Source organism: Anastrepha obliqua, chromosome 1, assembly GCF_027943255.1.
Source record: "Anastrepha obliqua isolate idAnaObli1 chromosome 1, idAnaObli1_1.0, whole genome shotgun sequence".
NCBI classification, from domain to species: domain Eukaryota; kingdom Metazoa; phylum Arthropoda; class Insecta; order Diptera; family Tephritidae; genus Anastrepha; species Anastrepha obliqua.
In genome coordinates, this window is record NC_072892.1 from 136,625,109 (window position 1) to 136,697,197 (window position 72,089).

General features: G+C 39.0%; 1 protein-coding gene across 1 annotated transcript; it reads left to right on the plus strand.

Annotated features, from left to right (window-relative positions):
• Positions 1–30,883: 30,883 nt before the first annotated feature.
• On the plus strand, positions 30,884–36,193 carry LOC129237393 (uncharacterized). The gene has a single exon (XM_054872113.1). The coding sequence runs from the start codon at positions 30,884–30,886 to the stop codon at positions 36,191–36,193; it is 5,310 nt and encodes a 1,769-aa protein (XP_054728088.1).
• Positions 36,194–72,089: the final 35,896 nt, after the last annotated feature.

Sequence of the window (72,089 nt, forward strand, 5' to 3'; positions counted from 1 at the left end):
ATCGCATGGAAAACTAGCGCGATGTAAGCGACTCCTAGTAGTGATTGTTAGTTATGCAAATATTATTCGATACCTTTTTTTGCTGTCCCTCTGACATACTTGATACAATACATACATACATACATGCATTATCATTGATACAAGGGTGTATCAATAAGTTCGTGGCTGTTTGATTCAATGCATTTTTTGTAGTGTAATTTTTTTTTGGCATTGAAAGGTGTAAATTTGTATGCGGGATGACTAAGCTAAATCCGCAAAAACGCAAAACCCTCTGCTCTACGCAATTCGTTAAAATACATACTGCTATAATATTTAATAAGGAGCTGCCGTAGTTCTAGCGAAAAGGTACCTCCCCAATACGCCAAAATAAACCAGACTGAGTTAAAATAGAAACAACGGGAGCTTTGTTCTGATAAATTGATTTGTGCGATCTAAAAGCTTTTCGAAAGAGTGTTTCAGGTCATTGACCGGAATGTCCTTCATGATCTATGTATGATCTATGTATCTATGTATCAGGGAGCCACATCAGGCGACTACGGTGAATGACTGATTGTTAAAATGCGATTTCTAGTCAAAAAATCAGTCACAAAAGTGGATCGATGAGATGGTGCATTAGCATGCAATAAGCGCCAGCTTCCTCCTTCGCGGTATTAAGGGCGAATTCGACGAATGCGATACAAATAACGCCTCAAAATGCCAAGATAGAAAATCGCATTGACGGTTTAGCCTGTTGGAACGAACTCTTTGTGGACAATTCCCTTGGAATCGTAAAAACAAATGAGCATCGACTTGATTTTTGACTTTGCCCAACGCGATTTTTTGTGTGATGGCTAGTCTGGGGCCTTCTTTTTGGTACTTCGGGGCTTAGTTTCAGGTTCATGTTGGAAACACCACATTTCGTCACCAGCTACAATATTGTAAAGGAAGTTCTCGACTTTTCTTGCCTTTTAATGAGGTCTTTCGAATGTTGAATTCTGAGTAATTTTTGGTCCTCAGTCAACTTGTGCGGAATGAAATGTGCAGAGACCTTCCGTTAGCCGAAATGATCAGTTAAAATGCAATAAATCGATGTTTTGGAGATATTCAACTCCGACGATGATTTCGGTTCATTTTTAATAAATTTACGAACAATTTTGATAGAGTTTGGTCGGCGTGTAGTTTCTCTTGACACATAAGTACGAAGAATAATTTAGTGAAAAATTTATCAGTTTCTATTTTCCTCAGATAACGTAACATTTTAGCTCTTTCTTCTGCATTTTTCAAACACTTCGAAGCATTTCTGGAATTATTATCTGCATCGATTTTCTCTCGGATATTGTCCTTCAGAGCGTCGAATGTTTGAGATTATTTAGCCTACTCGTACACCTTGACCCTTCAAGTACTTGGAGAAGAGCAAGCGAATAAATATTGTCTACAGAGAATATTTATCGTTTGTCGCCCCTCAAAACATACAAGCAGAGATAATGAAATGTTGTAAGCTAGTTAATAAAGATTTCAAAAATGGGAAGGCCTACAAGGTAGCGCAAAATTAATCCTCAATTTTGGTTTTTTTTACCGAATAAAAAAAAAAAATTTGCAAAAATTATAAATCTTCCGATATGGTGATTAATTTTGTGCCGACTGGAGGAATCATCGGCCCATTATTCTTCAAAGACGAGCCTGGTGCCCATGTAACAGCGAATGCCGAGCGCTATCGTGCCGTGATAAACGACTTTTTGAGGTCGGATGCCGGAAATTAAAGCGCGAGGTCTCCACAACACTTGGTTCCAACAAGACGGCGCTACTTGTCATACAGCATTGGAAAAAATAGATTTACTGCGTTGTCGTTTCGATGAGCAATTTATGTCTCGTCTCGGACCAGTGGATTGGCCACCAATATCGTGTGATATCACATCGTTTCTTTTGTTTTTTTTTTGTTTTGGTGGGTGAGGTAGGGTTCAAAATGTCTGCGTCAAGTGATGTGACTACTAGAACAATCTCTCCTCCTCTTTGAGGATACTCCGTTCCTGGGACTACTTTGGGCATTACTTCGGAAGAGCCCAGAACGACATCCTTGAAATGAACCAATTCTATTCACCCACGTCTGGGTCCACCATGTTTGCAGCCAGCTTCATGCTATAGGCCCGGCTTCTATGTCTCTATCTGGGATGCTTCGTTTTATTGTACTGCGTCGTGGTGTTATGCAGTTATGCAGTTATCCTATGTTCACGCAGCTTGCCGATCACATTGGTCGGCGCGATGTCGCCAGATATCACACCTTTGGACTTTTATTTGTGGGGGTATGTAAAGTCTAAATGCTTTGTCGATAAACCAGTTAAGATCGAGGCATTGGAAGCCAACATTACTAAAGTTTTTCACGAGATACCGACCAAAGTCCTCCAGCGAGCCATTCAAAATTGTGTACGGTTGGCCGAATTACGGCGCAACATTTGAAAGGGATTGTTTTTGAAAAATAAATGTCATGAATGGTCATGAAGCAATAATTAAAGGTGATGTAAGTAGCCTAATTTTCACCCTGTGTTAGCCATCTTGAAGCTACTTAATAAATCCGTGTTGTCCTCTTGGAAAAGCTACTTTTTATTTCAGAGCAAATTCTAAAGAAAAAGTACTCAAAAGCGTAGAAATTAAAATTTTTGCTGAAAAAGTTAGCAGGCAATATTGTTTTGCCTATTCCATTTTGCTTAGACTTTCGCATCTTTCAATTCTATTGAAAGTTCTGTGAAAATTACATTAGCTGCTACATAGCCACATTTAGGTAAGTTTTTTGTTGCAGATTATCAATCTGATTTTTTGTTAATAACTGATTAAAATTTATATACACAGGTGTGAAAAAATTTGTACACAACGCAAAATTAATACTTCGTTGCTCCGACTTTTTGCTTTTCAACAGCTTGGAGCCGGCTTGGCATGGATTCCACTAACTTTTTGCAAACATCAGGGCTTATTTTATTCCATTCTTCCTGCAGAGCAATTTTCAAGAGTTGAATTGATGTACACTGCCTTTCCTGCATCCGGCGACCTAATTCATCCCACAATGCTCAATGGCATTGAGGTCGGGACTTTGTGCAGGGGTTTTTATTACCTTTGGATCTATCAATCTAGCTAAATTCCCACTGCATCGACTTCAATTTGCCTATCAACAGGGAAAATCCTTTGAGACTGCAATACACAGCCTGGTAACAGTTATTGAAAAGGCTATTGAGTCCAAACAGATAGCTCTATGTGCATTTATTGACATATCAGGAGCTTTTGATAACACCTCCTATGAGGCAATCTATAATGCCCTATATCTAAAGGAGGTACCTGAACCCATCACTAGATGGATAATATTCATGCTGAAATCTAGGACGATCAGCACCGAACTAGGAGGAACAATCAAATCAATTAAAGCCACAAGAGGTTGCCCTCAAGGTGGCGTACTCTCTCCTCTTCTGTGGACTCTAGTTATAGATGAACTTCTCCACAAACTAAATAACCTAGGATTTCACACTGATTTCACGCTGATGACCTAGTAGTTTACGTATTAGGGTGGCATGAGGAAACCATTTCGGATCACATGCAGCAAGCCCTTACAATAATAAACAAATGGTGCACGGAAAAAGGGCTCTCCATCAACCCATCCAAAACAACACTTGTACCGTTTACTAGGAGAAGGAACATAAATCTCAAATGTCCGACCCTTAATAGAACAACACTTGAACTCTCGACTCATATGAGGAATGTTTGGGATCGTTGCCCTGGTAGAATTGAAAACTACTTTCGATGCCTAGTTTTCTCACGCTCAAATTTTGTTTCAAAATTGTTAAATAAACGTGTTTATTCATTATTCCATCAATGAAATGCAATTTTCCAACTCCTGACGCCGCCATGCATCCCCAAACCATTACAGATCCACCACCGTGTTTAACCGTTTTTTTTAAATTCTTGCCTTCCAGCTCCTTGTTCGGTTTGCGCCACACTTTACCCCTTCCATCACATTCAAATTAATTAAATTTACTTTCGTCAGTAAATAATACCTAAAGAATCAATATTAAAATCATGAAATTGTTATTTTTTCCCCCACTTACAGTGCTCCAAAAATCGAAATCCTTAGCCATATATTGGCGAGCAAAACAAGCCGGTCATTTTGGTTTTTCTTGCTTATTAGGGGCTTCTTCCGCGCAACTCGGCCGTGAAAATCATTTTTTCGAAGAAGTCTTCTTATTGTTTCGGGATTTACCTCCACCCCCTTAGCACCATGCTCTCATCTTTGGAGGAAAGCTTCTTTGGACGGGTTCTACGATGCTTATTTGCAATGAAACCATTTTCATTGCATCTAGCAATAATATCGTGCACTGTTGACTTGCTTTTCTTATCAATTTCGATATTGCTCGCTCAGATTTTCCGTCTAAGTGCAGTTGAATTACTATTTTGCGTTCCTCCAATGTAGACTGTTTACCATTACGCGGTATTTTGCAAAATACTTTTATAAACTCACCCAATGATTGACAAGTCAACAATGAACAATAACTTTTAATACAAGTGTAGAAAATTTAGAAATAACGGTATGCATATTTGCAAAACATGGTTTGTCCGACTTTAAATGTGAGACAGAGAAGTGGCCTTTTTCAGTTTTTTATACATTAACATTTTATAAAGCAACTTGGAATAAATTTTTTTGTTGTTTTTAAATAAAATAATTTTTGTGAAAAAACAGAAAAAGGTAGAACGTGTTTTCTTTCATCAAAACATAGATATTATGTCTAGAAGTTTTCGTATGCATCTGCCCGACTTTGAATGTGAGTGACTGAATATAAATTTATCTTTTTTTAACACAGATTTTATACTTCTAACTTTGCAGGTAATCTCGTTAAAAAATCAAATGTATGATTAGCGGACGTGACGAAATAAAAGTGGTTTTTCCTCGTTAAGAGTTTCCACTATTCTCAATTTGCTTTATTTTTTACTTCAGATATTCCACATATAGATTCCAATCCGATGCATGGTCAAAATACATACATATATGACAGAAATCCATGGGAATAGTTAAGTTAAAAATATAAATATATTAATTAAGTACCACTTATAAAATAACATAAAATTATTCTATGGCTTACAACGACCTTTTTCAATTTTTTACTACATTTTCAGAACTTATGCCCTTTTTTCCCTTGCTTCCAAATTGCATCAATGGATTAAGTAGCATCCGAAATCAGTTGTCAAACTTTACTTAACCTTGTATAATTGAATCATGATGAATGGTTTTACAGAAAAATAATAAAGATTGCCCAATCAATTTGAATTTTTGTTGTTTTGTTTCAATTTAAAATCCGATTCTTCTAAACCGATCACTCTTTACTTCCATTTAAATGAAAATGGGCTTGATCACTCCAAAAGAGTGCAAAAACTTTTACGCAAATTGTAAACGTTTGGCTTAGATTCTTCTCTAATATTTCATGCACAATAGTTTTTGGGAGTCCCAGGGCTGTCGCCTTCTTGTGCACGGACTGATGCGGAATGTCTTGCAAACTTGTTAATTTTTCATTTGTTCTCGAAGTCTCGATAGGCTCCGGCCGTGGGTTGTTTGCCACTGAACTTGCTGCTCAGAATCTTCGTATCCTTGAGCGAAACAAATATTCATGTGGGTGAATATTATCGTCCTAATGTATGGCGCAGAAGCGTGGACGATGACAATATCCGATAAAGGGTTGTTTGGAGTGTTTGAGAGAAAGATTCTGCGTAAGATTTTTGGATCTTCGCACGTTGGCGACGGTGAGTATCGAGGCGATGGAACGATAAACTGTATGAGCTTTACGACGACATAGACATAGCGCAGCGAATAAAGATCCAGCGGCTTCTTTGGGTGGGTCATGTCGTCCGAATGGATACAAACGCTTCGGCTCTGAAAGTATTCGATGCGATACCGACTGGTGGTAGCAGAGGAAGAGGAAGGCCTCCTCTGCGTTGGAAAGATCATTTGGAGAAGGGCTTAGTGTCCTTTTGGTGTGTCCAACTGGTACCGGTTAGCACGAGAAAGAAACGACTGATGCGCTTTGTTACACTCGGCCAAAATGGCGTAAGCGGTTATCGTGCCAATTAAGGAGAAGAAGAATATTGTAATTTGAACAAAACCTATGACGAACAGTTGCGCGCGAGTTGTTGGCCTTGAAATACGATTCGATTGTGAACGCACGCGTTTTACCCATCCCCTGCGACATCGTGACTAAATAACGCGCACGAATAATAAAGCTAACGCTGTAGGTACCCTCCGCACGCTCACTAGTTAGGGATAAACTCTAAATTTAAAATCTAATTCCGCCACCGGACACCCTGTATGCATTTATTAAGCTACCCTTGCCGACGTCTATAGATACGCGGGTGTATCGCACCCAAAAATTGACCAAACAATTTTACAAGTTTTGCCACTTACCAACATTCCAGCTCATTGGCATTTCTTCACACTGTCTGTCTTTGAAGCTGTCCGTCTATTATGCAGCCCATTGAAAAGTGATTTTTTTTGCATTTCTGATGTGTGACAATTGAATTTGAATGCCGAATATTATTAATGCGGCAGAGGAAATGTCACGAAAGTGGTGCGAGGTACAATTTAAAATTTCTTTTGACACTTTTGGCAGTGACAGTGCGCTCGCAGAGAAAATTAAGTGTGCACATAAACAAATAGAATATATGCACACACATGCATACACACACAAGGATTGGAGTGCAGGAAATAGCTGCTTGTTATAACGGTTATCAAGCTGTCACCCACTGGCCGTAGCCGCAGCGTAAGTTGTAATTGACATTGCCACGGGCGATTGTGGCTATTGATTTCGCGTCAACAAGCCATGCTGTCCACCTCCCGCTCCCCTTGTGCGCCACACTCTGTATTTTTAACTTCCACATGTACATATGAATATACATACGTACGTACACACATTCACATACATACATACATACATATTTTGCTTTGTGTTGCTACCCGTATTCCCCGTGGGAATATTCAATGATTTTTATGTAGGCCATCTCATCAATATCAATACTTGGCGATAACTTCCCAGAATTTAGCAATCCATAGAATGCAGCGAATGCAACGAATTGCAAATAATAAGGATGCCTATGTTTATTGAATGAGCTTATGTGCTTATGTACTTATATATGTATGTATGTATGTATTTATTGTAGTATTATTTGCCGGTATCATGCCGGCTCAATAGGAATGCGTGTGTGTGTGTGTGTTGTTTGCTGAAACAGCATAACAAGCCATGCGAAGAAGGTGAAAAAATGCAGTAAATGAAGCAATAACCAATAGCAACAACACCAAGTATGTGCGCCCATTTTATGTGTGCCACAAATGGCTTAATGAGTAAATTAATTCTTCGTTGATTTATAAATTAGAGCAACTAGCCGTTCGCTATTATTGAGTTGACTTTGGATGATTTACGCTTTAATCAGCAATAAAAAGTCAATTAACGCTTAAAAACTGTATTGCAGGCCGTAATTAATTGCCCATATGTGGCGGTGAATCAGGCCTGTGGGATTCGCCTTTTCCAGCATTCGCAGATTATTTTATGCATTCGCTGGCTCTCTATGAATTCGCTCGCTCTTTCTGAATTCGCTCGCTCTCTATGAAATCGCTCAAGACGTGTGATGAGCTGAAATTCGATATTTTTATCGAAAAGTTTGGCATTTTTTAGCACAACTTAAATAAAGGGTTTTCCAATAACAGGTGTTACAGGTGAATGGATTGCGCTATCGAGACGATTTTTGATGGCCGGAATTGGATGGTATTGATCTGGACAACGTTTATTTTCAACAAAATGGCGTTACGTCCCGCACCAGCAACGAAACCATTGATCTTTTACGGTAAAAGTTGTCAGTCCGTCTTATCTCTCAAAGAGGTGATCACAATTGGCCACCGAGATCTTGTGATTTAACACCTTGTGGGTTTTTTCTTTGGAGCCACGTGAAAGAGAAGGTCTACACCAACAGCCCAGGGTCGATTCAAGACCTCAAAGATGGAATTCATGAGGCTATCGAGGACATAGGGCAGCCACTGCAATTCGTTTATGGGAAATTTCATGAAAAGGATATTGTCCTGTAAGCCTGGTCGTGGTGGTCATTTGCCTGATGTTATTTTCCACTATTAACGGGATACCTTCCTCTTTATAATGAAATAAACATCCGATCATTTATATTATTAGGTGCGCAAATAAGTTTTCGCTGTTTGTCAATGGATGCCGCCAGTAGTGGATGTTAGTCGATTCTAACATAACCTAAACGTCATAAACCAAGCTTAGACATATGGTAAACAAACTGCTTCGACACATTAGTGATTTTGTTTTGGTATCCTAAGCATTTGGTTTTGTGCAAATGTCTGATTTTCTGCCGAATAATCGTCATTTGCGGGAAGTGTTGATTTTCCTCTCTCATTCGAAAAAAACGGCGGCTGAAGCGCATCGAGAGCTACAAAAGGCTTATGGAGATGCTGCTTTAAGTGAAACAACGTGCCGAGATTGGTTCCGTCGCTTCAAAGACGGTGATTTGAATATTGACGACCGTCCGCGTGAAGGAAGGCCAAAAACCTTCGAAGTTACCCGCCAATCCATTTCCAAGCGATTGTATGCTTTGGGAATGATTCAGAAACAGGGGGCTTGGGTTCCTTGTGAGTTAAAACCAAGGGATGTTGAACGTCGTTTTTTCGTCTATGGAGCAGCGGCAAAAAAGGAAGAGTTTTCTTCATCGCATCGTGACGGGTGATGAAAAATGGATTCATTACAGCAATCCAAAGAAAAGAAAGTCATGGGAACTGCCCGGTCATGCTTCTATGTCGTCGCCTCGGCCGAATATTCACGCTGCGAAGATTGTGCTATGAATTTGGTGGAACCAAGTTGGTGTAATTTATTATTATCTATTAAAACCAAGCGATGCGATTGAGTCGAGCACTGCGCGATAAGCGGCCGCGATTCGCGGAGAGGCATGAAAAAGTGATTCTACAGCATGACAACACTCGGTCTCACGTTGCCAAACCTATCTGGAAACACTAAAATGGGAAATGCTACCGCACTCGCCATATTCTCCAGATATTGCGCCGCCCGATTATCCACCTCAACCTGTTCCGATCAATGGCACATGATATAGCTGACCAGCAGTTCCATTCATATGAAGACACCAAAAAATGGCTTGATTCGTGGATAGTCTCAAGGTGAACAGTATTACCGCGACGGTATACGAGATCTACCAGAAAGATGGGAAAAGTAGTAGTCAGCGATGGGCAATACTTTCAATGATTCACTTGTAACCATTTTTTTTAGAATAAAGTTGTATTTTCATCAAAAAAACAGCGAGAACTTAGTTGCGGGCCTAATAAAAATAGCATTTTTCTTTGAATATCAAAATAACACCTCGGTTTGGGAAACCCTATATAATGTTTCCACCCTCGAACTTTATTTGTTCTTTTTTCAGTGAGTGGAAACATTTATCTCGCCCAAAAGATGGAATTAACTTGTGAAAAGTTTCGTGCAATGGTTTATTACGATTTTCGACGTGGATTTTCGAGACAGGAGTACATTGATCAACTTATTGTTGGCGTTGGAACCCCACACTTAGCCACTGTGAAACGTTGGTATGAGTACAACGAGCTCCAACGTGGCCGTCAATTATGGATAAATTTCGTGAAGACTGTCCAAAAATGATTATTTTGCCTGATAACTGAAGATCGCCGTGTGAAATACCGCGAGATGGAAACATCCTTGGGTATACATGAACAATTTCGAGTCAAGAAAATTTTTTCTCCTTGGATACCGCATAATTTGGCAATTTCCCAAAAGGGACTTGTATCGATTGATCGATTGATGTAAAGAATTGTTGAAGAAATTTAGCCGCTTCGGCTCAAATCGCGTCTATGACATCATAACAAGCGACGAGTCCTGGATCTAGGCATAGGAGCTGGATACAAAATATCAATCGGCAGTATGGGTGTTCCATGACGAGCTCTTAATGCAACAAAAGTTGTTCACGGAAGAAGCATCTCAAAGCAAGTGGTCGCCGGTTTTCGGAAAATCTGGTCATGTCGCAACTGCACCAGCACATAAAGAAACCTCAAACAGTCAGTTTTAAGTGGTGAACATGTATGTATGTCAGAAGTTGTCGGAGAATGAAGGAAAACAAAGCGTTGAAGACGAAAGTTCCTTCACCAAGACAATGCGAGCTCCTACATATCGGCCCATACAAGAGAGTTTTCGAACAATCAAAAGATCGAATTATTGGGTCAGCCGCCTTACAGCTTTGATTTGGCACCTAATGATTTCTTCTTTTTTTGTTCCCCAGCATAAAATATAAAATACGAAGTCAAGATTTTTCAACGTCTTAATAAGCCGTTGAAATCTTTAAACAGCTCATTTTGAGGTATCCACTTCTGAGTGGCAAAGCTGCTTCGGAAGTTAAAGATTCAATCGAATACAGAAGTGTATTGATTTCTCATTAGAATATTAAAAAAAAAAAAACAAAAAAACAATAAAGCCATTTTCATTACTATTTAACTGTGTTTTCATTATTGGGCGCAAACTGTAAAAGTCGACCCTCGACAGGATTGAGTGTTGAATAATAAATATTAAAGTTTTATTCAAACAAGCTTATTTGGGGCTTGAAGATACAAAATCATTGATCATCTCTCGATAGCGCAATCCATTCACCGTAACTGTTGCTCCAGCTTCATTTTCGAAAAAGTAAGGTCCAATGACTCCGCCGGACCACAAACCGCACCAAACAGTCACACGTTGAGGATAGAGAGGCTTTTCAACAATAACTCTTGGATTTTCTGAGCCCCAGATCCGACAATTTTGCTTGTTGACGAAGAGGGCTGTATATCAAATTTGAAAATCGGATTTATATAGCCTTTGTAAGACTTTTATTCGAAGAATGAGTTTTATAAACACAAAACGAGAACAATAGTCAAAACGGATCGAAATTTGGATGTGCTACCGTTTTGTCATAGATTGAGTGACATTAATCAGTACTGAAAATTTTAAATATTTTATGTTTTTCCCATTTGGCTATGCAAATTGGATGCACCCATTGGTTTTCTACACTATTTATCTCCATTTGAGTTACTCCTTTTATTTGCAAATCGAATGCACTTTGCTACACTTATTTGCCCAATGACTAAATTTGCATTTGGTGCGTGTTTTGCATAAAAACTGGGTTTGTATGTGAATACAAGTGAGTGCCATGCACTCAGCTGCAAATACATTACCATTCCGGAACGAATGATCCTTTACAATGTTGCCTGATGGACCCATTACAGCATCAGCATCAGCATAAACATCAGCAACACTTGTGGATTGCTATAATACCGCTTATACCTGCCTGCGTACATGCACAGACACATTGCAGAAAACCTATTACGATTTCGTTTTGCACTTTGGGCACAGCAAACAGTGCAACCGGAGAATAATAGTAATACAAGTGCAAAACAAAAGTAAACCATTTATAATATATGAATAACTACAATATTTACCGACAACATATCAACAGCAGCAATTCATTGCATAATTCTAAGGTAGCGAAGCGTGTGTGTCGAAGCGCCTTTCTGCCCACTTGAATGAGTAACTGCCATCTAGCCATCTAGCCAGCCATCCAACCAGCTAGGCAACCATCCAGCCACCTAGACAGCCAAGTTGGCCTGGTTGCTTGGCTGCATTGCTGCCTGCCTGCCTGCCTGGCTGGCTGCCTGTTTTGCTAGCTCGGGGACTGCGTGTGCTCATCCATCATTGGCGTTGAGTGCGTCCAGCTGCTCAACGGACATCCACCAATTTTATTCTACACACATTCATTCTACACATGTGAATGAACTTCTCGTTTTGCCGGGGCTACTGCTGGTCCAGTTGCCATTTCGGTTGCTCTACTCGTGCACTGTCCTTCTCCCATTGGTTTATGAGTTATGGTTGTGTACCGGCAGCAATGGCCTTGTCATTAAAACCAGCAAAGTGATCAACACACATATGCATCAAGATCGAATTGCATTTCCACTATAATATTTATTAACCACGCTTGGCCTTTGCTATGCCATTATGTCGTTGTTGTATTGTACTTGTGGTTGTCGTCGTACTCGTCGCATGGCTGGTCGATCGGCTAGTCGCTCAGTTATTGTGTACGCAGTGCATTGTAGGTACTACTCCTTCCTGGATATGTTGCACTTGTTGTTTGTGCAATTGTAGTTAAATGCTGTTAGTGTTATTGTTGTTTCAGTTATTGTTGTATTGCTTTCTTGTACCATAACCAGCGGACATGTTCGCATGTCGGTAGTGGAAATGGCTGCCTGTCTGTCTCCGCACGGATATATCTCGTCCAGTGAAAAGTTCAAGCAACATGCGTTGCTCCTGTATGCCGTCGTTAGACACCCAGTCCCTATGTTCTCCCATACTTACAGACAAAATAGGGTTGTTCATTTTTGCTTAGGTTCTAAATTTTGTGAAAAAGTGACTTTCTTTTTGTAATATTCACCTTGGACAACTAGTCTATAGATTTATTGTAAATAATAAGTCGTGTTCTTTTATGTGGCTCAGCAGCTATTGTTTCGGTTCGTGCCCAGATCTATCAACTGTCGTTTCGAAGCAGATCTCCTGTGGGGGTGACTGTATTTACGAACAGACGACAAGCACGAACGCTTGTGGTCGTAAATACTCAATGCAAATAACTCAGTAGCAAGTCCAATCTCCTGCATTGTCAATTATGGCCTGGCACCATCGGGGCATACTTTCCACTAGTTTTTCTGCATATTCTACCGGAAAAGACCTCAAAATTTTCCGAATATGTCGAGAAAGTTGATCTAAATTACATGGATTGCGTCTGCAAAGCTGGATTTTCATTGAAGCCCACACATTTTCTATGGGATTTGTATCCGGTGACTGAGATAGCCAATCTAAAGTGACAACTCCGTTTTGCGTATTCCACTCGCTCGACTCCGATGCTTCAGATCGGTTTCCTCTTGAAGGATCCAGCTTTCATTTTTCTTGATATACCATTGCTTAGCAGATGGTAGCAAAGCCTTTTGATATATTTTATAAATTTTTTTCGGCATTTAAATTCTCGGTAAATAAGAACAAAGTACCGAAACCTTTGTTTGAGAAGCACCCCCAAACATGGACCTTGACGGCGTGTTTAACAGTCCGTTGAAGCATCCTACTGGTGGAGGTTGTCCAGGCGTGTTTAATGCTCGAAAATGTCCAGAAAGAGGATTCATTAGAAAAAAATACGTTGCTCCAATCGTGGTCCAAGTTTTCCTTCGTCCATTCTACTGGTTTTTTAACGTGTTTTGTACTCAACATTGGTACTGCGATATTTCAGTTTATTTGTCAAGCAAGTGCCTGCGAATCGTTCCGTAAGATATCCCAACACCTTTTGCTTTCAATTTCACAGTAGCTCAACGTAAAGTCAAAGTTGGATCTTTCGAGAACAATGCGAGAATCTTTCTTCGTCTTTTTTTGAGACTTTGCTTGCACTTCTGTGATCAGGAAAATCATCAACGTTACCGACCTTTTTATAGCGATTTATCCACTTGCTACGACTTTCCTATATATTTCGAGCAGCAGTTTGCGTTAATTTGGGTACTTTTTCATGCAAACATAGAAAAATTGCCTCAAAGCGAGAGGCGTAAACAGCACTCATTTCTAAAAACCACTCAATTGAAAACTAAATTTGACAGACAGCTGACGTTTTACAAAAAGCATGAAGGACTGAGGTTCCCTCTATGTCATAGAAAAAGAAACAGGACGCTCTGATTTTTTATCAGCGTGGTCACTGCTCTTATGTAACAGACTGTAGCGTACAAGGTGTGCTCAAAAAATAAGGTGAATTTTCAATTTTCGCCGGCTACGTACATTCGATTTTCGCTTCTTATATTTTTATGTTGGTTCATTCGCCTCGAAGATATGCTCACGGTTTTCGCAATAGACAAGAGTTTTGCGTGCTCAGCTATCGAAAAATATGAATCAAAAAAGTTGCATTAAATTTTGTGTAAAAAAATAGAATTAAGTGCTCAAAAACACTTGAAATGTTAACAGTGGCATACGGTAAGAGTACTCTGAGTCAAAAAAATGTTTACAAGTTGTACAAGGTTTTCACAGAAGGTCGATGAAGACTGACGACGCTCGCTCTGGACGCCCCAGCACATCAACAACAAATGAAAATGTTGAGGAAGTGAAGAAAATTGTTATGGAGAATCGGTGAATTACAATTAGAGAAGTTGCTGAGACTGTCGGCATATTGGTTGGGTCATGCCATGCAATATTTTCGTAAATGTTGGGCATGAAGTGTGTGGCAGCGAAGTTCGTTTCAAAGTTACTAAATTTTGACCAAAAACAACGTCGCAAGAGCATCGCTCAGGAATTGTTGAATGGCGTCAACCATGATCCAGATTTGCTTAAAAGGGTCATAACTGATGACGAATCATGAGTATATGGTTATGACATCGAAACCAAAGCCCAATCATCCCAATGGAAGAGCCTGGGAGAGCCAAGGCCAAAAAAAGCACGCTAAGTTCGATCAAATGCTAAGGTTTTGATCACTGTTTTCTTCGATTACCATGGCGTAGTGCATCAGGAGTTTTTATGAGCCGTTTTCATGAAGCAATACGAAAAAAAAACGCCCGGAACTGTGGTAAAATATTCTTGGCTTTTGCATCATGATAATGCAGCTGCTCACTCATCTTTGCTTGTGGGAGATTATTTAGCCAAAGACAACACCGTTATAATACCTCAGCCCCCGTATTCCCCAGATTTGGCCCCTTGCGACTTTTTCCTGTTCCCAAGATTGAAGAGACCCACGAAAGTACGACGTTTTGCGACGATTGAGGAGATAAAAACCGAATCGTTGGGAGAGTTCAAGGACATACCAAAAAGTGCATATCAGAACTGCTTCGAGGATTGGAAAAAAACGCTGGAAAAAGTGTATTATATCTGAGACTACTTTGAAGGAGATAAAAGAGAAATTTGTGAATAAATAAAAAATTAGAATTCACCTTATTTTTTGAACACACCTCGTACACATGGGGCACTTAGCGACTGACACCGCCTTAAGAAAATTATATTCCTGTATATAAAATATATGGGGACAACTACTTTATTCATAGGACATAGCCTGACAGCCTCGTTTTCGCCGCACCAAAAATGAAAGAACCGCATGGTAAAGTTTAATCTTTATTTTGCAATTCCAAATAAAAATCTATAGCTCATTCCTGTTAGTTTCCGTTTTCCAGAAGCCCTCGGATCGGTAAAGTACCAAGATTCATAAAAAGATGGGTTGCCATATCGTCTAATTAATTTCAACAACTAACCTTTGGCTATATCAGTTTTCCAAACACAGAAATTCACTCGAAGGTATGCCATTATCTGCCGGGGTGCGACCACTATTAGAAAAATTTGATGTACCAATTGGTGTGTCGTGCCCAGGGTTGGTAGTTATGCTCCAACTCATTCGGCTACCCGCCGGACCACTTAAGCTGACAAATGCACAACAACCTGTTATCGATTCCTATTGCATTAGTTGCATTAGTCAAGTTTCCATAGGGTATGACATGAATCGTTTGTTGTTTACTGCGCCTCAGCAATTCTTGTTTTGATACTTAAGTATCTGGCCCCCATATACGAAGAATGACACTGAGACATCGACTGACGAATGTTTGAAGTTTTCTGGTGCTTTCAGATGATATGTGCCATCTTGCTCGCCCACAAAGGAAAACCAATTTCACATTTGAATTGAAAATACGAAGTTTGATCTGATTCGAAATATGCTTTGCGTACCATATTTCTTTAGGGAGGCAAAAGTGCTCTTTGTGGTGCTAACTAGATGCGATATCCTTGAGGCAAGGGGTGTTTGTGAGTTTTATTTTTAGGATCTACACTTGGGACCGACCTTTGGAAAGGCGTGTCTTAAGTCAACTCAACGAGTGCCTGACAAACATATTGACATGTAAGACTGCTTATTCTGACCACGTGTAGGCCCATGACGCTGTCGACCCACTAATCACTCGATATTGATGAGAGCCTTAACTAGACGTTGTACAAAAGCAATCTATTATGCCAGCCTCTACATTATTTAAAGTCTCTGAAATGGAATCTTATCGACATTTGCTCCTCAGTTGTACTGACGCTGATGCTGGTTCGGCACGGCTGATGGTGTGTTTATGAGGAGCTTTTTCATGGCAGAAATACACTCGGCGACTTGCCATTGTCTACCGAGTCGCGACCGCTGTTAAAAAAAAACTTTCATTTGGTGTTTTATGCCTGGAGTTTTGCACCCGTCCCCTTCCGAATCTAACCTAAGTTTCTAAGATAAGACAGTGTGAAAGCTGATCATTTCCGTATATTATTCTTGATAATCGCTCCTGATTTTATATTCATTTGTTCTGCAATCACGTATTATTTTGGGAGTGACAGCTTGTTCCCGCTGAAAATCTTGACAGAAAGGCAATATCATATCTCCGCGGAATGAAATGTATTGCTTTAGAAGGAATTTCCAAACTTAGTCTCCAAAATCAATGTTGTTTAGTCCAACCAGTGCGTTTATTGAAAACAAGTCGAAATCATCTCTTCTGACAAGGTGCATATCCATATCGACGGCAATGTTAAGAACAAAATTGTCGCATGTGGAGATCGAAAAAGCCGGAAGTGATCATCTAGAAGCTAATGCATCCTCAGCGAGTGACAATTTTTGAGTGGTGGCATCATTGGCTTAATTTTTTCTTTTTAATGCTGCTGAAAATGCTATTTCGATCAACAGTGAGCTTGAGGTGCCTCGAAGGACCGATGTTATGCGTACAATCCATTAAAGAGTCAGGCACTTAAGACGAATATCGAACAAGCTATTCGTGAAATAGAGACAGAAACTCTCAGCAAGGGCTTGGAAAACTGAGTTAATAGGATGCGGTTTTGTGAAGACAATCGAGGCAGCCACATGAATGAAATCCGATCCCATAAATAATGGGAATGTTCGCATTTTCAAACAAGCCAATAATACGAAAAAAAATAATAGTTAACATTTGTTAAGGGGTTACATACGTCCAGCAGCGCCAAAAATGCGCGAAAAGAAAAACTGTTTTTAGAAGGGATAACAATAGAAATAAATATAAATAATTGTATACAATGTTTATTAGTACTTAATCTTTATAAAATAATTTATTTTCATTTTTCTTTAAAAAAATTGGTATATAAAAAATGACGTAACCCAAAGTACAATGAAAAAAAAGTTGCTCCATGGTCTGTAATATTTCTCATTGAAATGTTGATGGATCTGTAAAAAGTAAAAAAAAATTCTTGTAAAATAAAGTTGTAGTTATAGTCTGTCGAGCCGGATTTTTGAATTTCGAAAAATTTTGCTATTTATGGCATTTTAAAAAAAATATGCGTTTAATGTCATAAATGTCACACTTTATTTATGTTTATAAAATTTTTTAATAAAAATATCAAAAATTCGGACTATAGAGAAAACACTTTCGAATATTTCAAAAAAACCGCATCAAAAAATATTAAAAACTGTATGAGTTTCGGAAAGGGTAGAAAAACGAGTTTAAACTTTCAAGTGCATTCGCTCGTCGCATCAAACTCTCGTCGGGCAGCTACATTTTCTACCATAACTTTGTAACTATAGGAAATTTTTACAATCGACTGCCACAGAAGTACGCCTAAAACTATAAAGAAAAAATAAGCTTTAAAAAAATAATCAATTTTTTGAAAATTCTGGACGTACAGTTCGTCAAGAATATCTTTGCATAGCTCAGAAAAATTTTAAAATTTTAGCTTTGATCGAGAATTCCAACAACAAATAAAAAAGCAAACTAAAAATTTATACACACATTCCTTTACTGTACTTGTCTACGACTATTAGGCGCCAACAGTTATTAAATAAACACACATTACAAAAACAACAACAAAAAAAGGAGTTTACTCTATTTAAAAAGTGTCAAAAAAATCTTTGCATAATTGACAGAAACAACAAAAAATGCAGTTATTTTCCGCGAATTTCATTCATTTGGGTATTTTTGCAAATGGTATGGAATGTGAAAGGGGTACGAAGTTTTTTAGTTATGAAGTGATTGTCTTCAGTGCTACAAGTGATCTCAGATTTTAATAAAAAAATGCCAGGAAAACAAGTTTCAAAAAATATTATTGAATTAGTGTATTTCAATCACTACAAAGGCAAATCAGCCAGAGAAATCGCCGATATGTTCTCTCTCAAAATTAGAACTGTATATAATATAATAAACCATGCTGAAAATGTAGAAAGACTCGAGTTAAAGGATCTACAGGCAGATCAAAAAACGAGCGAATTGAACGTAAAATTATTAAAACTATGTATAATAGCCCGCAAAGCTGTACAAGACGATTAGCTCTTCAAGTGCAAAAGACTACGGGTTAAGAGCTTCTCATGAAACAGTTCGAAAAGTGTTGCAAAATCACAGATATTCTTCAAGAATGGTTACGAAAAAACCTCTGTTATCAGCACAAAATGTTGATAAAAGATTGCGATTTGCCACCGAGTACATATCACTTCCAACAGAGTACTGGGATGACGTTATTTTCTCAGATGAGACGAAAATGATGATTTACTACCATGATGGACCCCAGAGAGTTTGGCGTAAGCCTCTCATAGCACTACCAAACAAAAATATTATCCCTACCGTAAAGAGTGGAAAACTGTCAGTAATAGTTTTCGGTTGTATATCAACAATCGGAGTGGGTGAAATCAAAATTTTGGACAAAATAATGACCAAGGAAGTATTTCTTGATATTTTAAAAAACGAATTGACTTCCAGTGTTAGAAAATTCGGCTTTGTTGACCCGGAAACTTGGAGCAAATTTAAATACAAATACTATCAAAATAATGATCCCAAAAATAAATCTTATTTATGCAGGTCCTGGTTACTCTACAACTGCACCAAAGTTATTGATACTCCCGCCAAAAGTCCCGACATTAACCCAATCGAAAATTTGTGGGTTCATTTAAAAATAAAAGTAGGAAAAAGATCGGCCAACTAATAAAACTGAATTAATAAGATTCAACAGAGAAGAGTAGGAAAAAATAGCACTGGAATATGATATAATTTTTAAAAAGTAACCACTATATTCCCCAGCTTGTATATGTAGTTTTCTGAGAACCTATGTAGGTAGGTAAAGTGGTTGTCGGTTGGCAACCTAGGCCTGCTGTAAACCCATTGTGACACCACCAGGGCTGTTCCCTCTCTTCACTCTACATTGTCCCCGTTGCACCTATGAAGAGAGAGAACCTGAGAGCCTTTCCCAACCTAATTTCTTCTCAATCTGAAAAATCATTGCCTCTGTTAAAAGAATTCTGAACTTAATGACATCCCTAATAATATGTACATGCACGTACATGCATGGAATATTCCTGTACATATTGTTATTATTTCTAAAATTGTTGTTGCTTCCTTAATATTAGCAATTCCGCTCGGATTCGGGTTTTCGTTCAGCACTTCCTTAATCTGATGATTTATTTTGCCTTCAATTCAATTGCACGTAAATTGCATTTTTATAATACTTAAAGACGTACGTAAGTGTGTACAAACCTATGGAGCCTGATGGGTGCTAAAGTGAATTGAGTTGCGTGGAGTTACCGCCACCGCCTAGTAGAGCTGCATGCACGTGGAGGAACAAAAAAAAAGGAAAAGAAATACTGCAACAATTTCCTGTGCATGTTAGAAATTTTCTCTGGTACGTGAACGTATTTACAAATATACATAGGCGTGTACGGACGTACAGACAGATAAGTGTGTAAAATGCTTAAGTAGTTGTGTTGCGAAATTATAATTAGATATCTGCAGCATATTTCCTAACATACCTATGATTTTGTTGCATAAGTACAAATATTATATTCTTTAGAAACAGGTGTTTAGAATTTTAAGTCAATGGGTTGTTATTGCTGTAATTTTATTTTAAACATATAGATTGCTTATAGAAAGCTAAATAGGGGGCGTTCCAAAGCACAAATGACTCTTTAGAATAAGGAATAACCAAAAAAGGTTTTTGTTTTTGTGTAAAACTAAGTAGGTATGCATTCCATTGAAAACAGTCACTTGTCATTTACCATCCAGACAGAACAATAGAGGATATCAACAGAAATCTGCAACTGAAATACAATATTGTAGAAGATTTTACAGCAAACTGGCATCTTAAAATAAATACAAAGAAATGCGAAAGCATTTTGTTTCGTCCACCCATAAAAAGATGCAACTCAAATGTCAGAAAAAAAAGGAAAAATCTAATTATAATATCTAATGAAACCAGAATCCCTATTCAAACCACTGAGACAGTCAAATATCTCGGTATTCACCTTGATCAATTCTTATACTATAACGATCACATTAACCTCCAAGTCGAGAAGACCGCAAGAGCTTTCCATAGCTATAAAAAAATGTTTTCATCGAAATGAATACACAAGAAAGTCAAAGTATTAATGTATCAAACTCTGGTAAGACCGACACTCACATATGGTTGCTCAATTTGGTACAACATTTCACCCTCATATATGGAACGACTAAGGAAGCTTGAGAGAAGAATACTACGATCATGTACTTCCTTATATAGATCACAAAATAGTAACTATACCAAATACATCTCGAACTCAAAGCTTTATAACACAGCGAAAGCGCCCAGAATTGATTGTCATATTATAAATTTAATAAGAAAACATATCCCGCGTTGCCTATACAATACCAATAACATATTAATAAGAGCGTTTTACTACGAAAGCGACGATTATTTCTCACTAGCTATTTCTAATGGATTTCCACCTCCCGAATCCTTCTTATACCTCGACAAAAAAGGCTTTATACAAAACGAAAACCACACGCCAATAATATATCACATATTCAGAAGAGCGAACAATAAAATAATCACATCAAAAACACTTAATGCAAATAATAAACGTTTTGATACATATATTTCAAGCTGCGACAAAATCGAATCCACCCTTACCATTAAAAAGTGTTGGTGGTTAACAAATGACACGCAACACTAACTCATACCACCTTTCTAGTCTGACTACCTTCTTTTACTACTTTTAAGCCTTTTATTATAAACAATAATATATGCATCGTTTTTGTTCCCTTTTTCCCTGCATCAAAGATATAAAATATTTAATAACTTCTAAGTTAAAACAAAATTAATTTCAATACTAAGGAAAAGTTACTCGACACCAGATAATATACGTACTTGAGAGCTCGTCTAGAGACATTGTACGACACATCATTACTATACTAATACTATTGTTTATTGTAGTACTTAATAATATTAGTTGAAAATAAATAAACAAATATAAAAAAAAAAAAGTCACTTGATGATACAATACATGAATTTCTGTCTACGGGAGTCGTTTGAAAAGTCCGTTCAAAAATAAATTTACTATTTAATTGTTTGGAGAAAACTGTTTTTATTTTTTGACATATTTAGTCTCCTTTTAGGTTTATAAACTTCGTACCCCACTGTTCTAGTTCGTTGATTCCTTTCGAATTATAGGATTTCTCCGAGTCTGAAAAATAGCGACTTGTTTTGCCAATCACCTCCTCGTTTAAATATAATCTTTTCCCGCCAGCCATTTCTTCAAATTCGTTGAAAAAATAGTAATCCGAAAGATCGGAGAGAACCAAGTTTGGAGAATAGGTTGGATGTGAAACAAGTTGGAACCCTATTTTCATTAAGTTTGTGACCACAACTGCTGAAGAGGCGTGAGCTGGTGCGTTGTCGTGATGGAAAGAAAATCACTCGAATTTTTCGATGCAAACACAAAGAAACCAACCTACCTGGCTGAAACTTTGCCGGGGGCTCTTCCAATAGATGCTACTAACTGAACATTACCTCGATAAGCGTCAGTAGTGCCATCTCTCTGACTTTGCTAGGTCTTTTCAAATGATCATCTTAAGAGCATTTCGAACAAGTGGCTTAGATTGTTGGATAAGATGCATCTCAGGGTGCGGATGCAAGGCTTTTGACTCGCTTCCATGCTTTTCATTCATCGTCGAGTGTATTCTTCCTCTTTTCAGAAACGATTAAAGTCGCATTGTGGGAAATCATCGATCCCATTGAGTGATCGAAATCTAAAATGACAGTTTTAGACAAAAAATGTGTGCTAAGCCTAAAATCATGATGTGGTGCCTTTGACAAACTTATCAAACCAAATTTTTCGCTCACAACCCGTTCATCACTTGGATATATGGTATGCGAGCAGTGGAAATCCATATACCAGTATCTTCGTACTGTTGCGAAACAGGTAGTTAGATTAGCGTTATAATTTCCACCCATTGTACAAACTCACCCATTGAACAAATCTTAATCACCATTCCCCCTTGGGACTTGCGAAGAAGAAACAATTTGGAAAGCAGCAATGAAGTTAAGTCATCTGAAGGATACTGGGTTTAGTGTTTCAAATATCTTTTGAAAAATAGCGCATGCTTCACATAATTGGGTTCTCAGGGACATACACGTTGGTCGAATTAGTCTCTTCGACAATTAAAAGTAGCTGGCCGACCGAGAAACTCCACTTACAATTCCAAACGCTGAGGTCTCTCTTGTTCACTTAAGATAATTTGGATTAAAACTGCTTAAAGTTCTACGACTAGACAGAACGTCGTGCCGAGTACTTGCGAAATTGACAGGTTCCTATATGAGATGTGTTCAAAAAGTATCACGAATTTTGAATTTTCGCAGGTTACGTATATTCGAATTTCTATTTTTTTGTGGCGATTTGTTGGTACTCATGTCTCTCACCCATGCCGACGAGTTCGGCCATTTTGAATGTTCAGTTAATTGTTGACAGCTGCTTTGCTTGCACGTGTTTCGGCTCGTCTTTCATTTTTACCTATTCAAAAAGATGGTCCAAATAACCGTATCAAATTTTGTGTGAAAAACGAAATTAAGTGCGCGGATGCATTCCGAATGTTGACTGTGTCATACGGAGAAGCTACTTTGGACCAAAGCAACGTTTATCGGTGGTACAAAATGTTCTCAGAAGGCCGAGAAGATGTGAACGACGAAAAGCGTGCCGGACGCCGAGCACTTCAACAACAGACGAAAAAATTGATGAAGTGAAGAAAATGGTATTGTCCAATCGTGGAATCACCGTTAGAGAAGTTACTGAGGACATAGACATATCGATTGGCTGGTGCCATTCGAATTTTTTCAATGATTTGGGCATGAGACGGGTCGCCGCAAAACTGCTCAATTTCGACCAAAAGCAGCATCGCATGAACATTTTTAATGAGACTCTGTCCGCGACGACCCAAGTTTGCTCCAGAGGGCCATAACTGTTGACGAATCGTGGGTTTATGGTTATGACGTGGAAATCAGAGCTCAATCATCTCAATGGAAGCTGCCGCACGAACCAAGACCGAAAAAAGCGAGCCAAGTTCGGTCGAATGTAAAAGTTTTGCTTACCGTTTTCTTCGATTGCAGGCCGTTCTGCATCATGAGTTTTTGCCACAGGGTAAAACGGTCAATAAGAAATATTACCTGCAAGTAATGCTCAATTTGCGCAAAGCAATCCGACAGAAACGCCCGGATTTGTGGAAGAACAAAAATTGGCTCCTGCATCACAATAACGCCCCAGCTCACACATCATTGCTTGTGCGCGACTTTTGGGCATCACACCAATGATGCCATAGCCACGGTATTCCCCAGATCTGAGCCCCTGTGACTTTTTCTTGTTTTCGAAGCTGAAGAGGCACATTAAAGGACGACGCTACGCTACGATTGACGAGATAAAGGCGGCATCGAAGGAGGAGCTGAACAAGATAACAAAAAAATGATTTTTTGAAGTGCTTCGAAGATTGGAAAAAAACGTTGGCACAAGTGCATAATATCTCATGGGGATTACTTTGAAGGGAACAAAATAGACATTAATGAATAAATAAATAATTTTTGAAAAAAAAAAACACAAAATTCGCGATACTTTTTGAAAACACCTTGTACATGATTGCGTTCGCACCTCTGACAAATAAACTACAACAGCTACTTAACTCACCGATGACTTGGTTCAATACGTAGGGAATCGAAAGTAATTAAACCATAATACAAAAGCCTAATATTTAGGCATAATAATCGATACAAAACTGACCTGAATTTCAAACGAGAAATCAAAATGGATTCAGACAACTCTACTGGTTCCTACGAAACAACTCGCGGCTTTCGCTGGATAATAAATTGGAAATCTACAAAATCGTAAGGACTATCACAAACGCAGGCTGATACATAACCATTGACGATATACGAGACCCTACACAGGGACCTTAAAATTATATTTATTGAAAACATCTTTCGAGAATGCAGTACAAATCATATTCAAAGATTACTCATAGACACAAATGGAGAAATGCTGAAAATTCTACATTCAACTGCAAACTGCAAAAACGAAGACTGAAACGAAGAACTCTTACAGCCCTAGCCGATACTACATCATTAAAATTGATATCAGCTAAATTCTTATGTAAATCTATTTTCCGTTTTATATCTTCTACCTAATTCCAATCCGTATTTATCCATCTGATGCCGTTAAAATCAATTTAATTTAAATAATGATTTAATGTTACGTTTATATTTCTGCAATTGTTATAAAAATTACTAAGTGCCTAATTTGATAGATGTAATAAATTGGAAAAAAATAATAATAATTGTTTGTTTGTGTTGCTTTGAATTAAATAAATAAAATGCAAAAAGTATTTCTCTTTAATTTTTAGCAAAGTAAAATGAAACGTTGAAATGCTGCTCTTTTTTCTTAAAAATATTCGGGTTACAAAATTTTTATTGAATTTTTTAAACCGCTATGTTCCCTGACGTTACATTCAAACTATCCAGAACAACAATTATTAAAATACTGGCATACCGGCTTAGTAACTAAATTTCTATGTAAGCATCTTCCGCTAAGGCCGTCCCGCGCAAGTTAACCATTCAGGCGCCCAGCTATAGAAAAAATAGCTAAGCTCCGTAGCATGTGGCAAGTGACCATCGCCTGCATACCAAATGCTAAAGTTTGAATTGAAAATATGGACCATATTGTGTTTTTTATTTATTTTTTATTTTTATTTTATTTTGTTTTTGCATGCAACCACTTGACATGAATTCCGCGCGTCATTGCACTGCTCTCAATTGGGTAAAAGTGTTTTCATTTTTCGCTCGATGAGGCGTGCCACTTGAGATAAACACCAAGTACATATGTACGAATATGTTGCACCCAAAACGTCAAGGTCAGAAAGGTCTGCGAGACGGCGGAGGCTTACCTACTTGCGTGCAATAGAAAATTGAAACCGAGTAGAGCGGCGCTTGCGCTTATTTAGTTTAAGTGATTCCCAAGCGGATATTTACCCACAGGGTTGAGTGGGTTAAAAGCACCAAAGTAATGCCATACCAGCGATGAGTGTGTTGAATGTGTCAGTGAGAAAAGCGAATAATCATTGTTTGACCGCTGACATGTTGACACAGTAACATGTGCAACAAGTTGCACTAGAGTTGGTTTAAGTCAAAATGCCACTTGGACACTTAAGTAAGTGTGGCCATTTCAGCAAAGTCATTACTAAACTGTGCTGCATGGAGTAGCGTACGATTATTTGTATGCGGCATTGTGTCTTGCAGATTTGCGACTTTTACCTAAATTGTTGCAGTAAAAGTGTTTGCATTGATCTCTTAATCTCTTATTTTTTATGATGATAGCAAAAATATTCGTAATGAATATTTAAAGTTTGCAGATTTCACTAAACACATGCATGTATGCATACACACACACACACAAACACGTATGCATACATTTGTAATAAAACTTTTCAATAATCAAAACACAACTACAGCAAAAAGGCGCCACCGATGCTTATCGCTGACAATTAATGTTGCGCCACAATGTTGATAAACATCAACACTGATAAACATTGATTTGTTGCCAGTCGATTGCGAATGTTTCAAACATAATCGACGCTTTTCACATAGTTGTTCGCTAAATTACAACAAAAGCGTCAACGCAGCACAACAAGAGCACTACTACTAGGCGCTGAACAACAACATATCAATGACTTGTTGCAATTTAAACGACAACAACATTTCTGGCAAATGTTGCCCCAACATTTCGAAGTTGTTGTTTGTTGTTCCAGCCATCCAGCCATCATTGTTGCTGCTACTGCTGTTGTTTAGAGTGAGCGTTTCACAGCGTTGTTCACACTATATTAGAGTAGCTGTTGTTGTTTTTATTGTCGCTGCTGTTGGCTTGCTAAGGTTGATTTACCTCCTGCGATTGTGTAAAATTTCTCAATTTCGCAATTTTCGCACATTTTCACACTCGCGTTTCGAAAGGCTATAGTGCGAAGCGAAGTTGTCGAACAAGCGTGTAAGCATCTCTTTCGATTGACCCACTTCGTTAGGAGCCAACAACATTTACGTATCTACATATGTATGTAGTGGGTGTTTTTGTTTTTTGGCTGCATGAGAACTATCGATATCGATGACGATGGTTTGACAGCTGACAATGGAAAACTGTGCTGGTATTAAGAAGAAGAAGAAGATGTGGCAAGTCATCACGCCTCGTTTAACGCCAGAACAATGCTTCCAAATTGTGGAAATTTACTTTGAAAAAAAGTAAAAACGAAACTAAAAAAATGAAAAAAGTATTAAAAGCTAATTTTGATTTCTTAGAGAAAACATTCCCTTAACGTAACGTTCAAGAAATTTTTTTATTAATGAATGAAAAAATAAAATAAAAAAATTATGTTTATTTCTGAAGAAAAAATGTAGAACTCAAAATATAATCATAACTTTTGATAAAAACAAAAGTGCGTGTGGCGTAGTACACATAACAGAAGTGAAACTTTCAAGGCAGACAAAGAAAGAGGGAGAGACCCGGAAGAGAATGAAAGAGGGAGAGAGAGAGAAAAAATATGCATATATCTAATAAAATTCACAAAATTTGCAGAGAATACAAATAGACAAAATTTACAAAAGAAGTGTCGACCGGTGTGGGTAAACGCCGCACACAAATCGTGGCAACAACGCGCACTACTACGAGCGTTTATCACCCGCACAAACGCAGCGATTCCAGGACCGCAGCTACGGCACAAATTACCGCAAGGCAATACCAATAAAACCGACACCGGAATGGATAGCACTTTAAAGTACGCACAAGCACAGTGATAGAACTAAAGGAAGAGGTCAAGTATCTAGGTCTAACCTTAGATAAAAAACTCACTTGGGAATCACATATAAATAATATAACAAAAAACACAAACGAAATCCTTGTGGACAACCAAACAATTACTAGGGAGATCTTGGGGCGTTAGCCCTAGTATGGCCCTCTGGATATACACCCAAATGGTTAGACCAATCATACTGTATGGGGCACTAGTATGGTGGAGCAAATCTATCCAACAAACAGCGATAACCAAACTGGGGAAAGTACAAAGGCTTGCTTGCCTATGCATCACAGAGGCTATGAGAACTACCACAACGGCTGGCATGGAAGCACTCCTTAATCTCCCACCACTAAATAAAATCAAAAATACCCTCTGTTTCACAAAAGGATACACAGTTACCTTTCCTGAGAGGATCGAGTGGAAAACAAACCCAAAATGGATAAATGATGATTCACAAAAATGGTACACTAATGGATCAAAAACACCTTATGCTGGGCCAAAACTCTATTAAATTAGCATTGGAACAACGTAGAGGGTCTTAGACACTCCAAAAAGTTCCTAAGGTTCAATGCTAAAAGAGCTAACATGGCCCTCACGTTAAACAAAAAGAGCATTCGCACTCTCACAGGCGCCCTCACGGGTCACTTCACGTGCAACAAAAACCTACATAAATTAGGCATAACTAACACCACCACCTGCAGATTTTGCTGCGAAGATGAGGAGTCTATAGAACATCTCATCATCGAATGTCCGGGGTGGACGCATAGAAGAAAAAGGTTTTTAAACAAGTTCATGCTTACAGATGAAGACCTTCAATCACTCCTTCAGAAGGAGCTGATACAATTCATAAGCATACTTAACGGTCAATAGACAGCATAGGGTGCACAATAGATCAATATGGTCGCAGTGCTAAAGGGCCATACCTTAACCCTTTACTACCATTAACCTTTAACCATAACGCACAAGCATTAGCCATGAAACGGAAATTAGCGTTAAAAAGTAGCCCAAAAAAAAAAAAGGAAAAAATGGGACCAAAAACGCCACAAACATCTTATATCTTTTTTTCTCTATCGCAGAACGAAAATGCCCAAAACTTTGCTTGGCCTTGAAATTTTACTCTTCATTCTCGCTCGTCCATTGACGTCTAAGAAGTTTCACTTCAAAAACAACTTACAAAATAATCATTATTTTAGAGCGACAAAATAGCACTCGAAAAAAAGTGTTATGCTTGACCAAAAAAAAAAAAAAACAATACAACCCAACCTCAATATCATTTTAGTTTTTGTGCGATAAATTAAAAATCGAAATGTGATTTTAAATAATATTTTTTAGCGACTTCACTTACAAATTTTTAAATCGTAAAAGATTCATAAGAAGCATCAAAAAGTATGCACACATATTCATGCATAAAAAAACAATTATTTTGGGTGATGGAAATCTTTATTTTGACCTTTACGCACTCCATTGCTTGCCTGTTTGTATACGGCAACTGTCTAGTTGACATGCGACGCCATATTGAAAAATTATAAATCTTCCGATAGGGTGATTAATTTTGCCCCACCTTTTATGTATTAGAAACAGTCCTACGATATTTGGAAGTTTTCAATTTTTTTCATTGGAAATTTGAAAATAATGATTATTTTCCGCCCTGTAAATATCTACGTACGACAAATAAATATCTTCCCACAGCAGTCGGTTCTATGTTACCGGAACAACCCGGATTTATGTTCCACCAAGGACTATTACTCCAGCAGCATTCCCAGAAAAAGACGCCGAAATGTCGATTCGTCATTTCGTTTCGTCTTTCGACTACGTGGAAAATTTTACGTAAGGATCTTGGCTTACGTGCCTACACAATACAGCTCGTGCAAGAATTGAAGCCAAATGACCATCGCTTGCGTCTCTTTTTTTGCTGATTGGGCTCATTTAGATTTATTTATTATGCAGATTCATCAAAAAAAGTAGTCCAAAATTGGACATATTTAAAAAAAATATGACATGAAATTATGTACCAGATTATAATAAAAAAAATACATTGCAAAAATATTTCTGTTTTGTGCCATCATTTTAAATCCCCAAGCTCTTAACAAAACACTCTATATATGAGTACTAAGTTGTTGCAGCTTGCACGGTAGACGCAACTAATGCGAATGGGGCAGGAATACGCAAGGCTATGCAATGCGTTTGTATGTGTGACTATCCGCATTTTCAAATGTGCAGCACAAATATATATACGTTTTAACACACAAGTCTACATTTTTAACATCCTCACCAGTTTGAATCTGCTGCAGACGGTTTTTATTTTAATGAGCTTCACTTGGACGATTTATTTGTGTTGTCAAACATTTCAAATACTTCAATTAAAAGTATAAAAATGCGATATGAATAGAAGCGCTTTTCTTTTTCGGTGATTAAATCGGGAGCGGAAATTCGTTTGTTGCGGTTTACAGGACTTCTGTTAAGTAGCTTAACGATCATTATTAATTCAAGTATTTCAAAGTAAGCTCAGTGATATCCAACCAACATATGGTACTCCAAGGTTTCTTTCAATCTTCAAAACGTCTTTCACATACCGATTTTCAGATCGTCTTCTTCCTTCGCTGCGAATGTTGCTTTAATGTTTCGAATGGCTCAAATTCTTTTCTCTGTAATAGTAACTAAAGTCGGAGTGGCAGGGAAAAATTCAATAGTGCCATGTCAGCTCCATACGGTGCATGTAAAGTGGTATTAACGTTTTGCTTTAGTTAAATATAAATACCCTTTGGAAAATATAATAGAAAATAAAATATAAAAAAAATGGGGGTCACATCGCATTGCATTCGATCAACGTAAATTGACAAGCAATTACAATTAGTGTTGGGAGCAGCACCTAATTTACATGACTAATTTAAGTATAGGGTTAATTGTATAGTTTTTATTTAATAATTTAGTATTGTAGTCTAACTTATAAGATTGTAATATTTTTAACTCGTAACACCTGGTCACCCTAATCCTTGTACTTGTCCTTGAATTATATTAATACACATTATCCTATATTTGTCATTTTCCTAACGTTCGTATCAACGCATTCTTATGTACATACATTATATATAAGCTGTGCTAAGCAAATATTTCGAGACTTGAATCTCGACATCAGCTGTGGCCGGTGAACTAAAACTTTGTAACAAACACACGAACGCGTAAACTCTGTGAAAAATAAATTATAAAGTGGTTTAAAAATAAAAGTGTTTAATTTCAAAATTAATAGCTGCCAAAAAAGCTTGGTGGCTCAACATTTTTGGTGACCCCGACGTGATTTTCGTGTGTTTTAATTGTGTAAAATAGAAATTATTATTCAATATAATAACATTTGTTATCCCTTCGAAAATATCGTGTTACGGTAGTCAATTATTGTCGCGTAGTCGTTTAATACCTACCCAATAAATAAAACCGTTTGTTAACTTTGTGCGGGACTTGTAAAACAAAACAGTTGAAATCGCAACATATATTTCTATTTACTAACTTTCGTGTTACGGTAGTTAATTATTGTCGCGTAGTCGTTTAATACCTACCCAATAAATAAAGCCGTTTGTTAACTTTGTGCGGGACTTGTAAAACAAAACAGTTGAAATCGCTACCTATATTTCTATTTACTAACTTTTTCAACGGTTTCCGTGTACATAGAACCGTGCCTATAAATTCGTGCGCTATCAATATAACCGGGCAGTTAATTTTAAAAGTCCAACGTTCAACATGTCGTTCAGTCCAGGTAATGGTACCTTCATTAGAAGCGATTCACCACATACTGTACCATCGAGTGGGCAACCGTCTTCAGATCGGGTGTCGTTTTTAAAACTGAAAACAGTGTCAGTCTTTAATCGACTTGAGCATACAGCAGCAGAGATGAACACCGAAATGCTACAAGGCATGGATGAGTACGGGTTGGCAGTAATCATGGAATCAGTGGGAGATTTGAAAGCAACATTCACCGCCGCTCACACCAGTTTGGAGGAAATGGACTTTGAGTCTATTGCCAGTGACCTGCCCTGCAAATTCGATGCTACATTAGTGAAACTTAAGGCGAACCTGCAACGAGAGATTGGGAGACGTAGCACAGGTCAGCACTGCTCGACATTTAGAGCGAACACTGGTGACTCGCAGTCGATCATCGTGAATGCAAATCGTTCTCGCCTGCCTTTGTTAATGCTACCTAAATTTAGTGGCGCGTACACCGAGTGGAGCAACTTTTTCTCGATGTTCACCTCCGTCATTGACAACGATGGCGACCTAACGCAAAGCGATAAGCTGCAATACCTGCGTTCCTGCTTGAGTGGTGCTGCTTTGGATACTATCCAATCTTTGGAGATAAATGAAACTAATTATAAAAATGCATTAGATTTACTCAAAAAACGTTTTGATAACAAGCGAATTATATTTCAGGCACACATCAGACAGATCTTTGGGCTGGACAGGGCAGATGCATCCGCAAGCAAGTTGCGGGAGTTGACGGACAAGGTTACATCACACATACGCGCGTTGCAGTCGCTTGGATCACAAGAACAAATCGCTGACTGCATTATAGTTGAACTGCTAATCCAGAAGTTGGACAAGGCTACTCAATCCAAGTGGGAAGAAAATTCATCAAGCAACGAACTGCCGTCGTGGGATCAGTTAGCTGCATTTTTGGAAAAGCGGTGTCGTACCCTCGAAAATGTGGAGCATGCCATACAAACCCAAACGGATCAAGTTGACAGAAACGGTAAAACTGTAAGTACAAATAAAAGAAAATCATTTGTCGTTTCGAATGCCTCAGTAGGTGGTTGCGCGTTTTGTCGGTGCCCTGATCATAGAATTTACCACTGTCAGCAATTTTCCACTCTTTCTCCAAATCTTCGCCAAAAGGAAGCCAAGAAGCTCTCGCTTTGCCTTAACTGTCTAAAGGGTGGCCATCAAATGAGAGATTGCAAATCTGGACCCTGTAGAGCTTGTCAATTGAAACACCATACGCTTTTGCATTTTGACCGCACATCTTCTGCTTCAACTTCTATATCAGGCCCAGTCACGCAACCACCCACATTGAAATCAAACACCATAGCTGCAACATCATCTGTCCCTGGCCATGCCCTCACTTCGAGATCTCCATCTGATGCTGTGCTTCTAGCCACTGCAGTCATTTTTGTCAAAAATCGTGCTGGTACCTTCGTGCCATGTCGGGCGCTTTTGGATTCGGGTTCCCAGCTTCACTTTATTACAAATCGTTTTACTAACCAATTACAACTTCGTAGGACCAAATATTCGGCGGCAGTTTCGGGCATCGGGGATGCCAACCTGTCAACTGAAGGCTATTCGGTCAATGTCGTACTGAAGTCGCGGACTTCAGATTTCTCAACGCACATCACTTCCGTCGTTGTTCAAACAATCACTGACAATCAGCCTGGTTTTTCAGTGAGCATCGCGGACTGGAACGTCCCTTCGAACATCCAACTAGCTGATCCCAATTTCAACATACCTCAGCGTATTGACTTGCTTATCGGAGCAGGACTATTTTTCGAACTTCTCTGCGTTGGGCAGATACAGTTGGCGCCCGGATTTCCAGTTCTTCAAAAAACTCTTCTCGGTTGGGTGATATCAGGTGGTGGTCAACAGACTTCTAAGCTTTCGTCATTTGTGGCCAATCAAAGGTCTTCGAGAGACATCGACTCTGATACCCGACTAGACGATTTGGTACGTCGCTTCTGGGAAGTAGATCACGTTTTTGAGCCAATCACTAAAATAACAAGAGAGGAGCTCGACTGCGAGGCGCATTTTCAGCAAAATGTTTCGCGTTTACCTTCAGGCGAGTACTCGGTTCGCTTACCTTTGAAATTCGGCACAGAATCATTAGGCGAATCATACACACAAGCAAAGCGACGATTTCAGAGCCTTGAGCGGAAGTTAACTAACAATATCGATTTAAAGCTAAAGTACTCGGCATTTATAAAGGAGTACCTTGAGCTGAATCACATGTCACTGGTCACCAGCGCTGAGGCCCATGAATGCAAATATTTCTTACCACATCACTGCGTCGTCAAGGAAGATAGCTCCACAACAAAGCTCAGGGTCGTTTTTGATGGTTCTGCTGTCACAACTTCGGGCCTTTCATTAAACGAGATTCTAATGGCGGGGCCGACCATACAACCCAAACTTTTTGATATTCTCATTCGCTTTCGTACGTTTCCCGTTGCACTTACTGGAGACATTTGCAAGATGTATCGTTGCGTTCGCGTCTCTGCACCCGACAACATGTTGCAGTGCATTTTGTGGCGGGACTCCCCTGAATCAGACATCAAGGTTTACAAGCTGGATACGGTTACGTATGGAACGAAGCCCGCAGCATTCCTAGCTATAAGAGCAATGCATCAACTAGCCTCCGATGAGTCCTCGTCTTACCCCTTGGGTTCACAAATTGTCAAACGCGATTTTTACGTAGATGACCTGATCTCCGGAGGAAATTCAGTTGAAGAAGTACGCGAGATGATGCATCAAACCACCAGTCTCCTTGCCCGTGGAAATTTTCATCTCCGGAAATGGTGCTCCAACAACCCAGACGTTCTTCATCACATTTCTGATGCAGAAAGGGAAACCTTCCTTAAATTCGATGACGGTAGCAATATTACGAAAACGTTGGGACTCACATGGGATCCTTTTAAAGATAATTTGTTGTTTTCCTTAGCGCGACACCTTGGAGGCACCAGAAATTCTAAACGGTCTGCACTATCAACAATAGCTCGCTGTTACGACCCGCTAGGTTTAATCGGCCCCACCCTGACTAGGGCGAAAATTCTGTTGCAGCGAATGTGGAGAGACAAGCTCGAATGGGACGAGAGTTTACCGCTCTCACTGGACACAGATTGGTCGGCCTTTTGCAAAGAATTCACGGATGTGCAGTATTTATCATTTCCGCGTTACATATTGCAGCCTGGAGCCAATCATGAACTACATGCATTTTGCGATGCTAGTCTCGAAGCATTCGGTGTTTGTGTCTATGCGCGTTCAGTCAAAGATGACAACGCTCAAGTTCATCTTCTTTGTTCAAAGGCTCGTGTTGCCCCTTTAAAGACGCTAACAGTACCTAAACTGGAGCTTTGTGCCGCCGCCTTACTCGCACAATTAATTAACGAAATAACAAAATTGAAGCTTTTCGCGAGTCGTTGTTATTGCTGGTCAGATTCATCTGTGGTATTATCCTGGTTACAAGAAGAGCCGTCAAAATTTAACGTATTTGTCGCCAACCGAGTATGTGCCATACAACAACTCACAGAAGGTATGCAGTGGCGTTACGTCCCCACCTCTTTGAATCCTGCTGACATCTTATCTAGGGGAGCCGCTCCCCGAGAACTCTCACAATCAAATTTGTGGAAGCATGGACCCCCGTTCCTGCAAGAAGAAATGTGTAATTGGCCGAAGTCTATTGTGCCTCAAACTAAACTCCCGGAAGTTCGTCAAAAGGTCCTGGTATCCATGAATAATCGAATCGACATCTCGCTTTCCTTTAAGTACATCAACTCCTTCACCAAGATGCAACGCATATTTGGATACGTACACAAGTTCATCACCACTGCAAGATCGTTAAAATCATCACATCTTACATCCGAAAATATACATCTTGGAACTCAACTGCTAATTCGCATTGTTCAAAGAGCTCAGCTTTGGCCAGAATACATTGCCTTGAAACAAAATCGATGCGTACATTCGTCGAGTAGCATTTCGTCTCTATCGCCGTTTCTAGATGATTTTGGTTTAGTTCGAGTTGATGGTCGCCTAAGAAATTCAACCCTTAGTTTCGAAGCGCGGCATCCGATCATCCTTCCGAAAGATCACCCATTAACATCAGCCATAATCATGCATTTTCATAGAAAGAATTGCCACGCAGGCCCACAGTCATCACTTGCGGCAATTCGAATGCAGTTCTGGCCTATCGGTGGTAGGAAAACTACTGCGCGTACCCTACAAAAATGTGTTATATGCTGCAGGTCAAAACCAAAACTTTTTGAGCACATCATGGCAGATTTGCCGAAGGAGCGCATTCAGGCCTCACGAGCCTTCATCGTCACAGGAGTGGACTACTGCGGTCCATTTTATTTCAAACCCGAAACCCGCAACAAGTCACCCCAGAAATGTTACATCAGTGTTTTCATCTGTTTCGCAACCAAGGCCGTGTGGATGGAGCTAGTGAGGGACCTTTCAACAGGTGCTTTCTTGGAAGCTCTCAAGCGATTTACGGCAACACGCGGCATGCCAAGTTGTATTTGGTCAGACAACGCAACCAATTTCGTAGGCGCTAAGAACGAGTTGAGGGACCTAAAACGCTTACTCCTAAGCGAAGAGCACCGCAGCAAGGTTCACGTTCACTGCCTCAACAATGGCTTCGACTGGCGATTCATACCACCTCGTTCACCACATTTCGGCGGCTTGTGGGAAGCCGCAGTAAAAATGGCTAAACAGCACCTGTACCGCACTCTTGGCTCTGCAATTCTTAGTTTCGATGAACTACGTACTTTGGTATGTCAAATCTCTGCTATAATTAACTCTCGACCTCTTGTACCTCTTTCAGAAAATCCAGAAGACCTTGATGTTTTAACTCCAGGTCATTTTCTTATTGGCGGCCCGCTTACAGCTGCTCCTGAGCCTAACATCACTCATTTGAACTACAATCGACTCGGTCACTGGCAGCGTGTCACATACTTCCAACAATTATTTTGGAAACGATGGAGCGAAGAATACCTCACTCTTCTTCAACAAAGAGCAAAATGGCGCACCCCTCACCCTAATGTGCAAATCAACGATATTGTATGCATTAAAGATGAAAATTCAGCACCTCTTAAGTGGCCTCTTGCGCGCGTCATCGAAGTCATTACTGGTGAGGACGGTGTTGCACGAGTAGCTGTTCTACGTACATCCACTGGCCTTACACGTCGAGCTGTTACTAAATTGTGCCTCCTTCCGACTAAGGAATCAGTTGAAAGCCCTGAACTTTCAACGGAGGGGAGGATGTTGGGAGCAGCACCTAATTTACATGACTAATTTAAGTATAGGGTTAATTGTATAGTTTTTATTTAATAATTTAGTATTGTAGTCTAACTTATAAGATTGTAATATTTTTAACTCGTAACACCTGGTCACCCTAATCCTTGTACTTGTCCTTGAATTATATTAATACACATTATCCTATATTTGTCATTTTCCTAACGTTCGTATCAACGCATTCTTATGTACATACATTATATATAAGCTGTGCTAAGCAAATATTTCGAGACTTGAATCTCGACATCAGCTGTGGCCGGTGAACTAAAACTTTGTAACAAACACACGAACGCGTAAACTCTGTGAAAAATAAATTATAAAGTGGTTTAAAAATAAAAGTGTTTAATTTCAAAATTAATAGCTGCCAAAAAAGCTTGGTGGCTCAACAATTAGAATTCTTCTGAAAATTACTACAACAATTTTCAGATGTATTAGGATCAGATACTTAGTCTTGCCATACATTCTGTGACAAATTTTACAATGCATACGGCGAGAACAATTAGCAAAAAGCTTGAAAATTCTTTTAGTGGAGCAAGTGAAACAATTTTTTTTTTAATGTAGACTTCTTTTTTATTTTGAGTTTTTGAACAAGAAAAAATATTCATAAAAAAGAAATTAAAAGTATAACTTTGAGCTTATGTAGATTTTTCTTGGGTCTCGTTGTTGCAATGATCATTTATAGGGTTATTCACACTGAAAAATGAGAATAAAGCCTTCTCTCGAAAAATATTTAATTTAAAAGTCAAATGAACAGCGAAATGGGATTAAAATGTTGGAGTGGTCTTTACAGTCGCCCGATGCCAACCCTATTGAGCAATACGGGTCGATCAAAGAGTTAACAAGGCAGATGCGGCTGATTGGGAGCCGATCACCTCCAGAATTAGATTAGATTAGATTTGTGGGGGCTGGACAAGTCCAAGCACTCAGTCAGTACACCATTGTACTACACCCGGATAGATATCAGCAGAAAGAATAGAGATAGGAAAAATAAAAAGGTGGATGGTAAAAACGTATAAATTATTTGAGGTCACTCTTCCACAAATTTCTTGGATTCATTGATAAATTTTAAGAGATCTGGAAGAGGAAGAGTATGAACTCTGTCCATACTCACTGTATCGCAACCCAATATCCTAAGTCTGATTTTGGAAAATGCAGTACAGCTACAGAGAAAATGCTCTGCAGTGACGTTATCCTCAAGACAGCATAGACATATCAGGCTGTCGATGATCGCCATGGCAGCCATATGCTCACCATGCCACCATTTTGCCCTGTGATTACACTTATCAGTACTCTCAGGTCCTTTCTGCAGAGTTTTAGGAGAAAGGTCTCTATTTTCCTGCTTGGTTCTCTCACAAAGTACTTGGCTACTCTGCACGATTTCAACCCAGACCAACATCCTCTATGGGTAGACCTCATGAAGTCAATCCATAGTTGAATCGATGCGGAATTGACACCTGGAAAGGGTTCAGGGCCTAATGGCATACTTGCAGAGCCTTCATTTGCCAATTTATCAGCTTACTCGTTCCCTGCAATACCACAATGTCCAGGCAGCCAAATAAGACTAACTTTGTTGTGTTTTGCAACACTATTCAGTTTGGCTTACATTCACTGACTAACTTCGAACAGCAGCGTGGGTTAGCAAGGGCTTTCAGTGCAGCTTGACTGTCACTACAAATTCGAATACTGTACCCCGCCACTTTTTCTCAATTAGCCTGTGTGCCACATTCAAGATGGCATATGCCTTCCATATTGCGTTTCCTAGTGAAAAGCACTAAGGCACTTTTTGTAGGATTCACCGAATTTCACCTGCATTTTATTGCATATAACTTCAAGTGATCGTTCTGAGATTAATACGTACACATCGTCCGCGTAGGCTTGGATGTGTAAAATTTCCTGCAGATCATTAAGAAGAGAATCCACAACAAAGCACCAAAGTAGGGGAGAGAGTACACCGTCTTGTGGGCCACCCTTCTTAACCTCAACCTTGACTCCTTCATCGCTTTCTCTATCCATGGTAAGCAGTCTTTTGGATAGCATAGAGTGGATCCATCTGACAATGATTGCTTCCACTCCATGATTTCTGATAGAAGAGCGCATAGAGTCAAAAGTAGCATTGTCGGAAGCTCCTTCAATGTTCACAAACGCACCAAGAGTGTACTCTCTTGATTCCAGCCCTTTTTCGATTATGTTAACGCACTCGTGCAGAGCCGAATCGCAAGATTTCCCAATTTGATAAGCATGACGTTGAGAGGATTTTTACTTAGAACCCTCGTCCTAATGTGCTTCTCCACCATACGTTCGAGACCCTTAAGTATAAACGATGTCTGGATCCACACCAAGAACCAAGTGGGAACGGTTTCCATATTTAGGATCTGTGCCCGCTTCGGTATAGTGGTATGCTCTCCAGTGCTTCGCCCCGTTCAGGGCATGAGGCCTAGAGATGGTCGCATGCGGCTCCCTTGGAGGCCCAGGGATCAGCATGCTCACCCTCACCAGTTTTTGAATTTTGCTCGTTTGCCGAATGACAAACTTACATCCTTCAAACGCTGGCATCGCAGCCACTGTTTTGGTCAGCCATTCGAGCGATTGAGTGTTTGAGCATTGAACCTTCAAGATACCTTGCTCAACTCTCATTCGCTCGGTACATCTTTCGTTTTCCCTATCGCCTCCCAGACTTGACTGTCGACAAAATCCAATTGGTTTTGGGACAATTGGATATGCCCATCGTGGATCACTAAGCGGCACTAAGAGGCTCCTCCTGCAGTCACTACAACCTGTTGTCTAAGACTGCTTACTTCGGATTCCGGTTTATTACCTTTTCTCCTTTTCTTCTTCCTCGTGCCAACTGGTGCGCTCACCGTCCTTCATCTGTCAAGGTGTCCAGATCAGATGGGACTCCGCTACAGGAGGGGACGAAGACAGTTGGGCCGCAACTCCGGCTCGAGTGGCAGTTGGCATAGTTACGTTAGCCGTAGTCATACCTGCTGTTTCTCTTACCTTATTCGCGTTTCTCTGCCTTTGCCGCTTCTTCTGTCTATTAGACAGATTTTCTCCTGAAGCTGGCATCTGTTCCGTGGCCATTGGTGCGCTGGTACTTTCTGAGCGTGTACTCTGATTAACCATAGTCGCCGAAACTGGTGCCAGGACAGGAACCAATTTGGTTTTCTCAGTCGTGGTGACATGACAGGCACGGGTTACCTGCGTCATAACCACGTCTGCGTCCTCCAAATTGCCTCCTGAATCAGACGCTTTCTTTGTAGCCGTTAGTGCAGTGGTACTTTTCGGATTTGTATCCAAATTAACCACATTACTTCCGTCCGCAGAGGAAAACGTCAAAGCACTGAGACGTAAATGAGCTAGCGCAGCCTCACCAGGATCAGCTAAAGGGTTTGCAGGGGTCGCCTGCATCTCCATTGCTTTCGCTGGTTCCACAGAGCCAAGCTCATTTTCGCCCAGTAACAGGCTCTCTATAGAGCTACGTATAGAGCCTGACGAGGATGCACCATCCAATAGGTGTCCACCCTCCAGAACTTGCGCAGATTAAGAAAAAGTATTATTCGATGTTGGTTGTGCTAATGGTAGGGACTACACATTTTGTTGAATGTATTGCGTATAATAAATTAATAAATTATAATAAGCCTATACAATATAGTTTGTTAGAATTGAATTGGTCAAATAGTTTAATGTGCTAAGTTTAGTTTTTTTAGTTGAATGAGTTGGTGCGTGACTGCGACTCGAAGTTTCCAGATTCGAAGCCCCAGATATGAAACACCAAATGATAGAAAAAGTTATTTCTAATAGCGGTCACCCCTCTGCAGGCAGTGGGAGACCTCCGAGTGTATTTCTGCAATGAAAAAGTTCGTCCGAAAAAACTATCTGACATTCGAAGACGACGTAAAACTGTAGCTCCATCAATACGAGAGGCAGCTCGGCCAAACGCCCAAATAATCAAAAATTAAAAAATTGAAAATTGTTACGAAAATTCGAGCTAACTTACTTAAATCAGCTGGCGTTTTACTTACATTTGAATTTGTTTTAGAAAATACACATGAAAATCGATTTGCCTGCGGTTGGCTGAAAATCGCCACACCGTGAAGTCCCCCTTTGTGAAAGCGGTTAAAAACACTTTAATTGCATTTGCGCCAAGATATTGATTAGATGCTTAAAAAGTAATGCCTTTTACGAAATAAACTAATCAAAATGTAAATATTTTAATTTCGTAATACTTCGGGCTTTACTGAAAAACCATTTTAAATGCAAAACTTTTCTCTGACTTCTATTCATTATTTTGAGCTTCCACACAGATACCTATGTACGAGTATGTGTGCGTACGTTGCTACCTGCTCTCATTGAGCGCTTGCTACAAAGCCAGCAGTTACAGTGATCCTTCACTTATGACTTAACTGACAACAAAAAATTATTTACGCCATTGGCCATAACGCGCACTAGTAAAAAGCCGACGAAAGTTTTGACAAAGCAACAAAACTACTTTCTAGCAGCCACAATTTGAGGCAGTGAACACAAAAGCGAACAGGTTAGCGCGCTGATTGAAAGTTCAGTCAATATATTTAGGTTGATTCTCACATACCCATAATTTAGTCAGGCTCTAAAGAATTTCATTTTTATATAACAAAATGTATGTATGTATGAATGTATGTATGCAAGTATGACTGTGTGTGTATGTATGTAACTTTGTGATGTATAAAAGCTCATACGTTTTATGAGCGTGACGCTTAGTGCGATTACGTAGCTGAGTGCGCAGTTGAATGCGGTAACACTGGTAACCCATTGCCACAGGATGTTTGTGTCGATTAAGTTGTCGGTTGCATAATCTTGTGATTAATTTTCAGCAAGAATTTCTTTATATTTAATGCTTCTGGACAGTGTAACTACATGTGGATCGAATGGCTGCAAAGCTGGGGCGCGCACATGGTTTGCTGATTTGTTGGCGGCGATGGTGGTGGTGTTGCTGGAGTTGGTGGCAACAGCAACGGTAATAGTCTTTGTGGCAAAAAAATGGGCGATTTGCGCCATCAATTATGAAAGCATGTTGGAGTAGTTGCTATATTTGCACCAATAAATAGACATACACATAATTACATACACACAGGCGCATACATACACATTTTTTCCTTTGGGAGGCATGTGGCAAGTGTGGGTTGTCTGTTGCACACCAGCAGTCGCGTCGGCTCCATATGAGATCACTTACTTTATTATTACAGGACATATTATGATATAATTCAATTAAATTTATTTATGCGTTCAATCTACGTTGCTACAATAGATAGTTAATGCCCATAATCAAGTGTATTAAAAAGTTGTGCTTTTGGCGTTACGGTAATGATGTAATGGCGAAGTGGATAGCTGGCGAGTAACGGTAAACAGGCTTCCAATAGTGAGGTTTTTATTAATTGTTTTCAGTTGGGCACGCTGCTTCCACGAGAAAGGCAACAGGATATAAACACTCGATGTGCGAATATACATAAGTACATTAGGGTAGTCATAATTTTTATAGAAAAAAAACATATTTTTTATTTTAGAGACACGCTGTAGGAACATAAAGTTATAAAAGAAATAAACAAAAATAAAGTACTAAGAAACTACTAAATTTGAGTCAATTAAGACTCAGAGGCGGCGACTAGAGTTTGAAGTTCGTAAATTTAATATCCTTCTAAAAGTGAGTATCGCCATCGTAAGACCGATTGTGCTATAGGGAGCACTAGTATGGTGGCCTACATTAAACGAACAGTACAACTTTAGGCGGTTAACAAATGTACATTGCGCAGCCTGCACAGGAATAACTGGAGCTATGAGATCGTGCTCATCAGAGGCACTTAATGTAATGCTCTATCTGTTATCAAAAGACTTACAACTACGGCTAATGGCACCGAATATTGCCTTCAGAATAAAATACGAGGTCAGTTAGAAAAGTCCGACTTTGTTTTTTATTTCTAACACCTGACAAATTTGAATTACGCGCGCTTGCATAAGCAGACCTGTAACCTTCCTGCACATGTGTGAATTCTTTCCCGCTTGTCGCTAGCGTCAGTTGCTGTCAAGCAGTGTGAACGTAACATGGTATTTAGTGCTCTCGTCGGTTTTTGAATACAAGCAAAATGACGGAACGATTGGAGCAGCGTTACTGCATGCATCAAATTTTGCCAGAAACTGGGCGATAGCCAGGTGGAAGCCATTGGAAAGATTCAGACGGCTTTCGGTGACGATGCTATGGGCATCACACAGATTAAGGAGTGGTTCAATCGGTTTAAAAACGGTCGGACTTCGGCGGAGAGCGAGCAACGCTCTGGTCGGCCATCAACATGCCGAAATGAGCATGTCACTGCCAAAGTGAACGCGGACCGTCGTGTGACTATCCGAGAAATTGCAGAAGAGGTAGATATGAGCACTTTTTCGGCTCACTCCATTGTGACCGAAGATTTGGCCATGAAGAGAATGGCGGCTAAATTTGTGCCGAAGCTGCTGACGGCGGAGCAAAAGAAACTTCGTGTTGAAGTCTCACAGGACATGCTGGACTCTATAAACAGTGATCCCGACTTCATGAACACCATTATCACTGGTGATGAGTCCTGGGTGTACGGGTACGACCCGGAAACCAAAATGTAGTCGTCACAGTGGAAGCATTCCACGGCATCAAGACGTATTCAAAACCCGACGAGAGCACTAAATACCATGTTACGTTCACACTGCTTGACAGCAACTGACGCTAGCGACAGGCGGGAAAGAATTCACACATGTGCAGGACTGTAACCTTCCTCTGCTTATGCAAGCGCGCGTGATTCGAATTTGTCAGGTGTTAGGAATAAAAAACAAAGTCGGATACTTTTCTAAGAGACCTTGTAAGTTGGTTTTTGGAATACTTGGACGTTTGGCCATAGTATTATTTTAGACAGCCAAAGGCTTACTAGCAGATTTTACTTCCGCTACTCTAGACTTCAGAATAGAGTTTAAGGTAAAGTATCCTAAGCGAAAAAAGTTATTTTTGTATTCAGTAGTCAAAGATAATACAACTGCACTTTACACTGACCGTTCCAAGATGGAGTGTGGCGTCGGCGCCAGTGTATATTCGTCCAAGTCCTTTTGCCTGGTGAATTGGAATAGTATTTTTCACGCAGACCCGGTCTTGCGTTGTTTTCGTTAATCTATTTTGATTTCTGACAGGGTAGGTGATTAGCCTGTCGCAACCAGTCTTAAATAGTAGAACAATTTGAACAAATCAAGAAATGACGAGTTGTTAAGAAAGCCAGGAGTAGACATATTCTGAACTTCGTCAACAATAACAGGGCACCGGTCAAACCTGGAAGGGCGACCATTCTAGGGGCGATGGGTTGAATCTAAAGAAACTATTTTTCACTATCTGTGTGAGTGCACAAGTCTGGGTGCTCTACGACATAGAATGCTGGGGGACTTCTCGATGGTCAATTTGAAAGAAATTGCAGAAAAGAAAATTGTCATAGTCAAATCAAGAAGGTTCGACTAAAAAAAGCAGTAGTTCTACAAATAGTGTATTAAAGTGGCATCTTTTGTGCCTAATTTGGTCTGGGCTGTGGTACTCAGACAACATCTCCACCACCATCAACAAAAGTAAGATTAGTTGGTTTGTTGGTAGAAGTGGTGATTCATCCAGAATCCAACTAACGCTTCTGCACCACTTTTGTTGCTGCATCCTCGGTAGTGACAAGTTGATATTGTTTAACGGTTTTTTGCAGCAAGACTATATCCAGTTTGTGCGGTTTAAGAACCTTATTAGGTTGTTGGCGTCTAGGTCTGACAGTCATTCGACTATCTATCGAGTAATGGTTTGCCAGGGATTGGCATTCTCTCCCCCATAGGGCAGGGCATTCACAGAGGAAATGGAAAGTTGTTTCCTTTTGCTCTGATTGTTTACAACTGGGACAGTATTTTTTTTCTTGTGCACTTCTCTTGGGAGCATAGGGGCTCGACAAGACCCGGTCTTGCGTTGTTTTCGTTAATCTATTTTGATTTCTGACAGGGTAGGTGATTAGCCTGTCGCAACCAGTCTTAAATAGTAGAAATGCCTGTCATTGCTTAGGAACAACGCCTTCTTGCTGCTTGGAGCGCAATTGGTGTTTCATATTTTTCTGCCAGAACGATCGCACAGATGGTTGATGGCTTCGCTAAATTTGGTGTGTCTGCGCTACAACTGTGACAGTATGTGTCGTGATATATTCCCGTGGTTACTAGTTGGAACATAGTTTTTAACACATTAAAATTTTATTTATTTGAAGCTAGAAATTTTATTTGTTCCCACAAATAGCCTGCTTTCTGCGCTTCTGCATCCATCTGTCGCTTCCAGTTTTTGACTGGTCTCCCGCGTCTGCGACTCCCTTGATGTCGTCCATGGGTTTATGCAGTGTATGACCGATCTACTTCCATTTGCGACGTCGTATTTCTCATAACCATATAGGCCCGATTTTACGTTAGCGTCGTAGTTCCGCAACTTCCTACGCCTGGTTATATGTGCCGATCTACAGACTTTGTCCAGCATAGCAAACGGACACCGTCTTTTTGATATGCAGTTGCGAATATCTATTGCTGATCCATCATTTTTTGTGATAATGCTGCCGAGATAGCAGAATTCATTTACTACTTTTAAGGGGGTGCAGCGTTCTGAATAGCTTGGATTTCGTTGGTGTTAATGCTAATAAATTTTGTTTTGGCAATGTTGATTTTTGGCCCAGTTGAAGCTGCAAAAGCGCTGACCGCATGCAATTTTGCCGAGTGTGCGCCATCAGGCATATTTCATCCGCGTAGTCCAGGTCTTCTAGATGTCCGTACAGAGCGACGCATGAGGGCCGTGGACGCAAGCCGACTTGTACATTGTGTACATCCGGCATCAGCGAGATGGGCAACCTTTATGGACGAATAGATGGGCTATAATTTTGGCTGCTTGTTCCCCGGTAGACTAAAATCTAGTTATGACTGCCGTGAATACCCAGGCATCCTGTCGTTCCATGTTCATCAATGTTGACGTTTGTTTGATGTCGTAAGTGGGCCAAAGCGCTCTGCTAATTAGGCATGCATCTGCTCTCTCCAGCTGCATTCCGAGATTTGTAGATACTTTGAATTATTGATTGTACTCGGTGGTGTGAATACAGATTCTATAAAAATGTTATTCATGACAGATCCCCCTTTTGCTTTTTGGTTACCTTCAATGTTTCGATGTACCAAGACCCAGATTAAGAAAACTTTATGGTTTTTACGCAGGGTAGTAAGACTATTCTTACTCCCATCAGCTTTGAGGTTGTTGTAGTCGTATCCAGTGCCTGGATAGCAGCTTGATTATCCGTAGGAACAGTGATAGTGCATTTAAAAGAGAAGTCTGCGACTGGTAGCCTAACCCAATTGCTAGTATTTTCGCCTGGAAACATTGAGAGCATAAATCATAAAAAGAATTTATTACGACAACATTGCAGTCCATGCGTTAGTTTTTTAGTGTTTCAAAACACTTTAATGACCAGATTTGACCAATTATTTTTCTAAAAAGGTTTCTGTTCTGTCACGTGTGACTACTGTCAAACTGAATAAATAACTTTCATAATGGAAATTGACATTTCATAATGGAAAAACTTACGCCTCAACAACTTTTACAAATCGTACAATTCTATTGCGAAAATCGACCCTCTGTGAAAAGTGTTCATCGCGCGGTTAGGCCAACTTATGATGTTCAGCAATGAGGGCCATTTTTAGCTACATGGCTACGTTAATTGTCATATTTGGGCTAAAAAGCAACCAGAAGCTATTCAAGAACAGCCATTACGTCCAACTGTTTGGTGCGGTCTATGGGCTGGAGGCATCATCGGTTTATATTTCTTCAAGGACGAGGTTGGTACCAATGTAACAGAGAATGGCCAATGCTATCGCGGCATGATAAACAATTTTCTGATGCCGAAAATTGAAGCCCGTGATGCCCACAACTTTTGGTTACAACAAGACGGTGCTACTTGCCATACAGCCCGTGAAACAATGGATTTACTGCGTTGTCGTTTCGGTGAGAAATTTATCTCTCGCCTCGGACCATTGGATTGGCCACCAAGGTAATGTGATATCACACTTCTGAACTTTTATTTGTGGGGGTATGTAAAATCTAAATGCCTTGGTGTGTACGGTTGGCCGAATTACGGTGTAGTTGCGGCCAACATTTGAAAGGGATTGTCTTTAAAAAATAAATGTCATGAATGATTCTACACAAAAGTAATAAAGATTGCCTAATCAATCAAAAGTTTTCGACTGCCATTTCAGTTTTCTGCATTCACAAGTTGAGCAAAGCGCGAGACAACTCAATTTCGCTTGCAATTGGTGAACGAAGAACGCGCAACTAATTACTGAGGCTTTCAGAAATGAGTATCCGACTACTTACTGGAAGATTAGCAGTGACCCAGCGTTGTTAATATTAACATTAATGAGGTATTGGTAAAAGTGCTCAAATAAGAAATTAGCCAGTTGATAGACAAATTTTTCTCTCGTTGTGGACAAATATCACTTTTCAACAGCGACTCATCGAGTCTGTCCTACTAATGGATGTTTGAAGTATGACAACATCCGCTTAGCTGGTTCTTGGAGTAATTGAAAGAAATAATGTGCGAAAGATTTATAGAATATTTAATATATGGGGCAGTGAATTCCACAAGTTATGACAAGATGCGTGTATAGCTTAGGGAGAGTGGGGGGACTGAGGATGCGGGAACTTGTGGATGAGCTTTTTTACAGGTTTGTTTATTAGAACTTGAAAAATCATAGCGCTGACTACTTCAAACGTTAATATTAGGAAATGCCTGTGCTAGACGAAGATAGGTACATACTCGCAGTGACTTGCGCTATTTATCTGAATAGGCAAAAACTTGCTTTTTTATAGGTATGAGTGCAACATTGAACGATTTATACGCGGTGAAAAGGCAAATTTGTTTTGTAGAACTGAAAACAGCACTAAACAATGAGTACAAGCAGAATCTAATAGTCCAATTGTTGTAAAATATAAAAAAAAAAATATGACTCCTCAAAAGTCAGCGTACACTTCAATTATTCTGCGTACAATGCCGGAATTCGCGATTACCGTTAGACGCTCATGGAGAAATGCCGGATATCATGGCTGTGTTGCCCGTAGGAAGCCGCATATATCTGAGATCAATAGAAAGAATTGGATTTCGCCAATGAACACGTTTCGAAACCCCTAAGCTTCTGGAAGGAGGTTATATTCTCAGATGAGAGCAAATTCTGCATATTTGGCATAAAAGGAAAGAAGCTGGCATGGAGAAAAAGCGGAACTGCCATGGACAAAGAAAATTTATTGCCAACTGTAAAACATGGAGGTGGTGGTATTATGGTGTGGGGATGTATGGCGGCCAACGGTGTAGGAAGTCTCACGTTTATAGAGTCGACAATGGACCACAAAGATTATATCAACATACTAAATGAAAACCTACTGCAGAGTGCTCAGAAACTGCAGCTCCAAGACGACTTTTGCTTCCAATAGGACAATGATCCGAAGCATACCGCCCATATTGTAAAGCTCTGGCTGCTTTACAATGTAAAAACCAGCTCAGATCCCATCCTCAGTCTCCAGACCTAAATCCTATTGAGCACCTATGGGATTTACTCGAGCGTAGGATTCGTCAGCACAACATAAGCTCTAAAAACATGTTGAAGGAAGTCATAATGGAGGAGTGGAGCAAAATAACTGCCGAGGACACTAAAAATCTGGTTGATTCAATGTCTAGACGTCTGGCAGAGGTTTTAAAACGAAATGGAAATCCAACAAAGTATTGAAAACAAGAAATTTCGGCATTGTACGCAGAATAATTGAAATGTACGCAGACTTTTGAGGAGTCATATTTTTGTTTGTTGCTATTAAGTTTGTTTTTTTTTTTTAATGAAAAGAAAGCATAAATATGTTAAGATATAAGCAAAGAGTCAAAAAAAAAAAAATCATAGTCTCAAGTGCCTTATATTTAAAATAATCGACTACTAAACATCAAAGTTTTGTTCTTTTTCTAAGTGTACGCAGAGTTATGCGAGCAAGTGTACTTTTGGTTTTGTGAAAATGTCTGATTTTCTGCCGAATAATCGTCATTTGCGGGAAGTGTTGATTTTCCTCTTTCATTAGGCTACAAAAGGCTTATGGAGATGCTGATTTAAGTGAAACAACATACCGAGATTGGTTCCGTCGCTTCAAAGACAGTGATTTTAATGTTGACGACCGTCCGCGTGAAGGAAGGCCAAAAACCTTCGAAGACGCTGAATTGGAGGCATTGCTTAATGAGGATACGAGTCAAACGCAAGAAGAGCTTGCTTCAGTATTAGGAGTTACCCGAAAATCCATTTCCAAGCGATTGCATGCTTTGGGAATGATTAAGAAACAGGGGATTTGGGTTCATTATGAGTTAAAGCCAAGGGATGTTGAACGTCGTTTTTTCGCCTGTGAACAACTGCTCCAGCGGCAAAAAAGGAAGGGAGGAAGGGTTTTCGCATCGTGACGGCTGATGAAAAATGGATTAATTACAGCAATCGAAAGAAAAAAAAAATCATGGGGACTGCCCGGTCACGCTTCTATGTCGTCGCCTCGACCGAGTATTCACGCTGCGAAGGTTATGCTATGTATTTGGTGGGACCAAGTTTGTGTTATTTATAATGAACTGTTAAAAATAAGCGAAACCATCACTGAGGATCGGTATCGACTTCAATTGATGCGATTGAGCCGAGCACTGCGCGAGAAGCGGCCGCAATACGCGGAGAGGCATGAAAAAGTGAATCTACAGCATGACAACGCTCGGCCTCACGTTGCCAAACCCGGTAAAACCTACCTAGAAACACCCGCCGTATTCTCCAGATATTGCGCCAGCCGATTATCCACCTCAACCTGTTCCGATCAATGGCATATGATCTAGCTGACCAGCCGTTCCATTCATATGAAGACACAGAAAAATGGCTTGATCCGTGGATAGCCTCAAACGATGAACAGTATTACCGCGTCGGTATACAAGATCTGCCAGAAAGATGGGAAAAAGTAATAGCCAGCGATGGGCAATACTTTCAATGATTCACTTGTAAGCATTATTTCAGAATAAAGTTGTATTTTCATCAAAAAAACAGCGGGAACTTAGTTGCGCACCTAATAAATGCTAAGATTTTTATTGTGTTAAAGTAAAGCAGCAGTGAAACACTACCACCAACTCTTCAATTGTATTGTGACTTTCATAGATTCATTTTACTCTAAAGTTTAGTTAATCGATACTTGCCAACTACCGTTCCCATTTAGAACAATAGGAAATAATGAAAACATCAGATAAGTTAATTACCACTGCACACACAGTAGCTTAGTTTGAATAAATGCATAAATAGATAAAAGTGTCAATGGATGAATTAATCACTAAGCGTACAAGAGCTCTGCAGGGAAATCCAACCGCCCGAACGGAAGTACCCATAGTGAATTTAGAGCCATGACTAGTTTGTGTTGCTTCTACTTTCCATATGAACAATAAGCAGCTGCTGGTTTTTATATTGCATTCTTTTTGCAATAATTCAGAGAAAACTTATAAATTCAGAGGCTGAATCTAGCTTGTTTTGGATACATTTATCGATAGTCCAGAAGCAGACTTTTGTTTCAAAAATTATATCCATATAAGAGACATAAACCATGGCATCGCAAAAGGCGTTCGGGTTAGAGATCTTGAGATAAGAAAAAAAATTGTTATTTAAGTTGTAACGAAATCCATTACTTTATAGGCATTTTTGACAATTGGCCTTGCAGAGCGTACTGAAGTTTCGGCATAATTGCTGGAATGGCTTCGACTTATGCAACGTAAGATACAGATTACACGGTGCCACATATTAAAATAACAATAAAAATATCTCATTTACTTTTAAGATGACATAGTGAACGTTGCGGATCTGATAGAAAACCATGTGTCAAATTTTCATACCATATGCCACCAAGCGGCAGGCTAATCACCTACCTGCCAGAAAACAAAATAGATTAACGAAACCAACGTAAGACTGAGTCTTGTCGAGGCCCTATGTTCCCGAGTGGAGTGAACAAGGGGGGAAAATATCACCAAAACAACAACAATTTTTAACCTAATGGTGTGCCGTGCATTAGACGAGGTAAACGATGCCAAAAGAACTGGACATATAATGAATAGAACAACTCAGTTATATGCAATCGCCGATGATGAAGCGATAGTCAGTAAAACCAAGAGTGCACTAATATCAACCTTCTCCGACATTGAAGCAGCGACGGAAGAAATTGGACTAAAGATAAACAACGAAAAAACCAAATTCATGCTGCTGTTTTCCAGAAGAACAAACAGCCATCAAAAAAGATTCATATTGGAAAACACGAATTTGAAGTAGTGAGCACGTTCACATTTCTAGGATGCAAACTGACGACAGATAATTCGATGATTCTGACCATAGAAGAACGAATGGAATGACGAACTGGAAGAGCTTATTAATGGCAGAAATTTATTACGTTACGTACATCAAAGCGCAACGAATACTATGGCTAGGCCACGTTATCAGAATGGACTGCTCAAGAGCTCAAAGGACAATTCTAGAAGCCAACGCATACACAGATAAAGCAAAGGGAAGACCAAAATCGAGGTGGATAGATGAAGTGAAAGAAGACTTGGAAAAGTTTAATCTAAAGAACTGGAAGGAAACGGCAAGGAAAAGAGCAGCATGGAGGTGTACTGTTCCGCAGGTCAAAGCTCACAAGAAGCTGTAGCGCCAGACGCTGACGATGCCACCAAAATTTATATTTATTACTTGTCGCAGCTACGACTCGGCGCTGAGTTGAAAGGGTTTGCTTTTAACGCATATGGCAATGAATGGTTTATTCTGAAAATGAATTCAATGTTGTACATTCTATATTTTATTAATATAGAAACTTACCGCAGTTTTGCACACTTTCTTCCTTGACTGAACGTTATTCTTACAAATGCAAATGAAAAATAGAAATAGAAGGAATACAAAGAAGAATGAGTGCGCAACTTTGGTTCACAAGCAGAGTTGTACTAAATAGTATTAACTCCAATAATTACAAACTTCAAATATCATTTGTCAACATTACTTAGTTACTTATGTAGCGCTAAAAACGGTTGTCGGTTTTGACCGAATCCAAAATGGCACGTCAGCTGTTTCTGTCTTGCGTTCGTTGATGCCAGCACTCCTGCAGCACTTGGTCTTTCCAACGAAGATGTGTTCCTCCTCTTCCACGCCTTCCTTTTTGAGATAACGCGTTGTAAATTCGCCTTGATGGAGCGTCTTCTTTTACCCGAGTGACATGGCCAAGCCAGGGTAGCCGCTATATTTTTATACGCTTAACTATGTCCATGTCCCAATATAGCTCATACTACTCGCTGTTCCATCGTACGCGGTACTTCTCATTTGCGTGGTGGGGGCCAAAGATCTTACGTAGAATTTTTCTCTCGAAGGCTCGCAAAACTTTTTCATCCGCTGTTGGCATCGTCCATGCTTCTGCGCCATATATTAGGAAGGGAATGATGAGGGATGTCTAGAGTGCCAGTTTAGTCCTTCGAGAGAGAGTTCTATTTCTCCGTTGCCTACTGAGTCCAAAGTAACACCAGTTGGCAAGAGTTATTCTCCGTTTGATCTCCAGACTGACGTCATTTCTGTTATTATTGTACTACTGGTCTCAAGGGAGACGAAGTCCTTCACAACTTCGAATTGTTGGTTGTCAACACTGACATATTGTCCAAGACGCGAAGACCCTCTTTTTGTTTTACCCTCATTCACCGCAAGGCCCACATTGCTCGCTTCTCTCTTTAAACTGGAGTATGCCGAGCTTACAGCGCGGTGGGCTTCGCCGATGATGTCGATGTCGTCTTTATTTATTGTTAAATAAAATTCAAAAATTTCAATAGTCCGAATTCCTGGTAAAATTTCGGATATGCAGTTTTGTAGGCTATCGAATTTTGTTTCAGCAAAGTGCAAGTTTCAAGTGGCTCAAAAATTATGTTGGCATTCAACGTTTGTTTCTACTGATGGTGTTGGATGCTTTCATTTATACAAACAAAATTTTGAGCAATCGCTTAATTTGAAAATTTGATGAATTATAGTTTTATAAAAAAATAATTAGAAATAAAAAATAAGTAAATAGTAGTCAGAATTTTCAAAAAATTTGATTTTTTTTTGCATTTTCTTAAAGTATAAAAAAATGTTGTTTGAGAATTTGAAGTGAATCCGAAAAATACTTTTCGAGTTATGCAATAATTAACAAAGGGCGTTCGGGTGCTCCACAGCTTTCCAGAGTTGATAGCACAGTTTGAAATGCCTTTTTCTCAAAACTATGTTTTTTGAACTGGTGATCGCTGTAACTTAAAAATCTGTTAAGCTTTCAATAAAATGTACATATAATACTTTTGAAAAACATAAAAAACTCGTACCTGATCGAAGATTTTTTTTTCAATATTTAAGCAATTAATTGTCGGTTTGTTTCTCGAAAATCTGAAAAATGTTTCCTGAGACCGCCATATTGTTAATTTTGAGAAAATAGCTTCGATCAGGCACAAGATTATCTATTAATAAAACTAATTTCTCTTGTCCGATTGATTTTAGATGGCACTTCAAGGACTTGTGATGATCACCGCAAGGAACTTCTGGAGAAACGGGCGTCACAAAAACAGCGATCACTTTTACAATTATTAATTTTTTTTTCAATTTTGCTAAAGTAAAGTAGAAACGTGATGTATTAATGCTATGTTTTTATTTTTGTAAAATAAAGCAATTGACTAGTAAAAAAAATTCTTGAAAATCATAATTTTTTCGGGTCTCTGTCTACCCCCAAACCCCTTAACTATGTTGATTGATTGTTCATTTCAAGTAACTATCAAAAACTCAAAAATGTTGCCTTTGTTTACACAGTTTTCCAACTTTCATTTCATTTATAGCAAATGGACCTTAAAAATTACTCAAAAGTTAGAGATTTCTACGGTCCTACAGTACACGCACGAAAACACCTGTTTGCTTTACATGTCAGCTTTGATGCTATCATACGAGTAAATGCTGCCACTCGCAACAGAAACGGTGAAGTGGTTATAAAACAGCAAAACGGAACGAGTTCTTGACTAAAAATTTCATTCGCTTGTTCAGATTTTCTCTGCAGGGTAGGACTGAACGAATGCATATGAATGAGTACGGACATGAATGTCTCGCTGCTAACTGACACAAAACATAACATTAATCACACCAAGTTGATAATAAGTTGTCAAATAAATAAATGGATAAGACGATGAGCTGGTCAAATAGAGAAAAGCATACAATAAATGATGGACCGACCAATCATTGATAGAAGCCAAATTGAATTTACATATTCATACGGATTTGGGTATTTTAATAAATTGTGTGTGCATAGAAATAAAATAAATTTTTTATATGGATTCAAAATTCAATACCGTAAGCAAAACAAAAAACAAACAAAAAAACACTTGTCCAAAATCAACGCCATTCCTGAAGCACTTCAAACCTTCATTGAATGCTACGAAAATTGCATGGGCTGTAAAAATTCTGTTTAAAAAGTTGAAAATGCTGACGAAAAGTTGATGATATTTCCAAAATTGCGCATTTGGAATTTTCTTAAATGGCTTTAAATAACGTAATTAAATTCAAAAACTTTAATGTTAAAATTTAATCTTACAATAAGTGCCTAAGTTTTCTATTATACATAAAACATGGACTCAAAAGTTCCAGACCTAACAAAGAAAACACTTTTTTTTTGTCCAAAATTAGCTTTATTCATCAACGTATAGCGCAGAAGCGTGGACGATGACAACATCCTTTGAAGCGACGCTTGGAGTTTTTGAGAGAAAGATTCTGCGTAAGATTTTTGAACCGCACCGGCTCTGAAAGTATTCGATGCGGTACCAGCTGGTGGTAGCAGAGGAAGCGGAAGGCCTCCTCTGCGTTGGAAAGATCAGGTAGAGAAGGACTTGGCTTCATTTGATGTGTCCAACTGGCGCCGGTTAGAACGAGAAAGAAACGACTGGCGCGCTTTGTTAAACTCGGCCAAAATCGCGTAAGCGGTTATCGCGTCAATTAAGAAGAAGAAAAAGAAGAACTAGACAGCTGCAGTTATTGAAAAACAAAGTTGGTTGGTTAATTTTGTACCAACCATGACAATATATTTCCTAATTTATGAAAAACCCGAATTATAAAATAGTCTAAAAAATATGCCTACGGCTACGGCACTCCCGACACTGTTAATTCTTACCACAAGAAGTTGTTTTGTTTTCATTATTACTTTATTTTTGTTGCTATTTTCTTAAAATGTTTATTATTGTATTAAGGGGTTAGTCTACTTTGTCACTTTAAAATTTTTCAATTTTTTTTTTTTGCATAATTTGAAAGTATATATATCCAGAAATATTGTGTAAAAATTTTAAGAAAATCCGAGCACTCTAACTATTTTTTTTTTACCTGAACATCATTTCGTCTACCTGCGCGTATAGCGTGCATTAAAAACTTTAAACGCGTTTTTCTCAAAACAACGTTTTCAAAATCTAGCTCCACTGTATCTCAAAAACTAATCAACCGATTTTCGCAAAATTTGGATCACCTATTCTAGACATAATTTGCACCAAATTGACGCTCGGGGGTTTTGAAATTTTAAATTTTTACTATATATTTTTTTTAAATATGCGAAAAAAAAACCGTTCTATCAAAAATTTTCCATTTTTATCAGCCATTTTTTTTGTCTTCATTAAAACCTAATATCCGAGGGTCATTTTGTAGCCAGTATCTTACTGAATCTGAAACATTTTGATTTTTTTGTTTCAGACAAGCCGTTCTTGAGTTCTGATGGAGCTGCCTCACCAACCCATGTTTGAGACGTTACGCTTCACTGCTATTTTTTTACTAAAAATACTATAAAATTGAATAAAAAAAAATTTATTTCTGAATTTTAAGACTTTATTTAATAAATCAAACAAATTTTATATTACTATCATTTATAGTTTTCTCAAAAAAAAAATCACGAATATAGCCTTTTTTTCGAGTCTCCAAAGTAGACTGACCCCTTAATGCATATGGATGACACTTTCAGTGGAGTGACAACGGCGTTGTCACGTTTTGGAATTGTCGCACCCAATGAGGGTCAAGTGTGATATCTATTTCTTGTTTTTCATTTCTGCTTCGCATACCGTATGGAATGGAGCGCACACATGCACATACTTACTATATAACGCTAAGTGGAAATATGGTTACATTTTTGCCACCAGCTGCCTTCACTAGAACAATATTTCCGAGTTTAGGGCGCACAGCTGCCAGTGGCGTTGTCTACCGCCCATTACCTATTAGCCGGCTGTGGCTCTAGTCATTGTCGACGCCATCGCCAAGTACCTGCACTCACGTAGCCACAAAGTTATTAACCTACTCTATTAAACTGATTTCCATTTCTATGCTCGTCATAGGGTCAGAAAAAAAAATCTAACCAAAAAATAAAAAAAAAACCGTTACATTCTATTCAACTTCTACGACAAAAACAGGTTGCGTGTTTTTTTTTTCGGTTTTAAGTAAGTGATTTTATACCGGTATTTTCATTCTAAATTATTGTGCCTTGAACGCTTTTTATTATTTTCTTTGTTTTTCTTTGCATTTTTATCTCTTCCATCTATCGTCCAAACAAAAGTGAAATGCCTGTGCGCATTGACCCTGTCATTAGCCATCGCTTTGTCAGTAACACTTCAACACTTTATTGTTGTTGCTGCGGTGCTTCTAACTACTCGCAAGCTGGTAGTAGTAGTAGTAGCTATGAACTAAACGCTCAGCTACGCTTCACTCTGCTCTGCTCTGCTGATCGTTGCAACACTTTCACTCTGTGTTTGATCTTTCAAAAGTTCGTGTTTTCAATTATTAGCATTTATCACAACAATAACTCACTTCGATTGCACCGATAGCTATGTGTTAAATCAGTGTGGAGTTGTGCTAAGCCGTAATGAACTGAAAAAACGTTTATCGCATGCTACGATTACCCGGTAAATTTCTGTGAAAATTATTATTATTATCATAGCAATTTTGCCGTTTCTATGTTCGCTCATTTTCTGTAGGAAATCAAGTTTCACTAGCACAGGTTGATAGTTGATAGATTTAAGAGAATTATGCAGAAATATTTAGAAAATTAAATTTTTAGCATTTGGAAACGTAAAATAAATATTATTTCTACGGACTCGTTCTGTTGGCGTAGGCGCCAATGAGTTTCTCATTTCCTTTATGTTGATCTAAACAATTTTTTTTTCAGTATTCTTCTACGTTATGAGAGAATAATTCAATAGTGGAGAGTTAGTAAAACTTTTTCCGGCAACGTTATATCCTGAATGTGTCGATGACATGAAAACAATGTGATTATTCACCGGTATTTACCTATTTATTTAACCCTAGAATTATATAAACGCTGCATATAGTCCGGGAGCCAGGGGTCATTTTGACTTCATCATTTCATGCCGGCTGATTTTAATACTGAAGGCAGACGCGGAATTTTCAATGCTGACGCTCACTTCGTTATTCATGAAAGCTAAATCACAAGTATAGTCAAGAATTTTACGGCATAAAAACGTAGTCCAAAATCGACCCCTGGCTCTCGGACTAATAAAGGAAGTGTTATTTTTTCTATGTTACGCGCTATCGTTTTGTGGATTCAGCAGTGCTTTATTATTTATTTGCCCTGTACGATTTTCATAGATTCTGCGAAAAAACAGTGTTGGCAAATTTCGAATATCAAAAATTACCAAAACTTCAAACAAATTTTTTTTGCAATAAATAATCTGTTTTTAATGATAATTTTTACTCAGCAAAAGTAAAAAAAAAACATAGAATTAATATAATTCAAAGTACAGTGAAACCTCGATATAACGAATCTGAAGGGTACCAGAAATTTTGTCGTTATATCTACATATTTAATTGCTATAGGTACTTATTGGTAAAACCTTGGTAAAACGAAATTTAAAGAAATCTGAAAGGAAATTCGTTATAAATACTGTTTTTACCTGTTTATATCAAAATTATGATAAAACTTCACTGAAGGGGGGCGGATATAAAAAATAAAAAGTTATAAATTTTTTCAATTAGATTTTATTAAAATAATTGGTTATTTTTGTTTATTTGCGCAAGTTTCGAATGTAGCCATCAATACTTCGCTCAACAGATGCTAAGCTATCGAATGCACTTTTTGGTATAGCTTCCTGTGCCTCAAGAAACGTGTGGAGCTTTTCAACCATTTATTTAGCTTCTTTGGCAGTGATAACGTTCTCGACCTCTTCATCCTCCTCAACAATGTCGGTTGTATTTCTGTTCAAAACACTATCAAAAATGTCATCATCAGTAATAAGACCCTTAATACTGACGCTATCATCGAAAGTAACAAAATCATCAAATCGTTCATCCAAATTGAAATGGTTTTTAACGATAAGCCATTCTTCGCTGTCTTGAACACAATCATTTGTGGTCAAAATATTTGGACTGTCGACAAAGCCACATGTCGCAAAATAGTTGACAATCTTTGGTTGTTTTACGTTTTCTCATGCTTTATGGGCCATTCTGAATGGCCTGGTAGAATGTTGATATTACTCTTGCGCCCCTCTTCCATATCACTGATTAAAATTTTTACCACCTCTTTGCGCTATAATTGCTTAAAGGTTGTAGTTTCGATGTTGCGTTTGGCGGCAGAAATTGTAATTCAATAGATTTCAGTGATGTAGGGTTTTTGTGCGCTATGCGCAGTTATCAACGATCAATAACACTTTGCGATTAGCCTTAGTCATTTCGTTGTCAAATTTTTCTAAGTAATTCAACCATATTTCAGTAGTCATCCAAGCTTTTTTTCGCAAAGCAGTCCACTGGTAAGCAGTCCAGCCGAAAAGCCCCTGCTGCTAGTGCTGCGTTTGCTTGAGTTTATTTATAACTTTATTATCATCTGAGCTTTTAAAAATAAAAAATAAATAAATAAAATACTTGTTGCAGTCTATAGGCATACCAACAAAGCTTATTGAACTTGTTATTATGACCCTTACAAATACGGCAGCAAAAGTTATAGTGCAAGGCGAATGTACGGAATCGTTCTGTATTGCCTCAGGAGTTAAACAAGGAGATGCCCACTCAACGCTGATATTTAACCTGGTGCTACAGCAATACTAAACGAAATAAACCCAAATGGAAGCATCTACAACAAGCAGATGATATACTATAATGGCAAAAACTAGAAAGAATACATCCGATCAAGATCAAACATTGTATTCAATGATCTGGAGTGTGGGGCATACCCATTCCAATGTGTAAATGAGTTCACCTACTTGGGCATTACAGCCAACCAAGATATGTCGGTAGCAATCAATGACAGAATACGTGAAGCCAACAAAGCATACAATGTTAATCTAAAATTGCTCAGATCTAAAATTTTATCGTATATTAGCAAAAATCAAGAATGTATAAAGCACTGATACGACCTGTGCTTACATATGGCAAAATCTATGGTCCGCTTAGAATGGCAGATGGCACTTATCGTATAAGGCACAATGCCGAACTGGAAGACATTGTTAAGACAAAAAACTATAAAAAGATTTATTAAGTCTCAACGACGTAAATGGCTGGGACATGTGGCGAGAATGCCAAGAGAGCGATCAACGAGAAAGGCACTAGATCTTCGCCCAATTGGAGAAAGAAAAAGGGGACGCCCGAGGAAAAGGTGGCTAGAAGATGTGTAAGCTGGCCTTAAGAAAATGCGCATACATTGTTGGAGGGAAGTGGCTGTAAATCGAGAACGATGGCAAGAAGCTGTGAAGGAAGCAATGGTTCACCAAGGACTGTGACGCTAAGAAGAAGAATATGTAGTAAAAGCTGCAACTCTCACAGCAGACCACTATTGCAGTGTTGAAAATTCAATTTTCACCTAAAAAATTTACAATATAAAGGGTTTTGCAATAACAGGTATTAATTTTGAATTGGATTGCACTATCGAGGGATGATTAACGATTTTTTATGGCCGGAACGGGAATTGGATGGTATTGATCTGGACAACGTTTATTTTCAACAAGACGGCGCTACGTGCCACACAAGCAACGAAACCATTGATATTTTAGAGGAAAAGTTTCCGGACCCTGTTATCTCTCGAAGAGGTGATCACAATTGGCCACCGAAAACGCCTTGTGACTTTTTTCTTTGGGGCCACGTGAAAGAGAAGGTCTACGCCAACAGCCCAGTGTCGATTCAAGACCTCAAAGATGGAATTGGTGAGGCTATCGAGGACATAGGGCAGCCACTTTTCATTTCGGTTATGGAAAATTTCATGAAAAGGATGTTGTCCTGTAAGCGTGGTTGTGGTGGTCATTTGCCTGATGTTATTTTCCACTATTAACGGCACACCTTCCTCTTTATAATGAAATAAACATCCGATCATTTACATATATTAAAAAATACCATTTTTCTTTGAGTATCAAAATAACACCTCTTACCCTGTATTGTAAATTAAAAAACAAAAAATTGGAAATATTGCTTGACACTCTTTTTCAAAATGATTATAATTGTTTCTCTATTATTTCTTATCCAATAAATTCAAAGCAATAAAAAGAAAACACATTTATTAATACAATTTATAAAAATAAATGCATCGAGAGGCTTTGGGGTGCTACAACAGCTTTGTTGTTGCCAATTAAATGATATTCAATTTGGAGCTTATTTAATCACCGTGAAAACTTTACAAAATCTTCAATTTTTTGCGGTGAATTTGAAGTTCATTTGTGCGCAGACCACCAACGAGAATTCTTCTAAATTTTGTATCGCTTTGTTTTTCTTTGCCTACGGAAGCTTACAAATTTCCAAACATTTCTGCGCTTATGTCAAATGTTGCCGTGCCTTGTGTTCGTTCATTTATTAATGTCTCATTAATGATATTTTGCGCTATAAAATGATTAAAAGTCTCTTGAACTCGCTTTTCTTAAGCGTGAGATTGCAATGTTCCTTTTTTCATACAATTCTACATACATACGTATGGTGTGGTGAAGGTATTTTAGTATTAGCCAAAATTCTAAACATTTGATTGCCGTTTCATTGGCTTAATGTTTAAATAATGCTGCTGACCTCCACTGATTCGGTCAAATGCTTTTAGGTGTAAAAAAATTTGTGCGGCTAATTTGCAAATTGTTTGTTGAATCAGGGACATTGCACGAGTTTGTGTAGCCGCAGCAGTCTTACAGTAATACTTTGCCCGTTTCAAGGTAGATGAAAGTTAAAAGTGTAAGGGTATTTCTTTTAAAGGCACGCAACTTTAAATTGCCCACATTGTATGAGTTGTTTGTGGCAGCCAATTTGTCAGTTTTCAGGATGAATGGACTCATTCCGAGGCAACATTTGCAAATGGTTTAAATTTCTCTTTAAGAACTCACGAAAACTATCGGATATGACTTGAATTTTATAGTGCCACAATCGGTCAACAAAGCGATTAGCTCGTGAAACCATGAATCGTTTTCGCAACTTTTTATTGAATCACAACCACATCCAGAAAAAGGTAATCTTTAATGTAATGAAAGCTACAGTAAAATAATAATCAAAATGGCTTCAGCGCTTTTCGAAATATCCTCCCTAGACTTCTGCATTCGCTTGAATCAATTTTCAAAGTACTCAGAAGCGGATACCTACAAGAAAGACTTCAACAGCTTCCTCAGGCGTTGAAAAATGTTGAACCCACATTTTATTTTTGATGACTTGATGCTCGGGAGCAAAAAGAAATCATTAAGTGCCAAATCAGAGCAGCAAGTCGTATGACTAATTAATTCAACCCTTTAAGTGCTCAAAAATTATCTTGGCATTGTCTTGGTGAAGAATGATGAATTCTCCAAAAGCTTCTTGCAAACAAATGGTTCTGTACCACTCAAAATTGACTGTTTTAGGTATATCGGATGGTACAGTTGCGACATGACCAGGACCATTTCCGAAAAAATAGGCAATAATTTGCTTTGAGGTGCTTCTTCCGTGAACAACTTTTGTTGAACTAAGCTCATCTTGGAACACCCATACTGGGGATTGCTGTTTTGCTTCCGACCCATATGCATAGGTTCAAGATTTTTCACCTGTTACGATGTCGTGAAAGTGATTTTAACCCTCCCGGCTGAATTTCTTCTTTACACTAATCGACACGAGTATTTTTTAGGCAATTTTTCAAATTATGCGGTATCCAACGAGAACAAATCTTTTTTGACAACCAAATGTGCATAAAATATTGAACGTAGCTGGCCCCACTAATGCCCACAGATGCTTCTATCTCGACATATAAAGGGTGGTAAAGTTTCAAGAGCCGGTGTTGATTTTGAATAAAATACAATTTTTAATATTGGTATGGCTCAATTACGTATGGAACAAAATATTGGCCAAATGACCGCCGTGGCCTCGGCGGCACACCTCCATCCAATGGTTCAAATTTTCGATGACTCTGAGGCATAATTGAGGTTCTATGCCGTTAATGTGCCGAATCATCTCATCCTTTAGCTCTTGAATTGTTGCTGACTTATCGACGTACAAATTTTTTTTCAAATAACCCCAAAGAAAGATGTCCAACGGTGTCAAATCACATGATCTTGGTGGCCAATTGACATCGCCGCGTCGTGAGACTATTCGGCCATCAAAATTTTCTTGCAAAAGAGCCATTGTTTTGTTAGCTGTGTGACAAGTGGCACCGTCCTGTTGAAACCACATATCGTCCATATCCATATCTTCCAATTCGGGCCATAAAAAGTTCGTTATCATCTCACGATAGCAAACACTGTTCACAGTAACTGCCTGACCGGCCTCATTCTGGAAAAAATACGGCCCAATGAAGCCGCCGGCCCATAAACCGCACCAAACAGTCACTCTTTGTGGTTGCATTGGTTTTTCGCCAATCACTCTTGGATTGTCATCCGCCCAAATGCGGCAATTCTGCTTATCGACGAATCCACTGAGGTGAAAATGTGCCTCATCTTTGAAGATATAATATATAATAATACAGTAATAGTATAATACATTTATTTGAGATAGTCATGTTAGGTGTCAGACCCGGGTAGCCTCAGACCGGAGGGAATACTATATAAATTGTGGTCCAAATTGTGGCGAAGCTGTCAGCTTACTAAGGTGGACATAAAGAACAGGTCACATCACGATTTCGTTTTTGCATGCACTGTATAGGTCGGTCTAGGTAGTTGATAATTTGTATAAATTTTCGGCCTAGGCCACATGGAGTTGGAAACATTCTCACAAATCTCGCATTCATGAGGGAAACTAAAGGTATCTTACGAAATGAAGATTCGCTTTATATTACCGGGATAAAAAAATATTTTTAGGACGCAGTGAATCTTTTCCGTAATACACACACTTAGTAATTTATCTGCCTGCCACATTGAGGCAGCCATATTATATTGCCCATGACACACCCAGAGATTGTTGCTCATCAGCAAATGAGTCTTATGACATTTGTGCATATAAACTTGTACAGGGTAGGAGTAGCGGGTGCTTTATTTAGACCAAAACTTATTTCAAAGAAACACACTGTTTTTGCCGCACAACGCTCACTTTGGCAGTAAGCGTCAAGAACAAGAGTTTAGCAAAAAAAAAAAACTTGTACCTGTAGAGTTGGTTGAAGACTGCGAAATGTTTAGTCACACAGTGCGTTAAAGTGGCAGTGCCAAAGCGTCAAATGCGGATTTATTATTAAAATTTATGCAGTTGGTTTTTTCTTTTACGACAGCCGTAAAGCATTGCAAATTATTAACAAGCAGCTGAGCAGCTTGCCAAGGACAGAGGGTAGACGGCAGACAGCAGTTTTGGATAGGAGTCGCCTTTCTTTACTGAGCTAAATCAGTAAAACGACTTTTACTGGGCCAAATGAAATGGAAAGGCAGTGCCAAAGTTATGGCGGTGGTGAGTAAGTGTGTGATGAATAGACCAGCGACATTCGCACAACAATAAAATAACCGTTAACGAAGTTGACACCAACCGCGAGTCACGCCAGACATAAAAGCTAATTGTGAGTCAAATTTTTTAGAAGTCTGCCTGTTCATGCGTGATCCCCACAGACAGCACCGGCGGTGGCGGCGGTGGTGAAGACGGCCGCGATAGTTGGTAGCCTCGCTTAGTATTTGCATGCATTGCTTTTTGATTGGCTTAAAGTGAAAATTCGCAAGCAGGCATTCATGAAGTTGAGCTTTGTTTTTAAATGCTCAACTTCTTGCTATTTTAAACTTCCCTTCTCATTAATTTTTCATATTTTTATATTTTCTTATTTCCACAAAAGCCGCCGCAAATTCGAAAGCCGCACTCATTAAATGCTGGTCAAGACACTTGACTGTGCGACGATGTGGCATAGTTAATGCTGCACAATTCCTGAGAAAAAATCACACAAAATGTGACAAGGTGACTGTCGTCATTTGCATTTAACGATGTAACGTGTTGCCATTGCTTTTCCTCGCGAGCGTGAGGATATCCAAGTTCACATGTAAATTCGTATTGAGATGAGCAAACTTGCGCACTTCGCAAAACACTTTCACTAACAAGAGCATAATTTGTTACATATGTATGTGTGCATAAGTGCATTAAAATATATGAAAAAAATTTGAATTAATTGAAAAAAATTCTTAAAGCACATTTAGGCTTGCGATTAGAAGTAACTGTGCTACTCCAGATTCAGATGTGAAACACCAAATGCGATTAATTCAGTAAAAAAGTATATTTTAGGAATTTTTGGCGTTGTAGATGTTGATAGTTTATTTAATCAATTTCCATATATTAATGCAGCACTTGGAAAAATTTTCATTTCAAAATATTCAAAATTGAGCGAGTGGCAGTGAATCTACGGATGCACCGCGAGAAATAGTTGTTTTCCAACAAGTGAATCATCCGATACGAAATAATTAAAATATTAGTTGGGTGCAAAAGAAATCAATGTTTTTTTGCGTAAAATTTTTACGCAAATAGCTAAAAACTGTTTGATGTTCGATCTTTAGGCCAACTACTACTAACAAGCCGGTCAACTTCGATTAATGCTGTGATTTTATAGACATTTGCGACATTATCAACATTTTCTTTACCATCAAAATGGCCTGTACGGAATCGCGGTATCGACACCATAAGCGCCATTCACCTTTTCAGCGGCCTGACTTGCATTTTCGTCTTTATCAAAGAAAAACTGTAAAAGGTACAAAGTTTCTCTTGGTTGTCTTCATTATTATCCCTCTGTAACTCATAACTGAATGGAACAAACAAAGACCAGCAAAAGAATTTTTTTAGCGTGAAATGTCACCTTGACAACGAATGTAAACCTTAAATTGGGTGATCGATACTTTACGATCGATATCGAACACGACAACCATCTACCGAGAATGAATTTCTTTTTTTCCAAACTGACATATTTTTTAAACGAGATGCTTCACGAGGTAGGTTCGGAAGGATTTTTTTTAATTTTTTTATTGGCTCGAAACTAAGTTCACGCGGTTTTTTTGATGAAAATACAACTTTATTCTAAAAAAATGGTTACAAGTGAATCTTTGAAAGTATTGCCCATCGCTGGCTACTACATTTCCACATCTTTCTGGTAGATATCGTAAACTGTTCATCTTTTGAGGTTATCCTCGGATGAAGCGTATTGGGCCGCTTCTCGCGCAGTGCTCGGCTCAATCGCATCAATTGAAGTCGATACCGATCCTCAATGATGGTTTCGCTTGGTTTTAACAGTTCATTATAAATAACACCAACTTCATCCCACCAAATGCGGCGTGAATATTCGGCTGAGGGGACGACATAGAAGCATGACCAGGCAGTCCCCATGACTTTCTTTTCTTTCGATTGCTTTAATTAATCCGTTTTTCATCACCCGTCACGATGCGATGAAGAAAACCCTTCCTCCCTTTCTTTTTTGCCGCTGGAGCATATGTTTACAGGCGAAAAAACGACGTTCAACATCCCTTGGTTTAAACTCATAAGGAACCCAAATCCCCTGAATCAGTTTCTGAATCATTCCCAAAGCATGCAATCGCTTGGAAATGGATTGGCGGGTAACTCCTAATGCTGAAGCAAACTCTTCTTGCGTTTGACACGGATCCTCATTGAGCAATGCCTCCAATTCAGCGTCTTCGAAGGTTTTTGGCCTTCCTTCAGGCGGACGGTCGTCAACATTAAAATCACCGCCTTTGAAGCGACGGAGCCAATCTCGGTACGCTGTTTCACTTAAAGAAGCATTTCCATAAACTTTTTGTAGCTCTCGATGCGTTTCAACCGCCGTTTTTTCGAATGAAAGCGGAAAAACAACACTTCCCGCAAATGACAATTATTCGGCGCAAAATCAGACATTTTCGCAAAACCAAAAGTCTATGATACCAAAACAAAATCACTAATGAGTCGAAGCGGCCGCCGTAGCCGAATGGGTTGGTGCGTGATTACCATTCGGAATTCACAGAGAGGTCGTTGGTTCGAATCTCGGTGAAAGCAAAATTAATAAAAACATTTTTCTAATAGCAGGCAATGGCAAACCTCCCATGAAAAAGCTCCTCATAAAAATATCTGCCGTTCGGAGTCGGCTTGAAACTGTAGGTCCCTCCATTTGTGGAACAACATCAAGACGCACACCACAAATAGGAGGAGGAGCTCGGCCAAACACCTAACAGAAGTGTACGCGCCAATTATTATTTATTTATTTTATTATGTCTAAGCTTGGTTTATGACGTTTAGGTTATGTTAGAATCGATTAGCACACATTGCTGGCGGCATCTGTTGACAAACAGCGTGAACTTAGTTTCGCACCTTTAAATTTTTCATAGCAATAGGGAAGCAACTAAAAAAGGACTGAGAGGCGTATGACGAACTTGTTTCTTCGGTACGACCTAATCTACATAATCTTTTTCTTCCGCGTCATGGTCCCTTAGTTGAGGTCGGCACTTCTTGTATGCAATCTCCAGTTTACACGGCCCTATGTTATCCATTTGGTGACTTCGTTCTACTGACATATGACAAATACCTCTGCTGTGTTTATTGCTTATTTTACCTAGTTTTGTTACGCCCGTTGCCCAACGCAGGCACACGGACCTTTGCTCCAGCATTCAGAGTTATACGACTTTACGGGTCGGATCATAAAACAAAATATAAATAATTGGCGCGTACACTTCTGTTAGGTGCTTGGCCGAGCTCCTTCTCCTATCTGTGGTGTGCGTGTTGATGTTGTTCCACACATGGAGGGACCTACAGTTTCAAGCCGACTCCGAACGGGAGATATTTTTATATTATTAGGAGCTTTTTCATGGCAGAAATACTCTCGGAGGTTTGCCATTGCCTGCCGAGGGGCGACCGCTATTAGAAAAATGATTTTATTAATTTTGCTTTCACCGAGCTTCGAACCAACGATCTCTCTGTGAATTCAGAATGGTAATCACGCACCAACCCATTCGGCTACGGCGGCCGCCGCGGGTCGGATCATAGTTTTATAAATTTTGCCTTTTAGTGTCAGCGGCATCTTTTTGTCACACGGAACTTCTGACATTACGCGCCAACTTTGTCAGCTGGCTTGCAGCAAAACTGAATTACTACTTTACTTATTGTCTTTACTTGTTACCTGTCTATTTTCCGTATAGTCCTTTACGGATATAAGAGCCTAGCAAAATGTTCACAACTCAAATATTTTTATCAGGAAAAGTCTTTAGTAAAAATCCCGGATAATTCCAATTTGGTACCTATATAAAAACTAAGAATCATATTGAAAAAAATGCTGTAGATAAAATGTATAATATGTGTTGATAGAAGAAACGGGAGGCTTATATCCAAAAATTAATGTACTCTTGAAAGGGTTGATAGGCTAGGCTAGCCTGGTTGGCATTAAGCCACGCATAGACCGTTTAGTCCCTAGCGATACCAGATGGAGACCGACCTCTATGAATACTGAAAGTAGACATCCTGTAGGATGTCAACGCTTTTGGCGAATCTAAGCAGAGCTGAGAGATCCGCTCCAGACCCTCAATGCCTGCGGATACCAGACATTTTAAACGCGTTTTTTATAATGCCGGACAAACGCACAGTCTAAAGTCTCCTTATCATGCTCTCTGCATCTCCTGCAATTGTCCGTGTTAGCACTCCCTATCTTGTACGCATGTCCAGCCAATAGATAATGACCTGCCAGCATACCTATGATAGTTCTGCAGCGTAAGTTTTTTGGCGTTAGTTCTACGAATAACTTTTGCTGCTTTGCATGCAGTCAGATTAGTCCATCTAGCTTCCACTCGCTGTTTGATGAAGTCGTCCATTTCGTTGTATACTGTATTTAGCGGTTTTAGTATGTCGTTGTCTTGTTCAAATGGTAGTCTAAAAGCACATTTTGTTATCTCATCTACAATTTCGTTGCCCATAATGCCTTTGTGACCAGGTACCCAATAGATATGTAGCCTACTGTTTGCGTCTAGCCTTTCTATGGCCTCCCTGCTCTGTCGAACATTTTTGGACTTAATACAATATGCCTTTTTCGCTTTTATTGCTGCTTAACTTTCAACGCATATATTAATTATTGAGTTCTTTCTTGTTTCTTGTTCTTGTATAGGCTAGCTCCGCGGCTTTCCCGACAGCAAAAACTTCCGCTAGGAAAATACTGCTTTGGTCTGGCCGCTTGAGAGACTGTCTAGTCCCTAGTTTTGAGAAGTAAATGCCCCCTCCCATACCGCCTAAAGTTTTAGAGCCGTTTGTGTAGATATGAAAAGTTCTATAGCCAGGCTTTTTGCCTTTGTTCCATTCCTCCTCTTCAATTGTAGTACGAAACTTTCTCTCTCGATTAAAGTACGGAGTCATGTAGTCTGTGTATTCTGAACTCCACTTTCCTATTGAGCTGTGTCTAAAGGTTCTATAAGTGAATACTCCAGCAGCCACTAACCTCCTCGCGGATTTCGTTGCCAGATTTTACGCCATAACGTCAATAGGTGGCGTGCTGAGTATCATTTCCAGCGCCGCCATTGGAGTGGTTTTTATCGCTCCTGTTATGTACAGAGCAGCGAGTCGCTGAATCCTTTCCAGTGGCATTAAGTATGTCAGTTTTCTTGTCGCCGTCCACCATACTAAGGCCGTATACAGCAATATCGGTCTAACTACTGCCGTGTAGCACCAATGCATCAGAGGGGATGATAGACTCCAAGTAACGCCCAGCATTCTTTTACATGCGTGCAAAATTTGTACATTGTGCTTCCACAACAATTTACTGTCTAGTATTACTCCGAGGTACCTCGCATGATCTTTGAGAAGTAGTTCGTTGTTGCCCACCTTCGGGAGGTTCCACGCCAGAACCTTATACTTCCTGGTAAAAAGTATTATGTCCGTTTTTTTCGCGTTTATCCCTGAACCTTGTCTAAAGTTGGGTTCGGTTCGGATTCAACCTCAAAAAGCGATGCTTGGCTATTTTCTATATAAATAAATTGTTATTTTTTAATATAGATTTTTTGAAACCTTCCTGCAATGGTTGAAAATAAAAGTTTTACAAATATGTATAAGTTTAAGTTTTTGTGCAATAACTCCTAAAACTTACTTATTGTTTTTTTATATTTAATTTAAAATAATATCGCGTAGTTATCGCACCTTAACGATAACCTCTGCATTCTAGATTTGTTCAATTGATATCCAATTTCAGTATTTATTGAAATGAATCTGAATTAAGTGCGAATAAAATTCAAGTTAAATGACGGTAGAAAAATACTGATAGCTGGCATCACTTTGGATTTTTAGGCCAATACAAATTTCACGCTAAAGTAAAAAGTTTTCACAATCACATCACAGAAACTCGCCTTTTCCATTGGCGAAATTCAACTTATTTTAGTATGAAAATAATTAATCACTCTTTGAAAGATCCATAAGAGATTATTAGCTATGAATATTTGAGTCTATACGTACGTACGTATATACGAGTATGTTTTCATGTAACTGTTAATTCATGGTCTTTATGCAATTCATAAATTTTAACACCCGAAATTCAATTTGCACTTATCTCACTTAGCTCAGTACTTTACTTCCATAAACAAATATAATATGTGTATGTGTGTATGATATGTGTGTTGCATTGCCAATTTCCTTTGCTGTTAAAGAATGAATAATTCAGAGTATTTTGTTGCGCTTTGGAATGTCGACTCACAAATATTTTATGCACGAAAATACAAGCGTAATAATACAAATTTGCGATGGCAGAGAGTTCATCTTAAAGAGGTTATGTTTGTATGTGTGCCTGCATATGTGAGCATAAATTGAATTTTAAGAGACTAATAATTTTTATATTTGTCCACAAATATTTTCACTTGTATAGTCAACTCTTTTTATTGGATTTTTAGTGGAACTTAGTTGGTTTAGTTGAAACTTCGCATAACTCAACAATAAACAAACAAAGAAATATTAAAGAAATAATTTCGATAACATTTTTTTTATCATAATAGAAAAATTAAGAGTGTTGCAATTGGCTATTATTAATTTTTTTGTTAAATACGTATAAAAAACCCCATACAATATTTTCCAATGATTTCAGCTTTAAAAGACAATGTCATTGTGCCCGACTACCGGAGGAGCAAACAAAATGTTTTTAATTTCTCGAATTCCAATTACAACAGGAAAAATTAAATAAATAATTGGCGCGTACACCCTTTTTGGGTGTTTGGCCGAGTTCCTCCGTTTATTTGCGGTGTAGGTTGAAATGGTTGAAGTGCCGGTTTGGCACTCCTCAAGTAACATTAAAGCGCCGTTTTGATACCATTATGCGACCTCCAACAGGCAGATATCTACAGCCATCCAGAGCTGTTGACATAATGGAGAAGATTGATGGGACTTAGGTTGGTGCACTGCCCCACAACTGTCGAAGAAAGCAGCACCCAGTGATCTTAATCGTCGAGCTGCCAAACCTGGATATTTACAGAGAAAGTGCTCAACAGTCTCCTTCTCTGAAAGGTCCCCACAGCTTCTGCAATGGGGGTTAAATAGTAAGCCTAGCTTTTCCGCGTGTGTGCCGATCGTCCAATGAATGAAAAACGCAACTACGAGTTTGGAAATTGAATGGCGAGGAGACCACATGACTTTCTGAGTCCTCCGTATATTGTACTGGGGCCAAAGGGTTTTCGAAATAGCACATGAAGAAATGGAGTTCCATCTTTTCTGCGCTTTCCTGAGAAATAATTTGTTCAGTTCTCCTTTAACAACTGTCAGGGGGATGCCGATGCCCGGGTAGGAGGTCTCTGAAGCCAATTCAGTCCCTTTCCTGGCAAGCTCATCAGCAATTTCATTCCCCTCTATGTTCCTATGTCCTGTAAACCAGATTAGTGCGTCTTGATGTTATTCCACATGTGGATCAATTACTTCAATAAATTACCCATTCACTTTCAAGCGACTTCAATTTCCGATTAGTTTGTGTTTTTCGCTGACAATTAATAAGGAATATGGATCGATTTTGAAAAGAGACTGCCACTTCTCCGGTCTCTAAGATGTAAATGAGTCTCATTTGGAGATATGAACTTTTGAGCAAATGGACGTATGTTGCTTTCAAATTCGGGCTGAATGAGCTGGATCTTATAAGCGAGTGAGACGAGGTCTTTATACGTCGGTTCGACGTAACCGGAACGACCCGGATTTATATCCGGCCAAGGACTGTCACTTCAGCAGAATTCCTCGTATATGCACGGTGAATGTTTATGCTGCTACAACAACAACAACAGGTCTTTATATACAAATAATTCTCTTTGGGCTAGTGCCGCTTACCTATGTTGAACAGCTGAGATTGAATCACTTTGATTTATATATGCTTATTGCTCAATATAATGTTTAGACTTTAGGGTTCGTGAAAGTTATCCTTGGGGTGCAAGAATTATTAAAACTGCTGCTGCACGTACCGCAATCAGAATAAGGTTTTCGGGGCCCAAGCTAGACTTAAGCTGTGGATACTCCAGTACTCTTGAAAAGTTTGGGCTTATCCCAAGGTGGCTGAGCAATAGACATCCTCGCTGGATGCGAGTGGCACTTTTCCCACTCATATTCCCTTAAGAGAGAACTGTTTTTAAATTCACTAAACTACTGCAGTGTTTTCTAAGCGGAGATAGCCGCTATCAAAGAAGTAGTTGACTGGTTTCTTACTTTTGTAACTAACGTAAGGCCAACATTTACGGAAATTAGGACCCACGGCTCATCCTTGATGCGTTCGAAATTAATCGAGGAATGCCTAACTTCTCTCTCGACTACATCCAAATTCTTCAATATTAGGCTCATTTGGGTTGCAGGTCAGAGGGAAACTGCTGAGTGGATCATATAATTAGACAGTGGACCCTCGACATGGTTTCCTGCGGAATGAAAGTCTGTGGTCTGCTTCTGTCAAGATGGGCTTCGCTTCAATTCAATTCAGGTAGCACTGGGTTCGAGTGAAAACGTGCAAAGTTAGGAAATCCTTCTGACCATGGGAGAATTAAAGAACTCAACAGGTCGTCCAAGCCTAATAAGCCCGCAGCTCTCCAATTTTGTGGGTATTATTACCGAACATTGTTCGTTAAGGGGTTATTTAGTACAGTTAGAATTTTCAAAAAATCGATTTTTTTTATTTGTTTTTCACAATGTTAAAAACATTTAAGAACACACACAGAAAATTTAATATCGTTCCGGTGAATATTTTTAAAGTTACACGCAAATTTGAAAAGTCGTTTCAGAGTGCTTGAAAGGACATGGAATGCTGTCCCTTTTATGCACCTGCCTATTGTAAATGTTCCCTTCTAATATATTTATATGCGTAAAGCAACAGTGTGTTATGGTTTATTTACACTTGAATGGTAAATTTTTATTTTTTTTCTTCCCAAACTGGAAAATATTTAAGGGTGGTAGTCAGTATAAGCAGCTAAGCTAAGCAGTA

Coding starts and splice junctions, on each gene's coding strand:
- LOC129237393 (XM_054872113.1), top strand. CDS start 30,884: ATGTCGTTCAGTCCAGGTAATGGTACCTTCATTAGAAGCGATTCACCA.